We start from the raw sequence: 72089 nt of genomic DNA, 5'->3' as shown, positions 1-72089 counted from the left end.
ACATTGCTCAAGAAAAACTCTGAAGTGCTCACGCCTAAAAATCACAAATACTGCTCGAGCTACTTGGTCCAATCTGTCGGCCGCTCCTTGTGCAATTTGTCGGATTACGGGTTCCGCAAACCCTTGAAAGGTTTGAACTCTGGGGTGCGTGCGGAGATCTCAACCTACCCAGCCTGCCTACTCGTGATCCTCCTAAGCCTAGCGCGTCGGGATCGAAGACACAAAGAGACACAACAGTTTATCCTGGTTCGGGCCACCTTACGGTGTAATACTAATGCGGAGCATCCCACGATCATCCCCATGGACGTATCTACATCTCCCACAACACCACTTGGACCTATGACAAGAGCTCGAGCAAAGGCTATCGAAGATAAGGTGAACTCGCTCCTCTCCGAACTCCCTCTCCCTACACACGAGACATGGCTACTACCTCATGCGGAGACCCTATGTGTGATTAGGTGCTTGGAAGGGAGCCACGGAATAGCTTCATTCAATGGACAAGACGGCAAGGACACCAAGCGTGAAGATCAAGGAGAAGAGCTGCTTTGGAAGCTACAGGCCCCGGACGATCGGCCCAGCCCGAACGTCCGACACCTGGTGGTCGCTACAGGCAAGAGAAGAGAGGCAAGCCAGAGCTACATGCTCCGGACGACCGGACCAGCCCGGACGTCCAACCACTCCCAGGCCCCGGACGACCAAGCCCTTCCAGACGTCCGGCCCTTCCCCAACAGAACCAAAATCACGAAAATCCCAGGAAGTCCGGACGACCGTGCCAGCGACCACAGAACCGAATCTACGGACATCCGAAGAACTCCGGACGTCCGGGACCCCGCGAGCCTCCGTACGACCGGCGCCCCACGGATGTCCGGACCCTGGCTACGTCCAGCTGCGGGCTGATGCCCATGTACCCCTTCATTTCGCCCGTCATTTGCACTATGACTATAAATAGACTTCTCCCACCTCCTAGCTAGGGTTAGCATTGATTTAGCTCATTTGTGAGATAGAGCCTCGCTCATCCATACGGATCTATTCCTTGTGAGGGACCGACAACTCTTCGGAGAAGATCCACCTGGATTCAAGACCTCCATCCGGAGAAGACGATCATCAAGACCTCCTCATGGGGAAGAACCGGTTACCCTTTGTACCGTCCTTTGTTGGACTTGGATCTTGTATCTCTACTTGTTTTTCGATGATCTAGCACATGTGTGACTTCTATTTTGGTTGGTTGAGTGTTTTTCCTTCGCTTCCCTCCTCGCGTTCTTCATGTTCCTCGTAGGGATCCTCTCCAAATGTGAAAGATCAGCCCCTAGGGTTCCGCCCTACATCATCTTGGTATCATCAGCCACGTTGATCACGTTTTGGAGCCCCTACCCCGTGTTTTCTAGCTTGATTTTGTTGTTTTCATCCTAAATCCGAAAATCCCCACCAAAAATATCCCCAATTTTTTTTGTGATTTGTTGGTGTGTTGAAATTTTGTTGGATTTGATCCATGGATTTGTGTTGCCGCGTGTGGATCTAGCTTTCCCCACCCTCCCCACCCTTTTCCATCCACAAATCCGCTCAAATTCGACATCACCATTCCCCTCCACCCCGAAATCGTGCAGTTCATCCCATGCCTGATTTTCTCCCACGCACCGGACGACCGGATGACCGTGACACTCCGGATGTCCGAGCAACTTTGACGAAACTGAATTTTCCCAGTTCAGCCACCACCACTTCCCCTCTCTCCACCACATTTTCCAAACCCTCATACCACCACAGCTGCCCACATACAACACCATCATTCACCATACCTCCTATGACGATTTGGACACGTTTTGGTCTTTGAGATTTTGAGTTGCGGTTCCCTTGTCCCAATGTGTTTCGGCTATAGAGGTACGGTTCGACATCATCATCACCACCACTCATCTTTGCAAAGGACTCATCATAGGCAAGGACGGTAACCTCGACGACATCTTTGTCATACCTTGCAATTGCATTGATAACCACATGACCTTACTTTTGTGTTGCTTACCCATCGAGACTAGCCATTGAGTATTGCCGGCACCGTGACTTGTGCGCATTAGTGTTCATACTCCATAGCATACATACCATACCATAGTGGTGCATATCTTGGCATCCTCTTTTGTGTCACAAGGTTGTCATCGCACACACAATTGCTATCTTGGTTCGTGAAGTTTTGCATGAGAAAAGAGCTCAAAAGTGAAACAACTAACAAAGCTTTTAAGCAAAGTGGAAAGATAAGCAAAGAGCTTATAAGCAAGAACCATAGCATCATACTACATTAAGATTGTCATATCCGATCATCTTGGATCATATCACCGAAATACCATACATATAGCATACTTGGGATAGAGGTCGTTGCATTTTTTTCCTAGTAGGTCGTGCACAAGTTACGTATCCGCCTATTGTGCAATCGTGCTAGCGTCTCTCGTGCATTGTGCAACAAGAGCATTTTCGTGGATTCCACATTTTGGCTCATTTTTGGTTTGCACAATCCCACTTATCTATTTGCATGTGTGTTTCCGTGTACCTATACTTGCTTGGTCTACTTGTTGCATTTGCAAATTTGTGAATCTTTTCCAACATTATTGAAGCTCACTCACAATTGCATCAAATTTTGTGGCACCGTCCTAACCAAGCTCCACCATAAGCTTTTACTTGTGTAGGTGTGAGAACCAACAAGAATTGGTACCAATTGTGCTATTTCATTGTCCGCATCTGAGTGATCTTGATCCACATTCAACATCGGTCAAGGTACATTTGGTATAAGTCTTCTCCTTCTACCACTCACATTTTTGCTTGGAATGATGGATAGGCCAAGTACTTCTACCAACCCACTCTTCATCAAGCAAGGCGACGAAATGTCATCATTCGTCACCAAGAGCCACCTCTTTGGTGCACAACGAGCGTTGCATCAAGAGCAACAAGCGATGACCGACCGCATTGACAAACTCACCACCGACTTGCGACTCTCTGAGCAACGTACAAGGGAATACTTCGACAATAAGCTCGACGCTCACAAGCAAGAGAATGATGCAAGAATGGATGAGATCCGCGCCATGTTGGTGAACCGTCCTCCTTCAACTTCTTCATACTCAAGACGGAGCCGCTCAAGTCGACACTCCGACCACACCTTCTCCGGCTCAAGTACATCAACATTGAACACTCTTTGACGAGCCGCGCGTCAAAACCATCATGCATCTCGCAATCCTCTACACGACAAGCATTCACAAGAGAAAGTCAATGAGCAAGTACTTCATCCTCAACCACACCAAGTTGCTTTTGCACAAGCTCAAGAACGACAACGTCAATGTCAACAAGAGGAATAACAAGCGCGTCTACATCAAGAGGAACAAGACGCCGAGGCTCAACGTCTTCTACAACAACAACAACAACGTGAAGCACAAGCTCTTGAGGCGCAATGTGCACTTCAAGAATCAAGTCAAGTAATCGCCAACCGCAATCGAGATCGGCGCAATCAAGAGGAAGCACTTCACGAAGACATCCAAGAACGGAACTACCAACGAAGAGTGCAACGTCAAGTTCCTCAAGCTCCTCATCAAGCTCGACAAGCTCCTCCACAAGCTCGACAAGCTGCTACTCAACCTCAAATTCAACATGAGCAAGAAGACGATGGACTTCCTCCATGCAAAGAGAAACATGAGGTTGATTATCCTCCACATCAAGGACGTCATCACCACCAGCGCCAACAACACAATTAAGAGCAATGCTATGACAAGCTAAAATTCACCATGCCCAAGTTCAATGGAAGCAATGATCCCGAAGAGTACCTATCATGGGCATTGAAGGTCGACAAAATCTTTCGTTTGCACAACTATGAGGAAGAGAATAAGATCGCCATGGCATCCCTTGAGTTCCAAGACTATGTGCTCATATGGTGGGGAACAAGTCCTTGAGTGCCGAGAGGCAAGAGGTGAACCACCAATCACCACTTGGGCTCGAATGAAAGATGTCATGCGAGAACGTGTTGTGCCCACCTACTACAACCGCAATCTCTTCAAGAAGCTCCAACTCCTCAAGCAAGGAACAAAGAGTGTTGAAGAATACTACAAGGAAATGGAGATAGCCATGATACGAGCCAATGTCACGGAAGATGATGAGCAAACAATGGCACGCTTCTTGAATGGCCTCAATCATCCCATCAAGAAGATTGCCGAATTCCAACCCTACTCCAACCTCATTGAGCTCGTGCATCAAGCTACCAAAGTTGAACGTCAAGTGCAAGATGACTTCAAGTACGCCAATTACTCATCCAAGACCTACAGCTTCTCCAACACCCAAGCTTCAATGACTCCTCCAACTTCTACCTCAACAAAGCCATCTACAAGCACCGACGACAACTCAAGTTACAAGAAAACTTTGACAAGCTCAAGTCGTCCTCCTTCTACTACAAGCAACTTCAAGCCGCGCTTCATCATCTACTCCGACCGATGAGACCGTCAAGACAAGCTCCTTCAAGTGTTTGCCACTTGCGGCGGCCCAGGCCACAAGTCCTTCCAATGCACAAACAAGCGAACCATGATCCTCAATGATGATGGAACCTATGACTCCATGACTGAAGAGGAAATGAAATCCCTTGAGCAAGTGGCCATGCACCGGCGTGTGAACGAGGATGAAGATGATCAAGTCTTTTGTGATGAGGATTTGAGCCCCGCTCTTGTTGTCTCCAAAGTCTTGACTCTTCAACATCAACAATAAGAAGACCAACGATGCCACATCTTCCATAAAAAGGCCGACATCAATGGAAGGTCAGTCAAGGTCATCATCGATGGAGGTAGTTGCCACAACTTGGCAAGTGAAGACCTATGCTCCAAGCTTCAATTGGTCAAGATGAAGCACCCGCACCCATACAAAGTCTAATGGCTAAGCGACTACGACACTATACGAGTTGAGCATACAGTCCAAGTCTCCTTCAAAATTGACGCATATGAGGACACTTTGGAGTGTGATGTCGTCCCGATGTCCATTTGCCACCTCCTTCTTGGTCGACCATGGCAATTTGACCGTGGTGTCATCCACAACGGACGTACCAATCACTATAGCTTCAAGATGAAAGGGAAGGAGTATGTGCTACGACCTATGTCTCCTAGTCAAGTGATAGCCGACAAGCAAGCCACCCATCATGGAGAGAAGAGTGAGAAAGTGATCCACCAAAAAGAGAGTGAGAGCCACAAGCCAAAACCGAGTGCCTCCATGATGAGCGACAACAAAAACTTAGTCCTGTTTGCCACCAAAAGTGAGATGACAGAAGTGTGTGAGAACCCATCGAGTGTTATGCACTTTGTCCTTGTGTGCAGGGATGGGGAACCAAAACCTTACACCTCTCATGATCTACCTTTAGTGTTATCTTCTCTTTTGTAGGAATTCCAAGATGTTTTCCCTGATGAGCTACCTCCGGGACTACCTCCTCTACGAGGCATTCAGCACCGAATCGACCTCATCCCCGATGCACCTCTTCCAAGCAAAGCTCCATACCGCGTCAAACCCGAAGAAACTAAGGAGATCCAACAGCAAGTACAACACCTAATCGGCAACGGTCATGTACATGAAAGCTTAAGCCCTTGTGCCATTCCCGTTATACTTGTGCCCAAGCAAGACGGTAGTTTTCGCATGTGCTCAGATTATAGACCCATCAATGCTATTACCGTTCGTTATAGGCATCCCATTCGTCCCTTAGATGATATGCTTGATGAACTTAGCAGTGCCACCATTTTCTCAAAAGTTGATCTTAAAAGTGGCTATTATTAAATCTGCATACAAGAAGGTGGTGAATGGAAAACCGCATTCAAAACCAAATTTGGCTTGTACAAGTGGTTGGTTATGCCTATGGGTTTGTCGGAAGCTCCTGGTACTTTCATGCGTCTTATGCATTTTGTGCTTCCACCTTGTATTGGAGTGTTTGTTGTGGTTTACTTTGATGACATTCTTGTTTTTAGCAAATCCATGAAAGAGCATCTAAAGCATGTTAGGGCTGTTTTTCAAACTCTTCACAAGGAACGTCTTTATGCCAACATGAAAAAGTGCACATTTGGTGTTGACAAGCTTGTTTTCTTGGGTTTCATCATTTCTTCCAAGGGTGTCCATGTTGATGAATCTAAAATTGAAGCAATTAAAACTTGGCCCCAACCCACTAATTTGTAACAAGTGCGTAGCTTTCTTGGCCTTGCGGGATTTTATCGTCGCTTTGTGAAAGATTTTAGCACTATTGTCGCTCATTTGCATGCCTTGAGTAAGAAGAATGCTCCTTTTGTTTAGGGATCTTTGCAATCTACCGCTTTTGATGAGCTCAAGTCTTTGCTTACTCATGCTCCGGTTCTCGCTTTGCCCAATTTTGACAAAACTTTTGAGGTTCATTGTGATGCAAGTGGTACCGGAATTGGTGGAGTTTTGATGCAAGAAAACGAGCTATTGCATATTTTAGTGAAAAACTCTCTGGTGCTCAACTTAGCTATCCCATCTATGACAAAGAATTGTATGCTTTAGTGCGTGTGCTACATGTTTGGGAACGTTATCTTAGACCTCATGAGTTTGTCATCCATACCGATCATGAAACGCTTAAGTACTTCAAAGGTCAAACTAAGTTGAACAAGCGTCATGCCAAATGGAGTGAATTTATTGAATCTTTCCCCTATGTGATCAAGTACATTAAGGGTAAGGAAAATGTAGTTGCGGATGCACTTTCACGCATATGCACGCTTGTCACTAAACTTGAGCTGAATGTTATTGGCACAGAGCACATAAAAGACTTCTATGCGAATGATCCTTCCTTTGCTAAGTGTTTGACGCATACATCTTGGGAACGATATTACATCAACGATGATTATCTTATGAGAGATAACAAACTTTGCATTCCCAAGTCTTCTCTTCGTTTTCTCCTTTTGCAAGAGGCTCATGGAGGCGGACTCATGGGACACTTTGGACACGACAAGACATTCGCCACGCTCTCGAAGAACTACTTTTGGCCCAAGATGTTCCGCGACGTTTCACGCTTCACCAACCGATGATCTACATGTCACAAAGCTAAGTCTATAGCTCAATCCCATGGTCTTTACATGCCTCTTCCTATTCCTTATCAACCTTGCGAAGACACTAGGATGGATTTTGTACTTGGTTTGCCTAGAACTCAAAATGGAAAGGATTTCGTGTTTGTTGTTCTAAACCAATTTCCGAAGATGGCACATTTCATTCCTTGCAACAAGATAGACGATGCTTCACATGTTGCCAATCTCTTTTGTAGGGAAATCTTGCGCCTCCATGGAGTACCAAAAACAATCGTCTCCGACCGCGACATCAAGTTCTTGAGTTACCTTTGGAAGACGCTATGCGCCAAGCTCAGAATCAAGCCCTTGTTCTCATCCGCATACCATCCTCAAACCGACGGCCAAACGGAGGTGACAAACCATACACTCTCCACTCTACATCACGTGTTGATAAAGAAGAACTTCAAGGAGTGGGAGGCATGCTACCCATCGCCGAGTACACCTACAACCGTGCAAGACATTCGACTACCGGCAAGTCCCCCTTCGAGGTCGTCTATGGCTTCAACCCGTTGTCACCATTGGATATTCTACCTCTTCCACTACAAGAGCGCACCAACCTTGACGCGAGTGCACGAGCAAGCTACCTCAAGAAGATGCACGAAGATACAAGGCACACCATCGAGCGCCAAGTACAATGACTAGCGTCCAAGCTCAACGTCAACAGGCAACCCAAGATCTTCAACATAGGCGATCTCGTGTGGCTACACCTTCGCAAGGACCTCTTCCCCAACGAACGCAAGTCAATACTTATACCTCGAGCCGATGGACGCCTACAAGATTGACCTCCCACGAGACATGTACAACGTGAGCGACATCTTCAACGTAAATGACCTTTCGCTATACCATGGTGATGACACTTTCGATCTGAGGTCGGATCTTTCCAAAGGGGGGGAGATGATGCGGACCATCACACTATCATCCCCATGGACGTATCTACATCTCCCACGACACGACTTGGACCCATGAAAAGAGCTCGAGCAAAGGCTATCGAAGATAAGGTGAACTCGCTCCTCTCCGAACTCCCTCTCCCTACACACGAGACATGGCCACTACCTGACACAGAGATCCTATGTGTGATCAGGTGCTTGGAAGGGAGCCACGGAACAACTTCATTCAATGGCAAAGACGGCGAGGACACCAAGCATGAAGATCAAGGAGAAGAGCTGCTTTGGAAGCTACAAGCCCCGGACGATCGGCCCAGCCCGGACGTCCGACCCCTGGTGGTGGCTACAGCCAAGAGAAGAGAGGCAAGCCAGAGCTACATGCTCTGGATGACCGGACAAGCCTGGACGTCCGACCAGTCCCAGGCCCCGGACGACCGAGCCCTTCCGGACGCCCGACCCTTCCCCAACAGAACCAAAATCACGGAAATCCGAGGAAGTCCTGATGTAGGGCGGAACCCTAGGGGCCGATCTTTCACGTTTAGAGGGGATCCCTACGAGGAACATGAAGAACGCACGGAGGGGAACGACGGAAATCACGGGGGAAAACAAGAGAAACACTCAACCAACACGAATATGATCACACATGTGCTAGATCATCGAGGCACAAAGTAACACGAGATCCAAATTCAACAAAGGACGATACAAGGGTAACCGTTCTTCTCCGTGAGGAGGTCTTAATTGTCTTCTCCGGATGGAGGTCTTTAATCCAGGTGGATCTTCTCCGAAGAGGTGCGGTCCCTCACGAGGAGTAGATCCGTGCGGATGAGGAATTCTCTATCTCAAAATGAGCTAAACCAATGCTACCCTATCTAGGAGGTGGGAGAGGTCTATTTATAGTCATAGTGTAAATGTGGGGCAAAGTGAAGGGGTACAAGGGCATCAGCCCGCAGCTGGACATAGCCAGGGTCCGGACGTCCAGGGGGCGCAAGTCGTCCGGAGGCTCGCGGGGTACCGGACGTCTGGGGTTCCTTAGATGTCCGCAGATCTTGTTCTGTGGTCGCTGGCACGGACGTCCGGACTTCCTTGAATTTCCGTGATTTTGGTTCTGTTGCCAGGTGCACAGTCATCTAGAAGGGCTCGCTCGTCCGGAGCCTGGGAGTGGCCAGTCGTCCGGGCTGGGCCGATCGTCCGGGGCCTGTAGCTTTGGCTGACTCCTCTTTGCTTGGTTGTAGCATACTCCAGGGGTCGGACGTCCAGGCCAGGCCGGTCGTCCGGGACCAGTAGCTTCCAAAGTAGCTCTTCTTCTTGATCTTCACACTTGGTGTCCACGCCATCTTGGTCATTGAATGTAGCTGTCCCATGACTCCCATCCAAGCACCTGATCACACATAGAGTCTCCGACTGAGGTAGTAGCCATGTCTCGTGAGTAGGGAGAGGGAGTTCGGATAGGAGCGAGTTCACCTTATCTTCGATATCCTTTGCATGAGCTCTTGTCTTGGGTCCAAATGGCGTCGAGGGAGATATAGGTACGTCCATGGGGATGAGCGAGGGACGCTCCGCAACATCTCCCCCCCTGGGAAAGATCCGACCTCAAATCGAAAATGTCATCACCATGGTATGGCGAGAGGTCCTTGACGTTGAAGATGTCGCTCACATTGTACTTGTCTCGTGGGAGGTCGATCTTGTAGGCATTGTTGTTGTATCGTGCTAGCACCTTGAAGGGTCCATCGGCTCGAGGTAGAAGTTTGGAGTTGCGTTCGTTGGGGAAGCGGTCCTTGCGAAGGTGTAGCCACATGAGATCGCCAATGTTGAAGATCATGGGTTGCTTGTTGAAATTGAGCTCGGTCGCTAGTCGTTGTACTTGGCGCTCAATGGTGTGCCTTGTATCTTCGTGCATCTTCTTGAGATAGCTTGCTCGTGCACTCGCGTCGAGGTTGGTGCGCTCTTGTGGAGGGAGAGGTAGAATGTCCAATGGGGACAACGGGTTGAAGCCATAGACAACCTTGAAGGGGACTTGCCGGTAGTCGAATGTCTTGCACGGTTGTAGGCGTACTCGGCAATGGGTAGACACGCCTCCCACTCCTTGATGTTCTTCTTGATCAACACGCGAAGTAGAGTGGAGAGCGTACGGTTGGTCACCTCCGTTTGGCCGTCGGTTTGAGGATGGTATGCGGATGAGAACAAGAGCTTGATTCTGAGCTTGGCGCATAGCGTCTTCCAAAAGTAACTCAAGAACTTGACGTCGCGGTCAGAGACGATTGTCTTTGGTACTCCATGGAGTTGCAAGATTTCCCTACAAAAGAGATTGGCAACATGTGAAGCATCGTCTATCTTGTTGCAAGGAATGAAATGTGCCATCTTAGAAAATCGGTCCACAACAACAAACATAGAATCCTTGCCATTTTGAGTTCTAGGCAAACCAAGTACAAAATCCATGCTAATGTCTTCCCAAGGTTGATAAGGAATAGGAAGAGGCATGTAAAGACCTTGAGATTGAGCTTTAGACTTAGCTTTGCGATATGTAGAGCATCGGTTGGTGAAGCGTGAGACATCATAGAAAATCATGGGCCAAAAGTAGTTCTTGGAGAGCGTGGTGAATGTCTTGTCGCGCCAAAGTGTCCCATGAGTCCACCTCCATGGGCCTCTTGCAAAAGGAGCAAACGAAGAGAAGACTCGGGATTAGCAAAAGAAGGATCATTTGCATACAAGTCTTCTATATGCTCAAAGCCAATAACATTCAACTCAAGTTTAGTGACAAGCGTGCATATGCATGGAAGTGCATCCGCAACTACATTTTCCTTACCCTTAATGTACTTGATCACATAGGGGAAAGATTCAATGAATTCACTCCATTTGGCATGGCACTTGTTCAACTTAGTTTGACCTTTTAAGTACTTAAGCGTTTCATGATCGGTATGGATGACAAACTCATGAGGTCTAATATAATGTTCCCAAACATGTAGCACACGCACTAAAGCATACAATTCTTTGTCATAGATGGGATAGTTAAGTTGAGCACTGGCGAGTTTTTCACTAAAATATGCAATGGCTCATTTTTCTTGCATCAAAACTCCGCCAATTCTGGTACCACTTGCATCACAATCAATCCCAAAAGCTTTGCCAAAGTTGGGCAAAGCAAGAATCATAGCATGAGTAAGCAAAGACTTGAGCTCATCAAAAGTGGTATTGCAAAGGTCCCCAAACAAAAGGAGCATTCTTCTTACTCAAGGCATGCAAAGGAGCAGCAATAGTTCTAAAATCTTTCACAAAGCAACGATAAAAACCCGCAAGGCCAAGAAATCTACGCACTTGTTGCAAATTGGTGGGTTGGGGCCATGTTTTCATTGCTTCAATTTTAGATTCATCAACATGAACACCCTTGGAAGAGACAATGAAACCCAAGAAAACAAGCTTGTCAACACCAAACGTGCGCTTTTTCATGTTAGCATAAAGACGTTCCTTGCGAAGAGTTTGCAAAACAGCCATAACATGCTTTAGATGCTCTTTCATGGATTTGCTAAAAACAAGAATGTCATCAAAGTAAACCACAACAAACACTCCAATGTACGGTCGAAGCACAAAATGCATAAGACGCATGAAAGTTCCGGGAGCTTACGATAAACCCATAGGCATAACCAACCACTCATACAAGCCAAATTTGGTTTTGAAAGCGGTTTTCCACTCATCACCTTCTTGTATGCGGATTTGATAATAGCCACTTTTAAGATCAATTTTTGAGAAAATTGTGGCACCGCTAAGTTCATCAATCATATCATCTAGGAGAGGAATGGGATGCCCATAGCGAACGGTAATAGCATTGATAGGTCTACAATCCGAGCACATGCGAAAACTATTGTCTTGCTTGGGCACAAGTATAACAAGAACGGCACAAGGGCTTAAGCTTTCACGTACATGACCGTTGTCGATTAGTTGTTGTACTTGTCGTTGGATCTCCTTAGTTTCTTTGGGGTTGACACAGTATGGAGCTTTGTTTGGTAGGGTCGCTCCGAGGATGAGGTCGATTCGATGCTCAATGCCTCATAGAGGAGGTAGACCCGGAGGCAGCTCATCGGGGAAAACATCTTGGAATTCCTGCAAAAGAGATTGAAACACTAAATGTAGGTCATGAGAGGTGTTAGTTTTTGGTTCCCCATCCTTGCACACAAGGACAAAGTGCATAACACTCGATGGGTTCTCACACACTTCTCTCATCTCACTTTTGCTAGAAAATAGGACTAAGTTTTTCTTGTCGCTCATTGTGGAGGTGCTCGGTTTTGGGTTGTGGCTCTCACTCTCTTTTGGGTGGATCACTCTCTCACTCTTCTCTCCGCGATGGGTGGCTTGCTTATCGGCTATCACTTGACTAGGAGACATAGGTCATAGCACATATTCCTTCCCTTTCATCTTGAAGCTATAGTGATTGGTACGCCCATTGTGAATGACGCCGCGGTCGAATTGCCATGGTCGACTAAGAAGGAGGTGGCAAACGGACATCGGGACGACATCACACTCCAAAGTGTCCTCATATGCACCAATCTTGAAGGAGACTTGGACCGTATTCTCAACTCATATAGTGCTGGAATCGCTTAGCCATTGGACTTTGTATGGGTGCGGGTGCTTCATCTTGACCAATTGAAGCTTGGAGCATAGTTCTTCACTTGCCAAGTTGTGACAACTACCTACATCGATGATGACCTTGACGGACCTTCCATTGATGCCGGCCTTAGTGTGGAAGATGTGGCATATTTGGTCTTCTTCTTGTTGATGTTGAAGAGTCAAGACTTTGGACACAACGAGAGCGGGGCTCGAATCCTCATCACAAAAGACTTGATCATCTTCATCCTCGTTCACGCATTGGTGCATGGCCACTTTCTAAAGGGCTTCCATCTCCTCTTCACTCATGGAGTCATAGGTTCAATCGTTATTGAGGATCATGGTGCACTTGTTTGTGCATTGGTAAGGCTTGTGGCCTCGGCCGCCGCAAGTGAAACACTTGAAGGATCTTGTCTTGATGGTCTCATCGGTCGGAGTAGATGATGAAGCGCGCGGCTTGAAGTTGCTTGTAGTAGGAGGAGGATGACTTGAGCTTGTCGAAGTTTTCTTGTAACTTGACTTGTCGTCGTTGCTTGGAGATGGCTTGGTTGAGGTAGAAGTTGGAGGAGTCTTTGAAGCTTGGTTGTTGGAGAAGCCGTAGGTCTCGGATGAGTACTTGGCGTACTTGAAGTCATCTTGCACTTGACGTTCCACTTTGGTAGCTTGATGCACGAGCTCAATGAGGTTCGAGTAGGGTTGGAAGTCGGCAATCTTGTTGATGGGATGATTGAGGCCATTCAAGAAGCGTGCCAAAGTTTGCTCATCATCTTTCATGACATTGGCTTGAATCATGGCTATCTCCATTTGCTTGTAGTATTCTTCAACACTCTTTGTTCCTTGCTTGAGGAGTTGGAGCTTCTTGAAGAGGTCGCAGTTGTAGTAGGTGGGCACAAAACATGCTCGCATGACATCCTTCATTTCAGAGCAAGTGGTGATTGGTGGTTCACCTCTTGCTTCTCGGTGCTGAAGGACTTGTTCCCACCATATGAGCACATAGTCTTGAAACTCAACTGATGCCATAGCGATCTTCTTCTCTTCCTCATAGTTGTGCAAATGAAAGATTTTGTCGACCTTCAATGCCCATGATAAGTACTCTTTGGGATTATTGCTTCCATTGAACTTGGGCATGGTGAATTTTAGCTTGCCGTAGCATTGCTCTTCATTGTGTTGTGGTCGATGGTGATGATGACGCCCTTGACGTGGAGGATAATCAACCTCATGTTGCTCTTGGCGTGGAGGAAGTCCATGATCAACTTGCTCTTGGTGAACTTGAGGTTGAGGAGGAACTTGTCAGGCTTGTGGAGGAGCTTGAGGAACTTGACGTTGCACTCGCGGTTGGTAGTTCAGCTCTTGGATTTCTTCTCGAAGTGCTTCCTCTTGATTGCGCTGATCTTGATTGCGGATGGCGATGGCATGACTTGATTCTTGAAGGGCACGTTGCGCCTCAAGAGCTTGTGCTTGATGTTGTTGTTGTTGAAGACGTTGAGCCTCGGCGTCTTGTTCCTCTTGATGTAGACACGCTCGTTCTTCCTCTTGGCACCGTTGACATTCTCGTTCTTGAGCTTGTGCAAAAGCAACTTGGTGTGGTTGAGGACGAAGTACTTGCTCCTCGACTTGATCTTGTGAATGCTTGTCATGTAGAGGATGAGATGCATGATGGTCTTGACGCGCGGCTCGTCGAAGAGTGTTTGATGTCGGTGTACTTGAGCCGGAGAAGGTGTCGTCGGAGTGTCGACTTGAGCGGCTCCGTCTTGAGTACGAAGAAGTTGAAGGAGGACGGTTCACCAACAAGGCGTGGATCTCATCCATTCTTGCATCGTTCTGTTGCTTGTGAGCGTAGAGCTTGTTGTCGAAGTAGTCCCTTGTATGTTGCTCGGAGAGTCGCAAGTCGGTAGCGAGATTGTAGATGCGGTCGGTCATCGCTTGTTGCTCTTGACGCAACACTCGTTGTGCACCAAAGAGGTGGCTCTTGGTGACGAATGATGACATGTCGTCGTCTTGCTCGATGAAGAGTGGGTTGGTAGAAGTACTTAGCCTATCCATCATTCCAAGCAAAAATGTGAGTGGGAGAAGGAGAAGAACTTATACCAAATATACCTTGACCAATGTTGATGATGAATCAAGATCACTCAAATGAGGACAATGAAATAGCACAATTGGTACCAATTCTTGTCAGTTCTCACACCTACACAAGTAAAAGCTTATGGTGGAGCTTGGTTAGGATGGTGCCACAAAATTTGATGCAATTGTAAGTGAGCTTCAATAATGTTGGAAAAGATTCACAAATTTGCAAATGCAACAAGTCGACCAAGCAAGAAGATGTACACAGAAACACACAAGCAAATAGATAAGTGGGATTGTGCAAACCAAAAATGAGCCAAAATGTGGAATCCACGAAAATGCTCTTGTTGCACAATACACGAGAGACGCTAGCACGATTGCACAATAGGCGGATACGTAACTTGTGAACAACCTACTATGAAAAAATGCAACGACCTCTATCCCAAGTATGCTATATGTATGGTATTTCGGTGGTATGATCCAAGATGATCGGATATGACAATCTTAATGTAGTATGATGCTATGGTTCTTGCTTATAAGCTCTTTGCTTATCTTTCCTCTTTGCTTAAAAGCTTTCTTGGCTATTTCACTTTTGAGCTATTTTCTCATGCAAAACTTCATGAACCAAGATAGAAATTGTGTATGTGATGACAACCTTGTGACACAAAAGAGGATGCCAAGATATGCACCACTATGGTATGGTATGTATGCTATGGAGTATGAACACTAATGTGCACAAGTCACGTTGTCGGCAATACTCAATGGCTAGTATTGATGGGTAAGCTACGCAAAATGAGGCAATGTGGGTTATCAATGCAAATGCAAGGTATGACAAAGATGTCGTCGAAGTTACCGTCCTTGCGATGATGAGACCCTTGCGAAGATGAGCCGTGGTGGTGATGACGTCGAACCGTACCTAGATAGCCGAAACACAATAGGACACGGGAGCCACAACTCAAAATCTCAAGGACCAAAATGTGTCAAAATCGTCATAGGAGGTATCGGGGAAGATTTTGGTGTATGTGGGTTTGGGAGATGTGGTGGGAGGTGGGGTTGTGGTGGTGGCCGAACTGAAAAATTCAGTTTCGTCAGAGTTGAACGGACATCCGGTTTTTGTGGTCGTCCGGTCGTCGGACGTCCGATAATTGCCGGTCGTCCGGTGCCTGGGCGATTTTCGGGCACGGGAAGAACTACTCGATTTCGGGGTGGAAGGGGATGGTGAGGTCAAAATCGAGTGGTTTGGTGGGTGGAAAAGGGTGGGGAGGGAGGGTTAAGCTAGATCCACAAGTAGCACTTCAAATCCATGGACCAAATCCAACAAAATCTCAACTCACGAACAAATCACAAAAAAAATTTGGGGCTATTTTTGGTGGGGAATTTTCGGAATTAGGACGAAAACAACAAAATCAAGCTAGAAAACACGGGGTAGGGGCTCCAAAAACATGGTCAACGTGGCTCATGATACCAAGATGATGTAGGGCAAAACCCTAGGTGGAAGATCTTTCACGTTTGGAGGGATCCCACGGGAGAAACATGAAGAACACGCGGAAGCACAAAGGGGGAAATCACGGGGAGGACGAGAGAGAATCACGAAACCGACAGAGAATCAATCACACGAGTGCTAGATCACCGAACACAAAGAGATACATATGATCCACAATCAACAAATGTAAGGATACAAAGGACAGTTCATCTCCTAACGGAGGTCTTGATGGTCTTTCCTTGAGAGGGGTCTTGAATCCGCTTGGGGGATCTTCTCCAAAGAGGTCCTGATCTCCGAGGAGAAGTATCCAAGTGGATGAGCAAAGGCTCTCAAATAACATGAGCTAATCCAATGCTACTGTAGCTAGGAGGAGGAGGGGTCCTATTTATAGTCTTAGTGCAAAAGGGGCAAAGTGGAGGGGTACATGGGCTTCGGCCCGAAACTGTGCGCAGACAGGTACCGGACGTCCGCTGGGGGCCGGTCATCCGGTCGCTCATGAGGGACCGGTCGTCCGGTTTCGCCGGACGTCCGCTGGGAGCATTCTGGAACGGGTGCACCAGACGTCTGGAAGTTTCCTACTTCCGCTAATTTCCGTTCGGTTGACAGATGCCAATCGTCCGGTGGTTCCGGTCGTCCGCTCGCTGGAGTGCGGCCGGTCGTCCGGTCTGGGCCGGACGTCCGCTCGCTGGGACTTGGCGGCAGGGGCTTCAGGCGCCGGACGTCCGGTCCCAACCGGTCGTCCGGTGGCTGTTGCTTCCTCCGGTTGATCTTCTTCTTGACCTTCGCGGTTGGTAGCTTCGTCTCCTTGTCCAATGGATGTAGATGCACCATGGCTTTCCTCCAGGTACCTGATCACACACAAAGTGTCCATATGAGGTAGTAGCCAAGTCTCATGAGTAGAGAGAGGAAGTTCAAAAAGGAGCGAGTTCACCTTATCTTCGATAGCCTTGGCTCTAGCTCTTGTCATGGGTCCAAGTGGTGTTGAGGAAGATGTAGACACGTCCATGGGGATGAGCGAGGGATGCTCCGCATCACAATGCAAAAGTAGGGCCATGTGTTTATCAATGCAATTGCAAGGTATGACAAAGATGTCGTCAAGGTTATTGTCCTTGGCGACGATGAGACCTTTGCGAAGATGAGTGGTGGTGATGATGATGTCGAACCGTACATATATAGCCGAAACACAATAAGACACTGGAACCACAACCCAAAATCTCAAAGACCAAAACGAGTAAAAATCGTCATCGGAGGTATTGGTGGATGATGGTGGTGTATGTGGGCAGCTGTGGTGGTATGGGTTTTGGAAGATGTGGTGGAAGGTGGTTAAGTGGTGGTGGCCGAACTGAACAAAATTCAGTTTTGTCAAAGTTTCTCGGACGTTCGGGTGGTCACGATCGTCTGATCATCGGACGTCCGGCTGGGATCGTGACACGGGATGAACTGCACGATTTCGGGGTGGAGGAAAGTGGTGATGTCGAACTCGAGCGGATTTTTGGATGGAAAAGGGTGGGGAGGGTGGTGAAAGCTAGAGCCACACGTGGCAACACAAATCTATGGACCAAATCCAACAAAATTTAACTCACCAACAAATCACAAAAAAATTTGAGGCTATTTTTGGTGGGGATTTTTGGTTTAGGACAAAAACAACAAAATCAAGCTAGAAAACACGGGGTAGGGGCTCCAAAAACGTGATCAACGTGGCTCATGATACCAAGATTATGTAGGGCGGAACCCTAGGGGGCGATCTTTCATGTTTGGAGGGGATCCCTACGAGGAACACGAAGAACGCGCGGAGGGGAACGAGGGAAATCACGGGGAAAAACAAGAGAAACACTCGACCAACACGAATGTGATAACACATCTGCTAGATCATTGAGGCACAAAGTAACATGAGATCCAAATTCAACAAAGGACGATACAACGGTAATCGTTCTTCTCCGTGAGGAGGTCTTGATTGTCTTCTCCGGATGGAGGTCTTGAATCCGGGTGGATCTTATCCGAAGAGGTGCGGTCCCTCACGAGGAGTAGATCCGTGCGAATGAGTAATCCTCTATCTCAAAATGAGCTAAACGAATACTACCCTAGCTAGGAGGTGGGAGAGGACTTATAGTCATAGTGCAAATGAGGGGCGAAGTGAAGGGGTACAAGGGCATCAGCCCGCAGCTGGACGCAGCCAGGGTCCGGACATCCGTGGGGCGCCGGTGCTCCGGAGGCTCGCGGGGTCCCGGACGTCCGGGGTTCCTCGGATATCCATAGACTTTGTTCTGTGGTCGCTGGCACGGACTTCCGGACTTCCTTGGATTTCCGTGATTTTGGTTCTGTTGGTAGGTGCACGGTCGTCCGAAAGGGCTCGGAAGTCCGGGCTGGGTCGGTCGTCCGGGACCTGTAGATTCCAAAGTAGCTCTTCTTCTTGATATTCACACTTGGTGTCCTCGCCATCTTGTTCATTGAATGTAGCTGTCCCGTGACTCCCGTCCAAGCACCTAATCACACATAGAGTCTCCGAATGAGGTAGTAGCCATGTCTCGTGAGTAGGGAGAGGGAGTTCGGATAGGAGCGAGTTCACCTTATCTTCGATAGCCTTTGCTCGAGCTCTTGGCATGGGTCCAAGTGGTGTCGAGGGATATGTAGGTACGTCCATGGGGATGAGCAAGGGATGCTCCGCATCAAGTCTGGACGACCATGCTAGCGACCACAGAACCGAATCTATGGACATCCAAAGAACTACGGACGTCCGGAACCCCGCGAGCCTCTGGACGACCTGCTCCCCACGGACGTCCAGACCCTGGCTGCGTCCAGTTGCGGGCTGATGCCCATGTACCCCTTCACTTCGCCCCTCATTTGCACTATGACTATAAATAGACCTCTCCCACCTCCTAGCTAGGGTTAGCGTTGATTTAGCTCATTTGTGAGATAGAGCCTCGCTCATCCATCCGGATCTACTCGTCGTGAGGGACCGACACCTCTTCGAAGAAGATCCACCTGGATTCAAGACCTCCATCCGGAGAAGACCATCATCAAGACCTCCTCACGGAGAAGAACCGGTTACCCTTTGTACCATCCTTTGTTGGAGTTGGATCTTGTATCTCTACTTGTGTTTCGATGATCTAGCGCATGTGTGACTTCTATTCTTGTTGGTTGAGTGTTTTTCCTTCGCTTCCCTCCTCGTGTTCTTCGTGTTCCTCATAGGGATCCTCTCCAAATGTGAAATATTGGCCCCTAGGGTTCTTCCCTATATCAAATACCCTACTCCAGCGCTTTTGGTGGATTGCCTCGAAGGGCTGAGGATGAACTAGTACAGTGGATGAACTGGCCCCAGGAGGTGAGGTGTTCTTAAGCTCAAGAGAGCTGGTGAGGTGGTCGGGTGAGAGTTGCCCCGATGTGGACTAGATGCCTCTCTATGGTGGTGGCTGAGGGATTCCTGGATTAGGGGGTCCTCGGACAGCCGAACTATATACTTTGGCCGGACTGTTGGACTATGAAGATACAAGATTGAAGACTTCGTCCCGTGTCCGGGTGGGACTCTCCTTTGCGAGGAAGGCAAGCTTGGCAATTCGGATATATAGATATCCTTCTCTGTAACCGACTCTGTGTAACCCTAGCCCCCTCCGGTGTCTATATAAACCGGAGGGTTTGGTCCGTAGGACAACAACAATCATAATCATAGTCTAGCTTCTAGGGTTTAGCCTCTATGATCTCGTGCTAGGTCAACTCTTGTAATACTCATATCATCAAGATCAATCAAGCAGGAAGTAGGGTATTACCTCCATCGAGAGGGCCCGAACCTGGGTAAACATCGTGTCCCCCGCCTCCTGTTACCATTAGCCTTAGACGCATAGTTCGGGACCCCCTACCCGAGATCCGCCGGTTTTGACACCAGCATTGGTGCTTTCATTGAGAGTTCCATTCTGTCGTCATGATAAGGCTTGATGGCTCCTTCAATCATCTTCAACAATGCGGTTCAGGGTGAGGTTTTCCTCCCTGGACAAATCTTCATATTCGGCGGCTTCGTACTGCGGGCCAACACGCTCAGCCATCTGGAGCAGATCGATAGCTACACCCCTGGCCATCAGGTCCGGTTTGGAAGCTTGAACTATACTACCGACATCCACGGATACAAGATCTTCGACGGATTCGAGCCCATGTCAGGTGCACCAAACAGTCATGATGAGCATGACTTAGATCTGCCATAGGACAGTGTTCGGGAGATCACGCCTGCGGCTACCCCGGCCATCAATCCGGAGCAGATCGTGCCATCTGAGGACGGGTGGATGGACCCCGCCACGGAGGCTGCACACTCAATGACACTAGATCCGAACACAGACTTCACATCCAAAGAAATTTGTGGCATCGGACCCTCGGACTCGTCTCCGGCCACAGGCACCAAACCGCGTATGTCCGTGCCTATCAAATCTGATTGGGCACCAATCATGGAGTTTACCTCCGCGGATATCTTTCAACACTCGCCCTTAGGCGACGTGCTAAATTCATTGAGGTCTCTCTCTTTGTCAGGAGACTCTTGGCCGAACTATGTCCGGTTGGAGTGGGAAGCGGACGACGAAGAAATTCGTTCCCCACGCACCTCCCACTTAATAGCCACTGTCAATGACTTAACCGACGTGCTTGACTTCAACTCCGAAGACATCAACGGTATGGATGATGATGCAGGAGAAGAACAGGAACCACTGCCCACAGGGCGCTGGACAACCACCTCATCATACGATATATATATATATATATATATATATATATATATATATATATATGGTGGACACCCCCAAGGAAAGCGATGGCGATGAGGCAATGGAGGATAATCCCCTTGAGAAGAAATCTAAGCACCGGCGTCATCAGCGCCGCTCTAAGCCCCGCCAGAGCAAAAATAGCAATACCGGCACAAGAGATGATAGCAATCCGGATGGTGCCGAAGACGAAAACAATCCCACCCAGCCAGGCTTTGAGCGGGTCGAGCGGGAGGACGGGCAAGCTAGCCCTAAGGAACATGCAATAGATGGAGAATCAGAGGATGACAATTACATGCCCCTCTTCGAAGACGAAGTGAGCCTCGACGACGAAGAATTCACCGTGCCTGAGGATCGCGTCGAGCAGGAGCACTTCAAGCACCAGCTTATAGCCACTACAAAAAGCCAGAAGAAAAAGCAGCCGCAGCTTCAAGCTGACCAAGATCTGCTAACTGATAGATGGACTGAAGTCCTGGCAGCCGAGGAATACGGACTCGAGCGCCCTACCAAAATTTACCCAAAGCACAAGTTGCTACCTCAACTCGATGAGGAGGCATTAAAGCCCACACAACCAGTGCATGATGCGGCTGACCAGCCACCTCATGGTCCAGACAAAGTGGCGTATCAGCCCGAAGTCCAGCCCGCACCCCGGCACGAAGAAAGCAAAAACACGAAGGCCCGGGGCTCCACGCACGACCTGCAAGATAAATTGAAAAACAAAACAGGACAGTCAAGATCGATCTACGGATCACGGGGGTACGCCCCAATGCGTGATGATGACCGTCATGCCGGATATACTAACAAATCCGGCTGGATCGAATACAATGTAGCCCGGCATAGAGGCGCCACACACCCCCAATGCTTCACTGATTAAGTAATGGATCATGAATTCCCAGAAGGGTTTAAACCCGTGAACATTGAATCATATGATGGTACTACAGACCCCGTGGTATGGATAGAAGATTTCTTCCTCCACATTCACATGGCCCGCACGGATGATCTACACGCCATCAAGTACCTCCCACTAAAAATCAAGCGACCGGCTCAGCATTGGCTGAATAGCTTGCCGACAAACTCCATCGGAAGTTGGGAGAACCTGGCAGACGCATTCCTGGACAACTTCTAGGGCACTTATGTGCGACCACCGGACGCTGATGATTTAAGTCACATAACCCAACAGCCAGGAGAGTCAGCCAGGAAATTCTGGACTCGGTTCCTAACTAAAAAGAACCAAAGTGTCGAATGTCCAGATGCTGAAGCCCTAGCGGACTTTAAACATAATATCCGTGATGAGTGGCTGGCCCGACACCTCGGCCAAGAAAAGCCAAAGTCCATGACAGCCCTCACGACACTCGTGACCCGCTTTTGTGCGGGCGAGGATAGCTGGTTGGCCCGTAGCAACAACACAAGAAGCAATCCTAGCACATCATAGGCCAGAGATAGCAACGGCAAGCCCCAACACAACAAAAACAAGCATCGCAAAGATGGTGATATCGCCGAAGACACGGTAGTCAATGCCAGATTCAGTGGCTCTAAGTCCGGTCAGCAGAAAAAGACATTCAAAAGTAACAATTCAGGCCCGTCTAGTCTGGCCCGCATACTCGACCGTCCATGCCAAATTCATGGCACTCCAGGAACACCAGCCAATCATACTAACAGAGAATCCTGGGTCTTCAAGCAAGCCGGTAGGTCAGGTGTCGAAAATAAGGAGAAGGGGTTTCAAAGTGACGAGGACGACGAGGAGCCCCGATCACCGAATACAGGAGGGCAAAAGAAATTTCCCCCGCAAATCAAAACGGTGAACATGATAAACACCACACACATTCCGAAGCTGGAACGGATGTGCACTCTTAGGGATGTCGACTTAACAAATCCAGTCGCCCCACAAAATAAAATATGGCCGATCACTTTCGATCATACGGATTGCCCGGCCAACACCAATCAGGGCAATTCACCCGCACTCGTCCTTGACCCAATAATTGACAGGTTCCACCTCACACGAGTCCTTATGGACGGAGGCAACAGTTTAAACCTGTTGTATCAAGATGCAGTGTGCAAGATGGGTATCGATCATTCGATGATCAAGCCCATTAAAACCACCTTTAAAGGTGTTATACCAGGTGTGGAGGCCAGTTGTACAGGCTCCATCACTCTGGAGGTAGTCTTCGGATCACCAAACAATTATCGTACCGAAGAGTTAGTCTTTGACCTCGTCCCCTTTCGCAGTGATTATCAGGCACTGCTTGGACGAACCTCGTTCGCTCCATTCAACGCGGTTCCACATTATGCCTACCGTAAGCTCAAGATGCCCGGTCCGCGCGGCGTCATCACGGTTAATGGCAGGGCTGAACTCCCCCTTGGTGTCGAAGAGTATACAACCGCTTTAACAGTAGAAGCAACGAGTGGCATCTTTTAATCAAACCTCGAGTCAACGGCCAAGCTCCCGAACACCATCAAAGGAGTCCAACCTACTTCGCGGCAGGATAGCACGGCTCGTCCGGAGCTCAACCGCCCTCTGGCACACAAACATTTCCTGCATTTTCTGTGTAGGTTCACCTCTGCGTAGGCCAGGACTGGCGACATGGAAACAGCTTGAACGCGCAAGGGAACCTTTGGATATTCCCCTCGATGACCATCCGACTACACTCCGGATCCGCACAGTGCTTCCCCCCGCCTGGTCCTAGCAGGTTCCGCAGTCATATTCCTTTTTATCACATTACTTGTACTGATACACATCAACGTACTATTCAAATACAACATGTGGGTTTATATGATGCTTACCTACTTTATTTCTTATTAAAATTCTTTTTTCAAAAAGCATCTCCACATCACGATATGCCTTAATATGCTAGGGGCTTCATTGTACCCATAATACGGCAATAAAGTCCTAACACCTTCACGGTAGTTCGGCACCCCGAACTTATAGCATTATATGCATCAGCTCTGAATCATGTCTGGGGTCAATAGTTGGGTTTGCCCGGCTCCCATGTTTTCGTACCTTACGTTCCGCTATATCTGCTAAGGTAGCACAGGGAGAACTACTGCGATTGTGTCACGATTCTTCCGGACGAGCACCTCAGTAGAGAAAGCCGAAAACTGACTGTCAAGATATGGTGAGAGCTGGTCAGCTGTTCGAGAGGTTGTAAAATCTTTAAGGATTTCTTCCGCACAATGCCATAACTAATGCAGCGTGCGATGGATCGGCTTTTCTTCCGATCAGGCGCTTATAGAGCCCCTCGGGCGGTCTTCCGAACACCAGGAGTTGTGCCTACCTTCCTTTTGTCAAACTCCTATGGCTAAGTGAGAGTGATAAAGCCCTATAGTCCGATTGCCTGGTTCGTTGTGCTGAACACCTCCTTTAAGGACCCAAAACTAGGATAAAGAGTGCTCATGTTTATCCCAAACACCCCCGTACTTCTTACATGGGGGCAGAAGCCAACGACTAGCCAACTCTCAGGATTAATATATAAAACGGCCGCGCAGGAGGACAAACTTTCAAATAACAGTGTCACGCCCAATATGCGACCCTATCCAAAAGGAACTCGAAGGTCCCACCAAGGATAGACCCGCATATTGAAACGCTTTTGCAAGGTGGATATCATTACATCAACATTACATAATAGATGGGGATACATACAAGAGGCATACAATGCCACATGAATACAACATCACAATACATAAGAGCATCATCCGACTACGGATGAAACACAAACAGAAACTCAAACGACATCCACCCTGCTAGCCCAGGCTGCCGACCTGGAACCTATCCCCTGATCGAAGAAGAAGCAGAAGAAGAACTCCAACACAAGCAAACATCGCTCTCGCGTCATGATCATCGCAAAACATGTACCTGCAACTGTTGTTGTAGTAATCTGTGAGCCACGAGGACTCAGCAATCCCATTACCATGGGTATCAAGACTAGCAAAGATTAAAGGGAAAGGAAGGGGTAAAGTGGTGAGGCTGCAGCAGCGACTAAGCATATATGGTGGCTAACATACGCAAATAAGAGCGAGAAGAGAGCAAGCGGAACGGTCGTGAAGCTAGCAATGATCAAGAAGTGATCCTGAACTCCTACTTACGCCAAACATAACACAGAAACCGTGTTCACTTCCCGGACTCCGCCGAAAAGAGACCATCACGGCTACACACGCGGTTGATGTGTTTTAATTCGGATCTGGTGTCAAGTTATCTACAACCGGACATTAACAAATTCCCATCTGCCTATAACCGCAGGCACGACTTTCGAAAGATTATACCCTGCAGGGGTGTCCCAACTTAGCCCATGACAAGCTCTCGCGATCAACGAAGGAATAGACCTTCTCCCAGGAAGACCCGATCAGACTCGGAATCCCGGTTTACAAGACATTTCGACAATGGTAAAACAAGACCAACAAGACCGCCCGATGCGCCGACAATCCCGATAGGAGCTGCACATATCTCGTTCTCAGGGCAACACCAGATGAACACTACGTACAACTAAAACCAACCCTCAAGTGTCCCGAGGTGGCGCTGCAAGTGGCTCTGGTTCGGACCAACACTTAGACAAGCACTGGCCCGGGGGGGCTATAATAAAGATGACCCTTGAGAGAGCGACTCCCAAGGGAAAAGTAGGTGGTGGTGAGGCAAATGGTAAAACCAATGTTGGGCCTTGCTGGAGGAGTTTTATTCAAAGCGAACTGTCGAGGGGGTCCCATAAATCACCCGACCGCGTAAGGAACGCAAAATCCGGGAACATAACACCGGTATGACAGAAACTAGGGCGGCAAGAGTGGAACAAAACACCAGGCAAAAGGCCGAGCCTTCCACCCTTTACCAAGTATGTAGATGCATTAATAATATAAGAGATATTGTGATATCCCAACCAAAATCCTGTCCACCATGGAGAAATCTTCAACTTCACCTACAGTTAACAGCGCTATAAGAGGGGCTGAGCAAAAGCGGTAACATAGCCAAGCAACAGTTTGCATAGGAAAGGTGTCAAAGGTTAGAGGTTCATGGCAATTTGGGATGGCTTGATAAACAGGTGATAGGTAACGCAGCATAGCGATAGAACGAAGCAACTAGCATAGCAATGATAGTAGTGAGATCCAGGGTAGCGGTCATCTTGCCTAAAATCCCGCAAGGAAGAAGAACGAGTCCATGAAGAAGACGAACGGATGAAGCCGAACCAAGCGTAGACGAACGAATCCTCACGATCGCAACGAAACAGGAACTATCGAAAAGAAGCACACAATATAGTAAACACACCACACATGAACAAGGCATGATGCACAACAAGCATAATGCATGACAAAGCTACATGAAGCTACTCGTGCATATAACATCAACGCATAAAACCTAGGCTCGGATGCCACTGTTGGGGAACGTAGTAATTTCAAAACTTTCCTACGCACACGCAAGATCATGGTGATGGCATAGCAAGGACAGAGGATAGTGTTGTCCATGTACCCTCGTAGACCATAAGCGGAAGCGTTATGACAACGCGGTTGATGTAGTCGTATGTCTTCACGAATCGACCGATCCAAGCACCGAATGTACGGCACCTCCGTGTTCAGCACACGTTCAGCTCGATGACGTTCCCCGGGCTCCAATCCAGCTAAGAGTCAGGGATGAGTTCCGTCAGCACGATGGCGTGGTGACGATGATGATGCTCTACCGGCGCAGGGCTTCGCCTAAACTCCGCGACGATATGACCGAGGTGGAATATGGTGGAGGGGGGCACCGCACACGGCTAAGGAACGATCCGTAGATTAACTTGTGTGTCATGGGGTGTCCCCCTGCCCCCGTATATAAAGGAGCAAGGGGGGAGGTGGCCGGCCCTAGGAGGGGGTGCGCCAAGTGTGGAGTCCTACTAGGACTCCCTAGTCCTAGTAGAATTCCACCTCCCTTGTTGGAGTAGGAGAAGGGGAAAGAGGGGGAGAGGAGGAAGGAAAAGGGGGCCGCACCCCTTGTCCAATTCGGACCAGAGGGGGGCTGCATGCCTCCTTCCTTTCGGCCTCTCTCCTCTATTCCCGTATGGCCCAATAAGGCCCATATACTCCCCGGCGAATTCCCGTAACTCTCCGGTACTCCAAAAAATACCCGAATCACTCAGAACCTTTCCGAACTCCGAATATAGTCGTCCAATATATCGATCTTTACGTCCCGACCATTTCGAGACTCCTCGTCATGTCCCCGATCTCATCCGGGACACCGAACTCCTTCGATAAATCAAAACTAATAAACTCATAATATAACTGTCATCGAAACCTTAAGCGTGCGGACCCTACGGGTTCGAGAATAATGTAGACATGACCTAGAACTATTCTCGGTCAATAACCAATAGCGGAACCTGGATGCTCATATTGGCTCCCACATATTCTACGAAGATCTTTATCGGTCAAACCGCATAACAACATACGTTGTTCCCTTTGTCATCGGTATGTTACTTGCCCGAGATTGGATCGTCGGTATCCAATACCTAGTTCAATATCGGTACCGGCAAGTCTCTTTACTCGTTACGTAATGCATCATGCCGCAACTAACTCATTAGTCACATTGCTTGCAAGGCCTATAGTGATGTGCATTACCGAGTGGGCCCAGAGATACCTCTCCGACAATCGGAGTGACAAAACCTAATCTCGAAATACGCCAATCCAACATATACCTTTGGAGACACCTGTAGTACTCCTTTATAATCACCCAGTTACGTTGTGACGTTTGGTAGCACCCAAAGTGTTCCTTCGGTAAACGGGAGTTGCATAATCTCATAGTTACAGGAACATGTATAAGTCATGAAGAAAGCAATAGCAACATACTAAACGATCAAGTGCTAGGCTAACGGAATGGGTCATGTCAATCACATCATTCTCCTAATGATGTGATCCCGCTAATCAAATGACAACAGATGTCTATGGTTAGGAAACATAACCATCTTTGATCAACAAGCTAGTCAAGTAGAGGCATACTAGTGACACTATGTTTGTCTATGTATTCACACATGTATTATGTTTCCGGTTAATACAATTCTAGCATGAATAATAAACATTTATCATGATATAAGAAAATAAATAATAACTTTATTATTGCCTCTAGGGCATATTTCCTTCAGTCTCCCACTTGGACTAGAGTCAATAATCTAGTTCACATCACCATGTGATTTAACACCAATATTCACATCTGTATGTGATTAATACCCATAGTTCACATATTCATGTGACCAACACCCAAAGGGTTTACTAGAGTTAATAATCTAGTTCACATTGCTATGTGATTAACACCCAAAGAGTACAAAGGTATGATCATGTTTTGCTCGTGAGAGAAGCTTAGTCAACGGTTCTGTCACATTCAGAGCCGCATGTATTTTGCAAATATTCTATGTCTACAATGCTCTGCACGGAGCTACTCTAGCTAATTGCTTCCACTTGCAGTATGTATCCAGATTGAGACTTAGAGTCATCTGGATCAGTGTGAAAGCTTGCACCGATGTAACTCTTTACGACAGGCTCTTTTATCACCTCCATAATCGAGAAATATTTCCTTAGTCCTCACTAAGGATATTCTTGACCAATGTCCAGTGATCTACTCCTAGATCGCTATTGTACTCCCTTGCCAAATAAAGAGCAAGGTATACAATAGGTATGGTACATAGCATAGCATACTTTATAGAACCTATGACTGAGGCATAGGGAATGACTTTTCATTCTCTTTCTATTTTCTGCCATGGTCGGGTCTTGAGTCTTACTCAACTTCACACCTTTGCATCACACTCAAGAACTCCTTCTTTGACTGTTCTATTTTGAACTATTTCAAAATTTTATCAAGGTATGTACTCATTGAAAAATCTTATCAAGCGTCTTGATCTATCTCAATAGATCTTGATGCTCAATATGTAAGTAGCTTTACTGAGGTCTTTCTTTTAAAGAACCCCTTTCAAACACTCCTTTATGCTTTGCAGAATAATTCTACATTATTTCCGATCAACAATATGTCATTCACATATACTTATCAGAAATGCTGTAGTGCTCCCACTCACTTTCTTGTAAATACAGGCTTCACCATAAGTCTGTACAAAACTATATGCTTTGATCAACTCATCAAAGCGTATATTCCAACTCTGAGATGCTTGCACCAGTCCATCGATGGATCGCTGGAGCATGCACATTTTGTTAGCACCTTTAGGATTGACAAAACCTTCTGGTTGCATCATATACAACTCTTCTTTAAGAAAACCATTAAGGAATGCAGTTTTGACATCCATTTGCCAGGTTTCATAAAATGTGGCAATTGCTAACATGATTTGGACAGACTTAAGCATCGCTACAGTTGAGAAAATCTCATTGTAGTCAACACCTTGAACTTGTCAAAAAAATTTTTGTGACAAGTCGTGCTTTGTAGATAGTAACACTACTATCAGTGTCCGTCTTCCTCTTGAAGATCCATTTATTTAAGATGGCTTGCTGATCATCGAGCAAGTCAATCAAAGTCCATACTTTGTTCTCATACATGGATCCTATCTCAGATTTCATGGCCTCAAGCCATTTCCCAGAATCTGGGCTCATCATCGCTTCCTCATAGTTCGTAGGTTCATCATGGTCTAGTGACATGACTTCTAGAACGGGATTACCGTACCACTTTGGTGCGGATCTTATTCTGGAAGACCTACGAGGTTCGGTAGTAACTTGATCTGAAGCTTCATGATCATCATCATTAACTTCCTCACTAATTGGTGTAGGCATCACTGGAACTGATTTCTGTGATGAACTACTTTCCAATTTGGGAGAAGGTACAATTACCTTATCAAGTTCTACTTTCCTCCCACTCACTTCTTTCGAGAGAAACTCCTTCTCTAGAAAGGATCCGTCTTAGCAACGAATCTTGCTTTCGGATCTGTGATAGAAGGTGTACCCAATAGTTACCTTTGGGTATTCTATGAAGACGCACTTCTCCGATTTGGGTTCGAGCTTATCAGGTGAAAACTTTTTCACATAAGCATCGCAGCCCCAAACTTTAAGAAACGACAACTTTGGTTTCTCGCCAAACCACAGTTCACAAGGCGTTGTCTCAACGGATTTTGATGGTGCCCTTTGTTTTAAAGTGAATGCAACTGTCTCTAATGCATAACCCCAAAATGATAGTGGTAAATTGGTAAGATACATCATAGATCGCACTATATCCAATAAAGTACTGTTATGACGTTCGGACACACCATTAAGCTGTGGTGTTCCAGGTGGCATGAGTTTGTGAAACTATTCCACACTGTTTTAATTGAAGACCAAACTCGTAACTCAAATATTTGTCTCCGCGATCAAATTGCAGAAACTTTATTTTCTTGTTACGATCATTCTCCACTTCACTCTGAAATTCTTTGAACTTTCCAAATGTTTCATACTTGTGCTTCATTGAGTAGATATACTCATATCTGCTCAATTCATCTTGTGAAGGTCAGAAAATAACGATACCCGCCACGAGCATCAACACTCATTGGACCGTATACATCGGTATGTATAATTTCCATCAAGTCAGTAGCTCGTTCCATTGTTCCGGAGAACGGAGTTTTAGTCATCTTGCCCAAAAGGCACAGTTCGCAAGCATCAAATGATTCATAACCAAGAGATTCCAAAAATCCATCTTTATGGAGTTTCTTCATGCGCTTTACACCGATATGACCCAAATGGCAGTGCCACAAATAAGTTGCACTATCATTATTAACTTTGCATCTTTTGGCATCAATATTATGAATATGTGTATCACTACGATCGAGATCCAACAAACTATTTTCATTGGGTGTATGACCATTGAAGGTTTTATTCATGTAAACAGAACAACAATTATACTCTGATTTTAAATGAATAACTGTATTTGCAATAAACATGATCAAATCATATTCATGCTCAACGCAAACGCCAAATAACATTTATTTAGGTTCTACACAAATCTCGAAAGTGTAGGGAGAGTGTGATGATGATCATATCAATCTTGGAACTATTTCCAACACACATCGTCACTTCACCCTCAACTAGTCTCTGTTTATTCCATAACTCCTGTTTCGAGTTACTAATATTTAGCAACCGAACAAGTATCAAATACCCAGGGGCTACTATAAACACTAGTAAGGTAAACATCAATAACCTGTATATCAAATATACCCTTGTTCACTTTGCCATCCTTCTTATCCACCAAATATTCAGGGCATTTCCACTTCCACTGACCATTTCCTTTGCAGTATAATCATTCAGTTTCAGGCTTTGGTCCAGCTTTGGGCTTCTTCGCGGGAGTGACAACTTGCTTGTCATTCTAGTTGAAGTTCCATTTCTCTACCTTTTCCCTTTTCTTGAAACTAGTGATCTTGTCAACCATCAACACTTGATGCTCTTTCTTGATTTCTACCTTCGTTGATTTCAACATCACGAAGAGCTCGGGAATCATTTTCTTCATCCCTTGCATACTGTAGTTCATCACAAAGTTCTACTAACTTGGTGATGGTGACTAGAGAACTCTATCAATCACTATCTTATCTGGAAGATTAACTCCCACTTGATTCAAGCGAATGTAGTACCCAGACAATCTGAGCACATGCTCACTAGTTGAGCGATTCTCTTCCATCTTTTAGCTATAGAACTTGTTGGAGACTTCATATCTCTCGGGTATTTGCTAGAAATATTAACTTCAATTCCTGGAACATCTCATATGGTCCATGACGTTCAAAACGTCTTTGAAGTCCCGATTCTAAGCCGTTAAGCATGGTGCACTAAACTATCAAGTAGTCATCATATTGAGCTAGCCAAACGTTCATTACGTCTGCATCTGCTCTTGCAATAGGTCTGTCACCTAGCGGTGCATTAAGGACATAATTCTTCTGTGCAGCAATGAGGATAAACCTCAGATCACGGATCCAATCCGCATCATTGCTACTAACATCTTTCAACACAATTTTCTCTAGGAACATATCAAAATAAACATATGAAAGCAACAACGCAAGCTATTGATCTACAACATAATTTGCAAAATACTACCAGGACTAAGTTCATGATAAATTTAAGTTCAATTAATCATATTACTTAAGAACTCCCACTTAGAAAGACATCCCTCTAATCCTCTAAGTGATCACATGATCCAAATCAACTAAACCATAACTGATCATCACGTGAAATGGAGTAGCTTTCAATGGTGAACATCATTATGTTGATCATATCTACTATATGATTCACGCTCGACCTTTCAGTCTCCGTGTTTCGAGGCCATATCTGCATATGCTAGGCTCGTCAAGTTTAACCTGAGTATTCCGCGTGTGCAACTGTTTTGCACCCGTTGTATTTGAACGTAGAGCCTATCACACCCGATCATCACGTGGTGTCTCAGCACGAAGAACTTTCGCAACGGTGCATACTCAGGGAGAACACTTCTTGATAATTAGTGAGAGATCATCTTAAAATGCTATCATCAAACAAAACAAAATAAGATGTATAACAGATAAACATCATATGCAATCAAAATATGTGACATTATATGGCCATGATCATCTTGCGCCTTTGATCTCCATCTCCAAAGTACTGTCATGATCTCTATTGTTACCGGCACGACACCATGATCTTCATCATCTTGATCTATATCAATGTGTCGTCACATGGTCGCCTCGCCAACTATTGCTCTTGCAACTATTGCTATCGCATAGCGATAAAGTAAAGCAATTATTTGGCACTTGCATCTTATGCAACAAAGAGACAACCATAGGGCTTCTGCCAGTTGCCGATAACTTCAACAAAACATGATCATCTCATACAACAACTTATATCTCATCACGTCTTGACCATATCACATCACAACATGCCCTGCAAAAACAAGTTAGACGTCCTCTACTTTGTTGTTGCAAATTTTACGTGGCTGCTACGGGCTGAGCAAGAACCGTTCTTACCTACGCATCAAAACCACAACGATAGTTCGTCAAGTTAGTGCTGTTTTAACCTTCGCAAGGATCGGGCGTAGGCACACTCGGTTCAACTAAAGTTGGAGAAACAGACACCCCCTAGTCACCTGTGTGCAAAGCACGGCGGTAAAACCAGTCTCGCGTAAGCGTACGCGTAATGTCGGTCCGGGCCGCTTCATCCAACAATACCGCTGAACCAAAGTATGACATGCTGGTAAGCAGTATGACTTGTATCGTCCACAACTCACTTGTGTTCTACTCGTGCATATAACATCAACGCATAAAACCTAGGCTCGGATGCCACTGTTGGGGAACGTAGTAATTTCAAAAATTTCCTACGCACCCGCAAGATCATGGTGATGGCATAGCAACGAGAGAGGAGAGTGTTGTCCACGTACCCTCGTAGACCGTAAGCGGAAGCGTTATGACAACGCGGTTGATGTAGTCGTACGTCTTCACGAATCAACCAATCCAAGCACCGAACGTACGGCACCTCCGTGTTCAGCACACGTTCAGCTCGATGACGTTCCCCGGGCTCCAATCCAGCTAAGCGTCGGGGATGAGTTTCGTCAGCACGACGGCGTGGTGATGATGATGATGCTCTACCGGCGCAGGGCTTCGCCTAAACTCCGCGACGATATGACCGAGGTGGAATATGGTGGAGGGGGGCACCGCACACGGCTAAGGAACGATCCGTAGATCAACTTGTGTGTCATGGGGTGCCCGCATGCCCCCGTATATAAAGGAGCAAGGGGGGAGGTGGCCGGCCCTAGGAGGGGGCGCGCCAAGTGTGGAGTCCTACTAGGACTCCCTAGTCCTAGTAGGATTCCACCTCCCTTGTTGGAGTAGGAGAACGGTAAAGAGGGGGAGAGGAGGAAGGAAAAGGGGGCCGCACCCTTGTCCAATTCGGACCAGAGGGGGGCTGCGCGCCTCCTTCCTTTCGGCCTCTCTCCTCTATTCCCGTATGGCCCAATAAGGCCCATATACTCCCCGGCAAATTCCCGTAACTCTCCGGTACTCCGAAAAATACCCGAATCACTCGATACCTTTACGAACTCCGAATATAGTCGTCCAATATATCGATCTTTACGTCTCGACCATTTCGAGACTCCTCGTCATGTCCCCGATCTCATCCGAGACTCCGAACTCCTTCGGTAAATCAAAACTCATAAACTCATAATATAACTGTCATCGAAACCTTAAGCGTGCGGACCCTACGGGTTCGAGAACAATGTAGACATGACCTAGAACTATTCTCGGTCAATAACCAATAGCGGAACCTGGATGCTCATATTGGCTCCCACATATTCTACGAAGATCCTTATCGGTCAAACCGCATAACAACATACGTTGTTCCCTTTGTCATCGGTATGATACTTGCCCGAGATTCGATCGTCGGTATCCAATACCTAGTTCAATCTCGTTACCGGCAAGTCTCTTTACTCGTTACGTAATGCATCATCCCGCAACTAACTCATTAGTCACATTGCTTGCAAGGCTTATAGTGATGTGCATTACCGAGAGGGCCCAGAGATACCTCTCCGACAATCGGAGTGACAAAACCTAATCTCGAAATACGCCAACCCAACATGTACCTTTGGTGACACCTGTATTACTCCTTTATAATCACCCAGTTACGTTGTGACGTTTGGTAGCACCCAAAGTGTTCCTCCGGTAAACGGGAGTTGCATAATCTCATAGTTACAGGAACATGTATAAGTCATAAAGAAAGCAATAGCAACATACTAAACGATCAAGTGCTAGGCTAACGGAATGGGTCATGTCAATCACATCATTCTCCTAATGATGTGATCCCGTTAATCAAATGACAACACATGTCTATGGTTAGGAAACATAACCATCTTTGATCAACAAGCTAGTCAAGTAGAGGCATACTAGTGACACTATGTTTGTCTATGTATTCACACATGTATTATGTTTCCGGTTAATACAATTCTAGCATGAATAATAAACATTTATCATGATATAAGAAAATAAATAATAACTTTATTATTGCCTCTAGGGCATATTTCCTTCACATGTTACAGGAACTTATCATGGCAAACAAAGGCATGACATGAACCTACTAAATGCATAGATCAAAAGTCCCTTACTGACCATAAGCCAAAAAGGATCAGAAAATATGATGGCACCCATGTAAACATAGCAAGTTATATTACAGATTCAAACATGGCAGAAACAGAATTATGAAGGCATGTAGATGAGCTTGTGCCACTCACTACAGATCATTACATGGCATGGAAAGGCACCCAACAGTAAGAAGGCATGTTTGTGAAGCAAAGCATGGCAATAGAAAGTCCATAGGGTTCATGGATCACCAGCAAAACACATGGAAACAACTAAACTTGATGTTAACAGGCTGACAGCAACATTATGAAGCAACTTTAGAGCAAGATATGAACAAGCTATAGCAACCTATAAATGCAACCAGGGGCATGGATGGATAGAGGATGACATGTAGATCAAAACATGTTTATAGAACATCTCCATATTATGCATAGAATGATTAGTAGCAACATGTTTATATAGCATCACGAAATAACAGATTCAGCCTAGCAAAACAGCAACATCATGAACCCTACTTAACAAGCTCGATTCACTCACCACAAGTCATTGCATGACAAGATAAGCATAGCATCATCAAGAAGACATGTTTGTGTAACCAACCAAGGCAAGAACAAGTTGATAGTATGCAAGGATCAACTATAGCAAGCTTGGCCAAATTGAATAACATGTAAACAATCTGCCAGGTAACAGTTTGAAGCAAAAGTAGAGCACTCAAATGTCATGCTAGACTACTCCATAATTAGTAACAAGGGCATGAATGGATATATAATAACTACATGTTCAAAACACCCTTACTGAAGTATCTCTAAATATGCATGGATCTCTCTGTAGCATCAAGTTTACATGGCATCAAAATAATAGCAGAACAGGGACCAAAATCAGCAACATCATGATGCCTAGTTTGGATGCTTGTGCTAGTCACCACATTGATCACAAAAATATATGGTAAGCACCTATGTAAAGAAGACATAGCATAGATCAAAACACATGTATACATCAACCTCATAGGATGCACACATCAATCATGGCAAAAATGACAAATGAGCTCGTTCTGTTAACAGACGGCAGAAAACATTATGAAGCACTCTTACAATGATGATTCAGACATCAAGATGACCTCAAATGAATATGATGCAATGGAATGAAATGATGTACTTGTTGAGACGAACAATTTGACATATTACACGGACAAAACGGAGTTACGGATGCAGAGATACGGCATGACGAACATGGCAAGAAAATTACAAAAATCTGGGACTTAGGCGAAAATATACCCTCCGTAAGTCAACTCGGGATGGAGATATCCGGGACGCGGGGATCCCGTTTGCTTCGTATCCTGGTGGATCTGATCCATCTTCAGTTTCGGGCCGGATCTCGCCAGATCCGGCCGGAGTCTTCGCCGGAGACGGTGGCCGAAGGCGAGGGAGAGGCCGGGGAGGCGCGGGGGACCTGCGGGGCGGCGCCAGCTGAGGAGGACGATGGCGGGGCGGCTAGCCGGAGCTCGGGGCGAGGAAGGCGGCGGCCGGCGCGGGGTGGGCGGAGCCCGGCGGCGGCGGGGGCTGGCGGCGCGAGGGCGCCGCGGCTGCGGGCGGAGGCGGCCAGGCGCGCCGGCGGGCCGGGCGGCGCTGGGGCGCGAGGCGCGGCGAGGCGCCCGGGGCGCGGGAGGCGGCGAGGAGGCGGAGGCCGGCGGGGATAAAATCCATGGTGCATGTAAACAAGTTATTCATATAAAATATGACTATGCGATCAGAGAGTAGAAATAGAATGCACCGATTGGGTGTCTGAAGCGTCTCCTCGAAAGGATAATGATATTAAGCATGCCTCAGTCGGGCGTCTAAGCGACACCACATAAAGGGCTTATAAATTAAGTGAATAACAAACATGCCACAGTCGGGCGTCTGTGCGACACCACATAAAGGGCTTATAAAGTAAGTGAATAACAAACATGCCACAGTCGGGCGTCTGTGCGACACCACATAAAGGGCTTATAAGTAATTTAAATGACAAGCAGGCCACAGTTGGGCGTCTGAGCGACACCACATAAAGGGCTTATAAGTAATTTAAATGACAAGCAAGCCATAGTCGGGCGTCTGAGCGACACCACATAAAGGGCTCATAAGTAATTTAAATGACAAGCAGGCCACAGTTGGGTGTCTGAGCGACACCACATAAAGGGCTTATAAGAGAATAATCACGGCAAATATCCAGGGGGAGAACCGTCCCAGGGATACTTAATAATTCGAATAATATAAAGGTTTAGTCCACAATAATAATAACCATAATCATCATGAGTCACAAGCCATGATCCATGTTCTGGTTGAGTAGTTTTTCCTCCGAAGACCGAGACTAAGACCGACACTTGACCCAACCCAGACTGTAGTCCTTAACCATGGACACGGCTATTCGAATTGATATAATCTCTGTAGAGGGTGTACTCTTTACCCATGGGTAATTGATTCCTTTAGTCCATCGGGACTAATTCCGTTTATGGTCTTTTAATTGAAAACACACCTAACCGCACACACCAGCCTGACTGATCGGTGTCTGGAATCACCCACGACACTCATTAAGCAAAACTCTAAGTGGGGAGGCTACAACCTCGAGTAGCATGGGATCAAAAAATTTATAACGCGTGCAAACTAGGGGAGCTACCCCCTCGGCTACAACCGGAAACACCCATGCCCCCGGACCAGGTGGCATGCCTACCGGATGCGGCCGGTATCTTCCACCATGGCCTCTCTGTACGGTGTGTGCTAGGAAGGGGTTGACAACTTACTGAACCATACCCTACCAATGGCAGGGACAAGTGGTAGTATGAAACAAGTATGGGAGTTACTGGAACAAGACTCGATCTACGACCGACTCAGGAGGTTTAAGTGTTCCCTGCATGATTAGCTCAACAAATATGTTTCAAACAGCAGACAGAATCACCACTCATCATACCTCACTATGCCATACCGGACACAATCGTCTCGACGAAGATTGGAGACAAGCTCGTGTCTACCCAAGACAGAGGCTTTCCCGGATTCCTTCCGGTAGGCTTGAAAGGCATACGAGGGTGATTATTATCCCAACGTATCAGATTCCAAAATATTTGTCTGAATTTTTTTCAAATAAATATGAAAATAAACTAGACAAAATTTGAGAAAGGTAGGAAAAAGAGTCAACTCATTTGGAGTTATATTTAAAAAGTTATAGCCAGTCAAAGTTTGGTCAAAATTCTGTTTTTAAATAAAACAGAAAAAGAAAAATGTTTCGAAATAAATACACGTCGAAGACGTACTCTGGGTTTACGCCTTCACTTAATCCAGCGTGGACCAGTTCATGGTCACTGATAGTGGGTCCCTCGGGCCCACTGGCCAGGTTTGACCAGTCATCTCTCCCTCCTTTCTACTCTGCCCGAGCGGCGGCGGGGCTCCGGCGATCAACGCCGGCGAACGGCGGCTCCCCGCGGGGTTCTGAGGGCGGGGATGGATCCGCCAGTCCAGGGTGGTCCTCTCGGTGGTCGCCAGGCAGGTGGGGATGAAGGGAGTCAACGGCGGCGAGCTCCGCGGCGGAGGTGGCCTCGGGAGGTTTTGTGGGTCTGGGCTACTATGGTTCCCGGTCTCGTTTGAGAGGTGGGGTGGCTCTGCAAGGTTCAGGGGAGTTGAACGGTGGCACCAGATGGACGGGGGAGGCTCTGATTGCAACGAGCGGGACCGGGACATGGCGGCGGCCAAACCTGCCGGAGATGGGGAAGAAGGCTTCCCGCCGTCGCTCGATGGCCGTGGGGGCTATGGTTGAGTGGCTTGTGGTCGCCAGGGTGCCCGGTCGAGCTCGGGGTCCCTTTTATAGCGCGACTACGTCGGTTCCATGGTCGTGGATAAGAACGCCGGTGAACCGCTGTTCTGTTGCTGCAGGGGGTGCATGGCGGCGACGGGCGCTAGCGGACGCGTTCTAGGATAAGCTCGGGCTGCTCCAGAGGGCAGCTGGCGCACGCATATGGCTTAGGCGGCGCCGTCCATGGCAGGAAGCCACTGTGGCCGGCCGCTAGCCGCCGTGGCCAACCTGACGGCGGCGCTATGGGGCTCCAGGGGCAGCCTGGAGGGTGCTGGTGAGTGAATGAGGACGGGCGTGGCTCTACAGGTGAGCACAGGCCAGGGCCAGAATCGGCGACCTGTGCGCACGCACGTGCAAAACGCGCGCTCTGGGCGCGCCCAGCGCACGCACGCCAGGTGCTCGACGAAATGCCAGCGCGTGTTAGAGAGGTCGGATGATGCTGGTAGTTAACAGGCATGGGTTAGGGTTAGCTAGGAGCTTAGTGGACAAGTTAGTTAGGTCAGAGGATCAAGCTCACAATGCCAACTAAAAATCATGTAAATTCTTGCTATGCACACAAGGTGTTTGACAAAATGCTAAGGCCATCTAGGCAACTCTTGGGGTGGCCAAACTCTCCAGATCATAGTCGCTTTAGATGATAAAGAGGGTGGCAAGGATAGTTGGGCAAAACCAGAAACTTGATAGTGCAAATATTTGTGAAAACCAATTTTGGGCAGAAACTAAAGGTTATTATTTCATAACCAAAAATACTCCAATGGTTCCATTCTCCTGGACTTAAGGGTTTGGTAGGGAGGACTATCAGCAAGAAAAAGAATCATGGGTAACAGAGCAATACAAAATGGAGTTGAAGTAGAAAAGACCAATCTGGTCCAGAGAGCAAAAGAGGATGTTTTGCTCAATTTTTCCAAAGAACACCAGTGAGTTTTTGCACAAAATAGAATAATATACTCCTACTAACATCCCCTAATTTTGGTCGAAGTTTTCAAGAAATATTTAAATAGGTTGTAGTGCAATTTTACCAACTGGACCAGTTTTGAAAACTAGGGGTAGAGCTTAACATCTCCAATGAATAAAACATATTTTTGCACCAGTGTGATTTGAAAATATCACATGACATCCACAAATTTTGGTGAAAATTTTAAATGCATTTATCAAATGGTTGCAGTGCAAAAGAGGCTCCAAAACTTATGAAAGATCATTTTAAAAGAATAAAGCTTAGGAAAAACAATTATGCAAATAGATCCACTAATAAAGAATTGTTTTATTGAGAGAGTATACAAGTCCAATAATATTTTTCTAAAGTTTCCACTTGAGGTAAAAACTCCAAAATATCAAAGAAAAGAGAGGTTGTGAAATCAAAAGAAAATCCAGAAAGTAAAATTTTTAATCTCCTGGCAAAATTTTAATAAACAATTCATGGTTAAATTTTTGGGGTGTTACAACACTACCCCCCTTAAGAAAAATCTCGTCCTCGAGATTTGCTAAGGGTCATTTTGAAAAACTTTACTCCTACCATCACAAAAATAACCCTCCTACTCATGTAATTAAAATGTAGCTACAGTGAGTGGGCAATAAGTGGTGCAAAACAACAGTGTGGCATGCTGGCGTTGCGTGGAAAAAAATTTATGGTAGATTTCTACTATTGGTTACAGTAAATTTAGAATAAACTTCTAAATTACTAAAAATACGCTGGTCGTACCCGAGAGCACAGTGCTCTCTGTGGCTGACAGGTGGACCCGGGGTCCACTGTCGGTCTCTTCCTCTACCTCTGGCTCTCTCTTCTTCCTCTCTCCCACGCGCTTTCCCGCGCTTTCTCCATCGGCGACGTCTAGCTCGTAGGGCATCTAGGCCGTACTTCGGTAGTGTGCAGTGTGCTAGCTGCCAGCGCAGCGTGCACTCACCTCGCGGGCCAATACGCTGTCGGCACTGCTCGCGGATTCACGTCCGAACACCGGCGATCGAGCGACGAGCGGCGCTGGTGGACTTCGCCCACCGTACACCGATCTCGAGCTATAAAACGACTGAGGTGCTCCTCCTTCTTCCTCACACCTGGCCTCGCTTCACCTCCTCCTCCCTTCTCCTCCATTTCTATTTGTAGGAGCTCGAGACGAGGCTCTAATGGTGGGGGTGATGCCGGACTGGTACGTGATCCTGATGTGCGGAGGGTTGGCGGCATTGCTGGGGTTCTCCGTGCTCCTATGCGTGATGATCCTCGATGATCATCGTGATGCTGCCGCTCGAGTGTTAGCTCTCCGCGGTGATCACGAGGATTAGGTGCGGTGTCAGGTGCTAACTGCTGTCAGGGTGCCAGAGTTGACTTGTACCCGAGTAAACACCCACTAATCTCTTCGTCAGAGGCTGTATGTGCTAGGGAGGTGATTAGTTTGGTGCAAAAATGTGCACATGGATTGCACTAAGTCGAGTGGTTGGGGTCGTGAGTCTGCTGTTATGGTGCTGCGTGAATAAAAAAAATTATGTCGTGAAGAAATATATGCTGCAACAACTCAGGGGAAAAATCTTACTTCAGAATTTACCGAGAGTGAAAACAGTTAATAAAATTTTACCGCAGTAAAAACCACTCATTAATTGTAATAAAACTTATTTAATACATCGCACAAATTTAGCATACCACGCATAAGTGGCAACACATAAATAAATGCTGGGCAATAAACATAGAAGTGGCATTTACAACGACAACGGTAAATGGACAGGGTCCTGAGAAAATGTCTCTGGGATTGGGGCACACTCTTCTTCTATTGGGGGAAGCGGATTGACTAGTCGATGAATGTGCCTCTCCTAGTCGGGTCTCAGTGGTCTACCGATGGGGATCTGAGGATTCAAATCAGCGAGGCTCTGGAGATAACCCATCACTCGTATGGTCAAACGCTCTTGAGCGATGACATACTGGGCAAGGTTGGCCAGTACTGGGTCTCTCTCAATTCGTCCACCGGGAAAAGATGCTACTTCTCCGGGTGTTTCGCGACTCGGGAAGTAATAATACCCTCGTTCGCTGGCATAGGGTACCGCGAATTGAAGGCGAGTACGCGCTTCGTACGCAGCGGCTTCTTTGGCCATATGCGGAGTCGGCATAGATTTCCCCACGAAGGAGGCTTCCGTGGCGTCTTGGTTTGGGTTTGCGGGAGGGACGTGCACCACTCCCCAATATTTTGAGGTGGATGGGGTGATCCTCGATTTGAGCAACTCGTACTGGGGTGGATGGATAGCACTCATGGTACTGCAGGTAAAGTCCCACAATATTTTAACAAAACTACCCGGGGTTGCGTCTGGAGTTCTCAGATAAATACTAGGGCTCGGCATGGCAATGGGAATGGTTGTGCGAGTGGTGTTCAAGGTGAGGGCTACTTGGTAAGGTCACGAGGTGGCCTTTTATATAGCATTGGGGCTGGGTTATTTATCATGGTGAAGGGTAACTAGTTTATCGAGTCTGCTCCATGGGGTCGGGGTCAATGCTACAGATACACATATCTCATAAAAGTGACGTATTACTGTGGGTGTCGTCGGGGTGGTTTTAGTAGCTGTGCCCGGAAGAAAAAGTGCAACCGCACGGTAACATATTTATGCAAGGCTACTATTTAAAACAGAGGCACACAAGCAGGCTGCGATTATCTATGGCGATACAAGATCACCCAATTACAGGGCGTGGACATACTGAGACTCGGTACTACTCGAGTGACTTAGTCTACCTTGTTTATATCTAAGTGGGTGTGCCTTGTGGACGTCGAGGCTTCTCCACGGGTTTCATCATCGGGGTTAGCTGGAGGGGGTTGAGGGGTTGCTGGGTCGGGGTAGCGATGATGACCATCCCGGGGATTGTTGGCCACAATCCCGTTGGAGCGTGTTCCAAAAAGGCGACGAAGCACTTCTGGGGACACCAAAGTATTTTGGTCGATGGCTGGGGCTGTCCTCAAGGACTCGATCGGTTGTCCGAACAGCACAACTAGGTTGTCAGCGTTGGGCTCATCTTCTCCTCTTGTCGGGGCTCAGGGAACCAGTTCTCCACGAGCTGCGATCAGATCAAGGGTGATTTGATCGAACAGTTCCTCTAGTGCACCTACATAGCGAACTAGATGCAACAAAGCAGGATCCGTCTCGTGATCTCCATTGACAACCTGGGGTGGCCTACCATACCCGTCACGGCTGGGGTAGTAGTAGAACGAGTGACAGTTAACTCTGGGCGACAAGTGCCGGAATTGAACTACAGCCTCTCGGGCAGCTAATTGGATGGCTTGTGGCTCAAAGGAAGTTGTCCTTCCGGTGAACCTGTAGGGGCGTTCTGGCGATAGACACCTACCATAGACGTGCACAGTGGCCCAGAATTGATGGCTCTCACCGCTCATGGGTCCTTGGTACACAACATATTCTGGGGGATCTTCTAATGCAAAGGCACGGCAGGTGAGGTTTGCTAGCACGGTCACAAAACCTCCAAGGTTGGTTGCTATGGTCTCATTGTGTACAATTGGGTCAGGCATTATAGCTCGGTTTGGGGGAAAAGGGTGTGTTGTGCTGTGTTGAGGCTAGCGTGCCCTTTTCATAGAAAAAAGGGGATGGAGTCTTCCTTCGCACACTTGCGAATGAGACAATTTAGGTGTCGGTCACTAGCGCGTGATCGACAGGCTAGGCTGATAGGTTGGGCACCGACTGCCAAAAGGTGTCGGGGTCACTGTGTGGCTATCTTACACGAGAAGCTTGGCCGGGGTTAGGTCAAGGTCTGGTGGGTTGGTTAACCTAGGTTTATCGACCTGGCTAAGATAGGATTAGCCAATGGTCAGCCTGGCTCTGATACCAAGTTTGTCAGGACCAGGTTTTCGGGATATTAATTTTCAGAAAATGGTCCTTGTGCTCACCAGCCCCAGGATTACTGTTAGCTGTTGAGGCACTAACTTGATACAGAAGCTCCAAGCAAAATACATAATATGTAGTACAAGACCATTCTGGCCTATGAGTACAACACAAGGCTTCTAGTGGTTGATGGCGGAAGCGGTTTGTGGTTCATCACTGGCCATGGGACTCCATGTCCCACAGGAACAGCTGACCAGGTTAACTCCTATCTTCGCGAGGCTGTTGTCACCATTGTGTGGGTTCCGGGGCTGACATCACAACGCTCCTCTCCAAGCAAGAAATCTGGCCAAGACAATAGCCAGGGACAAGCCAGTGAGTACTCTGAATGTACTCGCAAACATTATGAACACGGGTATAATATAACAAATGATATTCATACTCTGAAATATTGTATGACCACAACGTCAGTCATAAAATAAAATCCATGGTGCATGTAAACAAGTTATTCATATAAAACATGACTATGCAATTAGAGAGTAGAAATAGAATGCACCGATCGGGTGTCTGAAGCGACGCCTCGAAAGGATAATGATATAAAGCATGCCTCAGTCAGGCATCTAAGCGACACGACATAAAGGGCTTATAAAGTAAGTGAATAACAAACATGCCACAGTCGGGCGTCTATGCGACACCACATAAAGGGATTATAAAGTAACTGAATAACAAACATGCCACAGTCGGGCGTCTGTGCGACACCACATAAAGGGCTTATAAGTAATTTAAATGACAAGCAGGGCACAGTCGGGCGTCTGAGCAACACCACATAAAGGGCTTATAAGTAATTTAAATGACAAGCAGGCCACAGTCGGGTGTCTGAGCGACACCACATAAAGGGCTCACAAGTAATTTAAATGACAAGCAGGCCACGTCGGGCGTCGAAGCGACACCACATAAAGGGCTTATAAGAGAATAATCATGGTGAATATCCAGGGGGAGAACCGTCCCAGGGATACTCAATAATTCAAATAATATAAAGGGTTAGTCTACAATAATAATAACCATAATCATCATGAGTCACAAGCCATGATCCATGTTCTGGTTGATTAGTTTTTCCTCCGAGGACCGACACTAAGACCGACACTTGACCCAACCCAGACTGTAGTCCTTAACCATGGACACGGCTATTCGAATAGATATATTCTCTGTAGAGGGTGTACTCCTTACCCACGGGTAACGGATTCCTTTAGTCCATCGGGACTAATTCCGTCTACAGTCTTTTAATTGAAAGCACACCTAACGCACACACCAGCCTGACTTATCGTTGTCTGGAATCACCCACGACACTCGTTAAGCAAAACTCTAAGTGGGGAGGCTACAACCTCGAGTAGCATGGGATAAAAAAATTTATAACGCGCGCAAACTAGGGGAGCTACCCCCTCGGCTACAACCGGCAACACCCATGCCCCCGGACCAGGTGGCATGCCTACCGGATGCAGCCGGTATCTTCCACCATGGCCTCTCTGTATGGTGTGTGCTAGGAAGGGGTTGACAACTTACTGAACCGTACCCTACCTATGGCAGGGATAAGTGGTAGTACGAAACAAGTATGGGGGTTACTGGAACAAGACTCGATCTATGACCGACTCAGGAGGTTTAAGTGTTCCCTGCATGATTAGCTCAACAAATATGTTTCAAACAGCATACAGAATCACCACTCATCATACCTCACTATGCCATACCAGACACAATCGTCTCGACGAAGACAAGAGACAAGCTCGTGTCTACCCAAGACAGAGGCTTTCTCGGATTCCTTCCGGTAGGCATGGAAGGCATATGAGGGTGATTATTATCCCAACGTATCAGATTCCAATAGCACGGAATCATCAATATGCACTTATGAGTATGTTCATATCATCGAATAAAATAATGAAAACCCCGAGACAAGGAGTGTTGTAACCGTATCAAACAACACACGACAATATTATGCCAGGGTTCAGAATGCTTGCCTTCAAGTTGTGGAGAGGCAGGGTGCATCCCAAGACTTTTGAAAGTTTTCTTCTTCTTCAAAATCCTATTTTTGAAAATATTCCAATTAACCCATAGTTTCAAAACAGTACAAAAAAGTTGTCTGAATTTTTTTTCAAATAAATATGAAAATAAACTAGACAAAATTTGAGAAAGGTAGGAAAAAGAGTCAACTCATTTGGAGTTATATTTAAAAAGTTATAGTCAGTCAAAGTTTGGTCAAAATTCTGTTTTTAAATAAAACAGAAAAAGAAAAACGTTTCGAAATAAATACACGTCAAAGACGTACTCTGGGTTTACGCCTTCACTTAATCCACTGTGGACCGGTTCGTGGTCACTAACAGTGGGTCCCTCGGGCCCACTGGTCAGGTTTGACCAGTCGTCTCTCCCTCCTTTCTCCTCTGCCCGAGCGGCGGCGGGGCTCTGGCGATCAACATCGGCGAACGGCGGCTCCCCGCGGGGTTCTGAGGGCGGGGATGGATCCGCCAGTCCAGGGTGGTCCTCCCGATGGTCGCTAGGCAGGTGGGGATGAAGGGAGTCACCGGCGGCGAGCTCCGCGGCGGAGGTGGCCTCGGGAGGTTTTGTGGGTCTGGGCTACTGTGGTTCCCGGCCGCGTTTGAGAGGCGGGGTTGCTCCGCAAGGTTCAGGGGAGTTGAACGGTCGCACCAGATGGATGGGGGAGGCTCTAATTGCGACGAGCGGGACCGGGACGTGGCGGCGGCCGAACTTGCCGGAGATGGGGAAGAAGGCTTCCCACCGTCGCTCGCTAGCCATGGGGGCTTTAGTGGAGTGGCTTGAGGTCGCCTGGGTGCCTGGTCAAGCTCGGGGTCCCTTTTATAGCGCGACTATGTCGGTTCCACGGCCGTGGATAAGAACGTTGGCGAACCGCTGTTCTGTTGCAGCAGGGGGTGCGTGGCGGTGACGGGCGCTAGAGGACGCGTTCTAGGATAAGCTCGGGCTGCTCCAGAGGGCAGCTGGCGCACGCGTATGGTTTGGGTGGCGCCGTCCATGGCAGGAACCCACTATGGCCGGCCGCTAGCCGCCATGGCCGACTTGACAGCGGCGCTATGGGGCTCCAGGGGCGGCCTGGAGGGTGCTGGTGAGTGAATGAGGACGGGCGTGGCTCTACAGGTGAGCACAGGCCAGGGGCCCGACGCGGCGACCCGTGCGCACGCACGTGCAAAACGCGCGCTCTGGGCGCGCCCAGCGCACGCACGCTAGGTGCTCGACGAAATGCCAGTGTGTGTTAGAGCGCTCGGATGATGCTGGTAGTTAACAGGCCTGGGTTAGGGTTAGCTAGGAGCTTAGTGGACAAGTTAGTTAGGTCAGAGGATCAAGCTCACAATGCCAACTAAAAATCATGCCAATTCTGGCTATGCACACAAGGTGTTTGAAAAAATGCTAAGGCCATCTAGGCAACTCTTAGGGTGGCCAAACTCTCCAGATCATCGCTTTAGATGATAAAGAGGCTGGCAAGGATAGTTGGGCAAAACTAGAAACTTGATAGTGCAAATATTTGAGAAAACCAATTTTGGGCAGAAACTAAAGGTTATTATTTCATGAACCAAAAATACTCCAATGGTTCCATTCTCCTGGACTTAAGGGTTTGTTAGGGAGGACTATAAGCAAGAAAAAGAATCATGGGCAACAGAGCAATACAAAATGGAGTTGAAGTAGAAAAGGCCAATCTGGTCCAGAGAGCAAAAGAGGATGTTTTGCTCAATTTTTCCAAAGAACACCAGTGAGTTTTTGCACAAAATAGAATAATATACTCCTACTAACATCCACTAATTTTGGTGGAATTTTTCAAGAATTATTTAAATAGGTTGTAGTGCAATTTTACCAAGTGGACCAGTTTTGAAAACTAGGGGTAGAGCTTAAAATATCCAATGAATAATAGATATTTTTGCACCAGTGTGATTTAAAAACATCACATGACATCCCCAAATTTTGGTGAAAATTTTAAATGCATTTAGCAAATGGTTGCAATGCAAAAGAGGGTCCAAAACTTATGAAAGATCATTTTAAAAGAATAAAGCTTAGGAAAAACAATTATGCAAATAGATCCACTAATAAAGAATTGTTTTATTGAGAGAGTATACAAGTCCAATAATATTTTTCTAAACTTTCCACTTGAGGTAAAAAATCCACAATATCAATAAAAAGAGAGGTTGTGAAATCAAAATAAAATCCAGAAAGTAAATTTTTTAATCTCCTGGCAAAATTTTAATAAACAATTCATGGTTAAATTTTTGGGGTGTTACAACACTACCCCCCTTAAGAAAAATCTCGTCCTCGAGATTTGCTAAGGGTCGTTTTGAAAAACTTTACTCCTACCATCACAAAAATAACCCTCCTACTCATGTAATTAAAACGTAGCTACAGTGAGTGGGCAATAAGTGGTGCAAAACTACAGTGTGGCATGCTGGCGTTGCGTGGAAAAAATTTATGGTAGAGTTCTACTATTGGTTACAGTAAATTTAGAATAAGCTTCTAAATTACTAAAAATACGCTGGTCGTACCCGAGAGCACAATGCTCTCTGTGGCTGACAGGTGGACCCAGGGTCCACTGTCGGTCTCTTCCTCTACCTCTGGCTCTCTCTTCTTCCTCTCTCCCGCGCGCTTTCGCGCGCTTTCTCCACCGGCGATGTCTAGCTCGTAGGGCATCTAGGCTGTACTACGGTAGTGCGCAGCGTGCTAGCTGCCAGCGCAGCGTGAACTCACCTCGCGGGCCAATACGCTGTCGGCACTGCTCGCGGATTCGCCTCCGAACACCGGCGATCGAGCGACGAGCGGCGCTGGTGGACTTCGCCCACCGTACACCGATCTCGAGCTATAAAACGACTGAGGTGCTCCTTCTTCTTCCTCACACCTGGCCTCACTTCTCCTCCTCCTCCCTTCTCCTCCATTTCTATTTGTAGGAGCTCGAGACGAGGCTCTAATGGCGGGGGTGATGTCGGACTGGTACGTGATCCTGATGTGCGGAGGGTTGGCGGCATTGCTGGGGTTCTCCATGCTCCTGTGCGTGATGATCCTCGATGATCGTCGTGATGCTGCCGCTCGAGTGTTAGCTCTCCGCGGTGGCGGTGATCACGAGGATTAGGTGCAGTGTCAGGTGCTAACTGCTGTCAGGGTGCCAGAGTTGACTTGTACCCGAGTAAACGCCCACTAATCTCTTCGTCAGAGGCTGTGTGTGCTAGGGAGGTGATTAGTTTGGTGAAAACATGTGCACATGGATTTCACTAAGTCCAGTGGTTGGGGTCGTGACTTTGCTGTTATGGTGCTGCGTGAATAAAAACAATATGTTGTGAAGAAATATATGCTGCAACAACTCAGGGAAAAAATCTTACTTCAGAATTTACCGAGAGTGAAAACAGTTAATAAAATTTTACCGCAGTAAAAACCACACATTAATTGTAATAAAACTTATTTAATACATCGCACAGATTTAGCATACCACGCATAAGTTGCAACACATAAATAAATGCTGGGGCAATAAACATAGCAGTGACATCTACAACGACAACGGTAAATGGACAGGGTCCTGAGAAAATGTCTCTGGGATTGGGGCACACTCTTCTTCTATTGGGGGAAGCAGATTGACTAGTCGATGAATGTGCCTCTCCTAGTCGGGTCTCAGTGGTCTGCCGATGGCGATCTGAGGATTCAAATCAGCGAGGCTCTAGAGATAACCCATCACTCGTATGGTCAAACGCTCTTGAGCGATGACATACTGGGCAAGGTTGGCCAGTACTGGGTCTCTCTCAATTTGTCCACCGGGAAAAGATGCTACTTCTCCGGGTGTTGCGCGACTCGGGAAGTAATAATACCCTCGTTCGCTGGCATAGGGTACCGCGAATCGAAGGCGAGTAAGCGCTTCGTACGCAGCGGCTTCTATGGCCATATGCGGAGTCGGCATAGATTTCCCCATGAAGGAGGCTTCCGTGGGGTCTTGGTTCAGGTTTGCGGGAGGGACGTGCACCACTGCCCAATATTTCGAGGTGGATGGGGTGATCCTCGAATTGAGCAACTCGTACTGGGGTGGATGGATAGCACTCATGGTATTGCAGGTAAAGTCCCACAATATTTTAACAAAACTACCCGGGGTTGCGTCTGGAGTTCTCAGGTAAATACTAGGGCTCGGCATGGCAATGGGAATGGTTGTGCGAGTGGTGTTCAAGGTGAGGGCTACTTGGTAAGGTCACGAGGTGGCCTTTTATATAGCATTGGGGCTGGGTTATTTATCATGGTGAAGGGTAACTAGTTTATCGAGTCTGCTCCATGGGGTCGGGGTCAATGCTACAGATACACATATCTCATAAAAGTGACGTATTACTGTGGGTGTCGTCGGGGTGGTTTTAGTAGTTGTGCCCGGAAGAAAAAGTGCAACCGCACGCTAACATATTTATGCAAGGCTACTATTTAAAACAGAGGCACACAAGCAGGCTGCGATTATCTATGGCGATACAAGATCACCCAATTACAGGGCGTGGACATACTGAGACTCGGTACTACTCGAGTGACTTAGTCTACCTCGTTTATATCTAAGTGGGCGTGCCTTATGGATGTCGAGGCTTCTCCACGGGTTTCATCATCGGGGTTAGCTGGAGGGGGTTGAGGGGTTGCTGGGTCGGGGTAGCGATGATGACCATCCCGGGGATTGTTGGCCACAATCCCGTTGGAGCGTGTTCCAAAAAGGCGATGAAGCACTTCTCGGGACACCAAAGTATTTTGGTTGATGGTTGGGGCTGCCCTCAACGACTCGATCGGTTGTCCGAACAACACAACTAGGTTGTCGGCGTCGGGCTCATCTTCTTCTCTCATCGGGGCTCGGGGAACCAGTTCTCCACGAGCTGCGATCAGATCAAGGGTGATTTGATCGAACAGTTCCTCTAGTGCACCTACATAGTGCACTAGATGCAACAAAGCAGGATCCGTCTCGTGATCTCCGTTGACAACCTGGGGTGGCCTACCATACCCGTCACGGCTGGGGTAGTAGTAGAACGAGCGACAGTTAACTCTGGGCGACAAGTGCCAGAGTTGAACTACAGCCGCTCGGGCAGCTAATTGGATGGCTTGTGGCTCAAAGGAATTTGTCCTTCCGGTGAACTTGTAGGGGCGTTCTGGCGATAGACCCCTACCATAGACATGCACAGTGGCCCAGAATTGATGGCTCTCACCGCTCATGGGTCCTTGGTACACAACATATTCTGGGGGCTCTTCTAATGCAAAGGCACGGCAGGTGAGGTTTGCTAGCACGGTCACAAAACCTCCAAGGTTGGTTGCTATGGTCTCATTGTGCATAATAGGGCCAGACATTATAGCTCGGTTTGGGGGAAAAGGGTGTGTTGTGCTGTGTTGAGGCTAGCGAGCCCTTTTTATAGAAAAAAAAGGGATGGAGTCTACCTTCACACACTTGCGAATGAGACAATTTAGGTGTCGGTCACCAGCGTGTGATCGACAGGCTAGGCTGATAGGTTGGGCACCGACTACCAAAAGGTGTCGGGGTCACTGTGTGGCTATCTTACACGAGAAGCTTGGCCGGGGTTAGGTCAAGGTCTGGTGGGTTGGTTAACCTAGGTTTATCGACCTGGCTAAGATAGGATTAGCCAATGGTCAGCCTGGCTCTGATACCAAGTTTGTCAGGACTAGGTTTTTGGGATATTAATTTCCAGAAAATGGTCCTTGTGCTCACCAGCCCCAGGATTACTGTTAGCTGTTGAGGCACTAACTTGATACAGAAGCTCCAAGCAAAATACATAATATGTAGTACAAGACCATTCTGGCCTATGAGTACAACACAAGGCTTCTAGTGGTTGATGGCGGAAGCGGTTTGTGGTTCATCACTGGCCATGGGACTCCATGTCCCACAGGAACAGCTGACCAGGTTAACTCCTATCTTCGCGAGGCTGTTGTCACCATTGTGTGGGTTCCGGGGCTGACATCACAACGCTCCTCTCCAAGCAAGAAATCTAGCCAAGACAATAGCCAGGGATAAGCCAAAGAGTACTCTGAATGTACTCGCAAACATTATGAACACGGGTATAATATAATAAATGATATTCATACTCTGAAATATTGCATGACCACAACGTTAGTCATAAAATAAAATCCATGGTGCATGTAAACAAGTTATTCATATAAAACAAGACTATGCAATCAGAGAGTAGAAATAGAATGCACCGATCGGGTGTCTGAAGCGACGCCTCGAAAGGATAATGATATAAAGCATGCCTCAGTTGGGCGTCTAAGCGACACCACATACTTATAAAGTAAGTGAATAACAAACATGCCACAGTCGGGCGTCTATGCGACACCACATAAAGGGCTTATAAAGTAAGTGAATAACAAACATGCCACAGTCGGGCGTCTGTGCGACAGCACATAAAGGGCTTATAAGTAATTTAAATGACAAGCAGGGCACAGTCGGGCGTCTGAGCGACACCACATAAAGGGCTTATAAGTAATTTAAATGACAAGCAGGCCATAGTCAGGCGTCTGAGCGACACCACATAAAGGGCTCACAAGTAATTTAAATGACAAGCAGGCCACAGTCGGGCGTCGAAGCGACACCACATAAAGGGCTTATAAGAGAATAATCACGGTGAATATCCAGGGGGAGAACTGTACCAGGGATAGTAAATAATTCAAATAATATAAAGGGTTAGTCCACAATAATAATAACCATAATCATCATGAGTCACAAGCCTTGATCCATGTTCTGGTTGATTAGTTTTTCCTCCGAGGACCGACACTAAGACTGACACTTGACCCAACCCAGACTGTAGTCCTTAACCATGGACACGGCTATTCGAATAGATATATTCACTACAGAGGGTGTAGTCCTTAACCACGGGTAACGGATTCCTTTAGTCCATCGGGACTAATTCCGTCTATAGTCTTTTAATTGAAAACACACCTAACGCACACACCAGCCTGACTTATCGGTGTCTGGAATCACCCACGACACTCGTTAAGCAAAACTCTAAGTGGGGAGGCTACAACCTCGAGTAGGATGGGATCAAAAAATTTATAACGCACGCAAACTAGGGGAGCTACCCCCTCGGCTACAACCGGCAAGACCCATGCCCCCGGACCAGGTGGCATGCCTACCGGATGCAGCCGGTATCTTCCACCACGTCCTCTCTGTATGGTGTGTGCTAGGAAGGGGTTGACAACTTACTGAACCATACCCTAACTATGGCAGGGATAAGTGGTAGTACGAAACAAGTATGGGGGTTACTGGAACAAGACTCGATCTACGACCGACTCAGGAGGTTTAGGTGTTCCCTGCATGATTAGCTCAACAAATTTGTTTCAAACAGCATACAAAATCACCACTCATCATACCTCACTATGCCATACCGGACACAATCGTCTCGACGAAGACTGGAGACAAGCTCGTGTCTACCCAAGACAGAGGCTTTCTCGGATTCCTTCCGGTAGGCATGAAAGGCATACGGGGGTGATTATTATCCCAACGTATCAGATTCCAATAGCACGGAATCATCAATATGCACATATGAGTATGTTCATATCATCGAATAAAATAATGAAAACTCCGAGACAAGGGGTGTTGTAACCGTATCAAACAACACACGACAATATTATGCCAGGGTTCAGAATGCTTGCCTTCAAGTTGTGGAGAGGCAGGGTGCATCCCAAAACTTTTGAAACTTTTCTTCTTCTTCAAAATCCTATTTTTGAAAATATTCCAATTAACCCATAGTTTCAAAACAGTACAAAAAATTTGTCTAAATTTTTTTCAAATAAATATGAAAATAAATTACACAAAATTTGAGAAAGGCAGGAAAAAGAACCAACTCATTTGGAGTTATATTTAAAAAGTTATAGCCAGTCAAACTTTGGTCAAAATTCTGTTTTTAAATAAAACAGAAAAAGAAAAACGTTTCCAAATAAATACACGTCAAAGACGTACTCTGGGTTTACGCCTTCACTTAATCCAGCGTGGACCGGTTCATGGTCACTGACAGTATTTCCCTCGGGCCCACTGGTCAGGTTTGACCAGTCGTCTCTCCCTCCTTTCTCCTCTGCCCGAGTGGCGGTGGGGCTCCGGCGATTAATGCCGGTGAACGGCAGCTCCCCGTGGGGTTCTGAGGGTGGGGATGGATCCGCCAGTCCAGGGCGATCCTCCCGGTGGTCGCCAAGCAGGTGAGGACGAAGGGAGTCATCGGCGGCGAGCTCCGCGGCGGAGGTGGCCTCGGGAGGTTTTGGGGGTCTGGGCTACGGTGGTTCCCGGTTGCGTTTGAGAGGCGGGGTGGCTCCGCAAGGTTCAGGGGAGTTGAACGGTGGCACCAGATGGACGGGGGAGGCTCTGGTTGCGACGAGCGGGACCGGGACGTGGCGGCGGCCGAACCTGCCGGAGATGGGGAAGAAGGCTTCCGACCGTCGCTCGCTGGCCGTGGGGGCTTTGGTGGAGTGGCTTGAGGTCGCCTGGGTGCCTGGTCGAGTTCGGGGTCCCTTTTATAGCGCGAATACGTTGGTTCCGCGACCATGGATAAGAATGCTGGCGAACTGCCGTTCTGTTGCAGCAGGGGGTGCGCGGCGGCGACGGGCGCTAGCGAACACGTTCTAGGATAAGCTCGGGCTGCTCAAAAGGGCAGCTGGCGCACGCGTATGGCTTGGGCGGCGCCGTCCATGGCAGGAACCCACGGTGGCCGGCCGCTAGCCACCGTGGCCGACCTGACGGCGACGCTGTGGGGCTCCAGGGGCAGCCTGGAGGGTGCTGGTGAGTGAATGAGGACGTGCGTGGCTCTACAGGTGAGCAAAGGCCAGGGGCCAGACGCGGTGACCCGTGCGCATGCACGTGCAAAACGCGCGCTCTGGGCGTGCCCAGCGCACACACGCCAGGTGCTCGATGAAATGCCAGCGCGTGTTAGAGAGCTCGGATGATGCTGGTAGTTAACATGCCAAGGTTAGGGTTAGCTAGGAGCTTAGTGGACAAGTTAGTTAGGTCACAGGATCAAGCTCACAATGCCAACTAAAAATCATGCCAATTTTGGCTATGCACAGAAGGTGTTTGACAAAATGCTAAGCCCATCTAGGCAACTCTTGGGGTGGCCAAACTCTCCAGATCATAGTCTCTTTAGATGATAAAGAGGGTGGCAAGGATAGTTGGGCAAAACCAGAAACTTGATAGTCAAAATATTTGAGAAAACCAATTTTGGGCAGAAACTAAAGGTTATTATTTCATGAACCAAAAATACTCCAATGGTTCCATTCTCCTGTACTTAAGGGTTTGGTAGGGAGGACTATAAGCAAGAAAAAGAATCATGGGCAACAGAGCAATACAAAATGGAGTTGCAGTAGAAGAGGCCAATCTGGTCCAGAGAGCAAAAGAGGATGTTTTGCTCAATTTTTCCGAAGAACACCAGTGGGTTTTTGCACAAAATATAATAATATACTCCTACTAACATCCCCTAATTTGGTGGAAGTTTTCAAGAAACATTTAAATAGGTTGTAGTGCAATTTTACCAACTAGACCAGTTTTGAAAACTAGGGGTAGAGCTTAAAATCTCCAATGAATAAAAGATATTTTTGCACCAGTGTGATTTAAAAACATCACATGACTTCCCCAAATTTTGGTGAAAAATTTTAAATGCATTTATCAAATGGTTGCAGTGCAAAAGAGGCTCCAGAACTTATGAAAGATCATTTTAAAAGAATAAAGTTTAGGAAAAACAATTATGCAAATAGATCCACTGATAAAGAATTGTTTTATTGAGAGAGTATACAAGTCCAATAATATTTTTGGAAAGTTTCCACTTGAGGTAAAAACTCCACAATATGAAAGAAAAGAGAGGTTGTGAAATCAAAAGAAAATCCAGAAAGTAAATTTTTTAATCTCCCGGCAACATTTTAATAAACAATTCATGGTTAAATTTTTGGGGTGTTACAGCGATGGAGGCTGCCCCTGGTCATTTTGTCCTCCTTATCGGCCTTCTTCTTCGGCGCCTTGTAAGGCGCCGGGACCAGCATCTTCGTTAGAAGTGGGCCGGCTAGTTCTTCAGGCAGTGGGGCCGGACAGTAGACCCGCCCCACCTTCTTCGTCCATCCCTAGGAGAGTTGAGGAAAACACATTAAGCATTTCCCTTTGGTTATGCGAATAAAACTTATAATGACTTATCGAACTTGCAGGGCGGGACAGTTGGTACGCACGGTCCTCGGCTAAGTCCGGCCATGATTTGCCGGACTTGAAAAGCACCTTCTAGATGTCTTTGTGCGAGGAGCCAAAGAGCTCTCGCAGGGTCTGGTGCTTGGCCGGGTCGAATTCCCATAAATTGCAAGCCCGATTTTGACAAGGAAGGATCCAGCACACTAACATCACCTGGACTACATTGACAAGTCTGATATTCTTGTCTTCCATATCCTTGACGCGCGTCTGGAGCACCGACAGTTCGTCGAACGAAGACCAGTTCAAGCCCTTCCTGGGCCAGGACGTAAGACGCAGGGGGGCTCCGGACTGGAAATTGGGAGCAGTGGCCCATTCCTTGCCGCGCGGCTCAGTGACATAAAACCACTACTGCTGCCACTCCTTGACGGAATCATTGAAAGTACCTGTTGTCCATGTGACATTGGGCATCTTGCTCACCATGGCACCTCCGCACTCGGCGTGCTCGCCACTCACTACCTTGGGCTTCACGTTAAAAACCTTCAGCCATAAACCTTCAGGTTGCGATGCACACCAGCTAGGTCTCGGCCGGAGGCAGGCGAGATGCCCAGCGCCTCCTCGGCAGCCTCCAGGGCTGAAGAAGGCCTTGGCGATGTGTTGGAACTTGCATGCGGGCGCAATGACATTCGCTTCGAGCTCTTCAGCGAGGCAATGTGTGTGATGATCTAGCTTGGCAGGGAGCTTGCTAATGTCAACACCAGGCTCAAGGCGGAAGGACGCCACCTGGCGCTTGAGTGGCAGCAGCTGAAAGTTGCCATCAACCTCGGGAAACTTTAGCGCGACCAGGCCGACGCGCTTGCGGCGGCCTCACTTGCAGTTCTCGTGAGGCTCACACCCACGCCATGGAGGAGGCCGAAGCCGCCAACCCCCGTTGCGAGGCGGCCGAGGAGCGGGAGCGGGAGCTTCTGTCATCAAATGCTGCCCTTGAGCGAGAAGTTGAGGAGCAGCGCGCCCTCCTGGCCTCTACAACAGACAAAGCGGCCTTTGGCGAGGCGAAGCTCCTAAGGAACCATGATGACCTGGCGTTGGAGGCCGTGGAGCATAGCATGGCGTTGGAGAGGTTGGAGGTGAGGGAGCGCCAGGCTGCTGCGGCTTAGGATGCCATCACCGCCCGAGAAGCCCAGGTCCAGCTGGAGGTGGAGGTGAGGGTGGCGAAGGCGCGTGCTGATCTGGCGGAGGGGCACCGTCTGGATCTGGAGCTGCTCAAGGCCGAGCTCGAAGGCAGGACCGCCGCCCTAAAGACGAAGCTGCAATCCGCAGAGCAGCATGAGGACGCCGCCCGAGAAGCTCTGGCCTCTTCCGAATCTTCCTTGAACTCTGCTCGCGCCGACATTTCCTCCCTCCAGCACCAAGTCACGGACACCGCCTCCCTCCTGAAGAGGTCTTCAAACGAAAAGAGCCGCCGCCTGACACTGGAACGCGAGCACGGCTCTAGGCTCCGAGGTCTGCGCGTTATAGCTAACCATGCCTTGGGCGCTACCTGCGACGAGAGCACTCCTTGTCCACATGAGAGTGACTACGCCAGCCAACTTAACTTCTTCACTGATGTTGTGACCCGCCTGGAGGAACAGGCCGCAAAGGCTCGCCAGCTTGTTGAGGGGAGGAGCCGGGGCCTCCTCGAGAGTGCGCTCTCGCATGTCTTCAGCAATCTCCTGAACCGCGATTCCCATTTTGACTTCAACACCGTGCTAGCCCCCGTGCCTGCGGCTACCTAGGACAAGCTCACCAGGTGGGTGGACGACCGTGTGAATGCCTTGGTGGAGGAGCTGGCTTCTGAGGATGACATGACCGTGCTCATGGCCGGAGCGGATGGCACGGCAGTGGTGATGAGGAGGATAGCTCCCACGGCTCAGGCGGCGCAAGCGGTGCGGACGGAGACGATGAAGAGGGTGCGCTCAGCCAGACCTGTACTCCTGTTTGCTTTAACCTGTATGGCCAAACTTGGAAATTCCCTTGTGAGAGCATTTTGAAAGGGGGGCCCCTTGTGATGTACATAATTATGAAATGCCTTGAAATGATGCCATGGGGCGACCCCTTACATCCGCAGCCTTAGGCAGGATGGTGGTCGTGACTTATCTTTGGTTCCACAAGTCTCGAGTGAGCCCTGATGCTGCAGAAACATTTGTCCTCCCGGGGCATGCCTGCCACGGGCTCGTGAGGGTATGGCTCTTGCGAGGAGCCTGTTGACCTGCCCTAGAGTGCTTCGCGAGGAGCCAACTGCGAGATCGCGGCGAGGAGGGCACATGTGGCGGCCGCACCCTTGAGCCCCCGGGGGGGAAGTGATCAATCCTGACGCGCACACCACACCCAGCCCCCACTCGTGAGGCGCTCGAGGGCAGGGCAGTAGTCACGAGCTCCGGGAAAATGCAAGAACAGAAGGCAAGAGAGCAACGCAAGACGAGAAAAACTCCCCCCATTTTATAAATGCACGAGAACCAAGTTTACTCCCAAAGCCGATAAACAAGTACAGAAAAGAGGCGAAAGCAAGTGGCCGCGTTCGGCGCCTAGCTAGTCTTCAAGTCTTCTCACCAGCGTGGAACTAAGTGCTTCCACTGGCTGGGCATAGTCATTGGGGACAGTGTCGACGGCCAGCACGAAGCATGGTGCTTCCACTAGGACGTGGGTGGGAGCCACCATGAGGCCCGAGGGCGGCGCTTAGGAGACTCTGGGGCGTGTACAGCCCCACCCATTATTATGTGAGAGTATCACGAGCGGAGACCTTCACAGGCCGGAGCCTTGCTTCATGTCAAACGACGAGGACCCTGCCCTGTGCCACCCCCGACCACCATTGGGGAGACCGGAAACCAGGACAAGACCAAGGGGAAAGGGGGACGCTGGCGGCATCCTTGGCGTCCGTAGGCCCCCTACCGGGGGGGAAGGGCTCGCCGGCGCCTTCCCCGGTGGGGAACCTACCTCCAAGCAGCGTCTTGCTCGGCACAGCGCGGGGAAGGCCCTGCCACGGGGCAACCCCCGCGCTTCTCCCAACGCCCTTCATGCTCCTGCAAGGGATCCACCATCTTGAGAGTCCTGATGGTAGCTGCACCCTGGTTCACCTGCGATCCATGGTCAATGTAAGCGTGCCCCTGTGGCGTTAGCTGTACCCAGAGGTTGTTGTCGTTGGAGATGTTGGCGGGGCTCGGTGGCATCTCATAACGGGTCTTGGCTTCGTGTATATCCAGCGCCCAGCCTGGCGTGGGGGATCGGCTCCTCCTCCTCCTCCAGCCGCCCCTCCCCCTCCTCCCCCCGCCCCCTCCCTCCTTCGATCCCACCGGCCTCGTCCCCCTCCTCCTCTCTCCTTCCTCCTCCCTTCCCATCCTCCTTCCATCTTTTTTTCCTGGTTTTACTGTAGTTTTTTACTATTGTAGAATATAGTTTTTTTTACTATTTTTAGTAAGTGTTTAAAATAATCAGTAAGTAAATTAATAAAACTAGTTGAACTAGTTTATTTTTAGTAAGAACTTGTTTTTTACTGTTTTTAGTAAGTGTTTAAAATAATTAGTAAGTAAATTAATAAAACTAGTTAAACTAGTTTATTTTTAGTAAGAACTAGTTTATTTTTAGTTGAACTAGTTGAACTAGTTTATTTTTAGAAAGAACTAGTTTATTTTTATTTATAGTAAGTTCATTTTTAGTAAGAACTAGGTGAATTAATAGAACTAGTTGAACATGTCACATTTGTTGTTATTTTTTAGTTTAACCAATTATTCCCCCATCGACGTCGACGATGCCTATCCCACATCCTCGTCGTCGATACCCACCGTTCACTAGGGTTTTAGTTGTATTAGTGCTGTTATATGTATGATACTATTCGAGATGTATTAGTTATAACTTATAGGGTTTTTGTTTTTGCAGAAATCAAAGAGCCCCTTCATCATCCCCGTCGTCGTCCCCGTCACCGACCCCCTTCGACCTCGAGGTGAGACCAGCCAAATCTCCTTGTCAATATGAGTCCTATAAGATATGATGTACATAAAAACATGTATATCTTGTGTCGCTCAAATAGGATATGTGGTTGCCCAAGTGGTCGGTCATGTTTGCAGGTTAAACCTCCGAGTGGCCTATGTTTTGCCGGAGTGTTGATTAATTTCCGTTTAGGCAAATTTCAGGCGCTCGATATGTCCTGTTTTAGCAAAGGTCATGCCGGAATTTTCTGTGAATTTTGGCATGACTTGTGCTAGAATATGTAGGAAATATCGAGTGGCCTGGATTTTCTAGAAAGATAATTAATCGATATTTCGGGTTGACTTTAAGTCTGTTGAGGCCGAAGAATCCCGACTGTTGTCGTGGGGGTCGTTTCTCCTTCTTCTCCAGGTGCTAGACCTTTGTTATGCACTAGGGGAAGGAGGAGTAACGACCATCACCGACGGTCGCAAATGTCAGAGAGGAATTGGTGAGGAAGAGTCTCCACCATATACGAGAGGACGAAGAATCCCGACTGTTGTCATGGGGGTAGCTTCTCCTTCATTCCCATGTTCTAGACAATTTGGTGTAATGCACTCAGGAACGATACCATCACCGACGATCGAATATATACACCATGTGAGCTAGGAGTTTTCAAGAAAAGACTCGACAGACCGATAGTCAACCCAGTGATGAATAATAATGATCTAATTTAGTTTTTGTAGTACATATATTTAATTGTACAAGTTTAATCTTTGAATTATGAACATAGGAAATGTCGTTGGACGAAGAAGGTCCCGGGGAGTGCTCCTGGTGCGGCGACAACCGGGGTTTCTGCGACATGCCTCACCTGGACAAAGGTTGGCGCTTCAGTATTAAGCTCGAGGAGGCCTTCGATTGTGAAATGGTACGCTATGACACAAAGTGTTTTTTCGTAATTAAGCTCGACTTCTACTACTTCAACGTGTAATTTTTGTCTTTTACAATTCGACTAGATTATCCCATGCCATGCAAGATGCGATGTCTTGGAGAGGATGGGTTTTGAAGATCATGAGAGGAATGAAAGAAAGAAAATTAACCGAAGGACCCATCATGGTATGGATTTTGAGGTAAATCTATACAATTCTGAGAGCGTATCCTGTTTTGGTTGCCCGTTGGGAAGCACGTTGCAAGATGTATGATTTTCAAGAGGGTATGTTTGTCACCATGGATCTTGGTGATCCTGACATCGACCAAGACAATTTGGACATTTGGGTCCTTCTTGATACGCTTCCAATTCTACCGCTATGTGAGTTCCTCAAACATAGTTATTAAGTAATTTATATTGTTTATTTCAAAATAGTTGATAGCTTATTTCCATTGATAGCTTATTTTCATTCTTCAAAGAATGTGAGGAAGATGGTAGACAGAACCAACTACATCGATGGCTTTGAGTTAACTTATGAGGAGAAAAATCATCTGGTCACATATTGTACTGAAATTTAGAATTACAATGCCTTTTATCGAACTCCTACAAATTATGGTCAATACGTGCCACTAGTGCACGTGTTGAACCACGATAACTTCCATGGAGATATCCTAGTAAGATTTTTTTACTATTACGACATCCATGCATCTTTTGCATAAAACTGAACTACATTGCTAACTACAAAGTTATTACTATGTTTTTCAACAGAAAATCTTGATGGATTGTGTGCCTCATTTGATGTATCAGAATGGTCGCCTTGATGTTTTGAACATACAGCCAGGTCGTCCTACGAATCTCACCTGTCCATACCGGATTTCTAAAACCGGTGAACACATGATAATCAAAGAATGGAAAAAATGTATGGACAGTCGTAAGGAGGTTCTTGGAAGCAACATTGTGCAAAAGGCAAGAATTGGAGACAGGATAATCTCCATTCTCCATAATGGAGAGTCAGGGGCTATCTTGTTTTATGCTATTTTACCTAAGATAATTTAGTAGGTCCTAAGAGAATGTAGTAGGTTCTATGATGTACAATATGTTTATGAGAGTTGATGATGAGGACTAGTTGTGATTATGTCTAGTGACCAACTTGTATGTGATGTCTCATTGATGAAAACAATGATCATGAGGAGGTGTTATATGACAATGATGTATTATGATGGTAATTTGTTAATGATATGATGATGATGATGATGATATTTATTACATCATTGGGTGAAAGAACCGCGGATTAGTTTCAAGTGGATGTCCATCCACTTGAAACTAGTCCACGATTCTTTCTCGCAGTGATGTAATAACTCATTATGATGTAAAAACATTCTCTAAATTGCTGCAGTATGAAAACTTGTATAAAGGTGTATGAATACAACATGAAGTAAAAATGAAATACGGAATAATAGTAGTAGTGCGTGATGGGAGAGTCGCTACTACTAATTACCAGTAGCGCTCATAGTGGAAAGCGCTGCTACTAAGTCGATATAGCAGTAGCGTGGTCCGACACACGCTACTGCTAACCTTGAGTTGTATCGCCTTACTAGTAGCGTTGTTCCCTGCGCTACTGATATGGTTAAAACACGCGCTACTGCTAGGGTTTTCCCTAGTATTGTACCTCTATCTACTGTTAAAAAGAAATATGAAATGCTTATTGTTGGGGACAATCATATCCTCGTTGACGTAACTTAGCGATTCACGAAAGTTCTTCGGTTTCATTGTAATCGAAAGTGGTTGTTAATATGACTTGATCAACCTTATTAATGGATCATTTTTTAGAGGTATAAAGTTGATGAATCTAGTGAGCACTACCTTCTGTCCCTATCTTTTTTTCAATTTTTTTTGTTAAATAAAATAAAATGCCATGTTTTGTCTGTTTTTTGAAATGACCCAAAAATAGAAGTTCTCAGAATACTCTGGAAATTTAATATGATTTTTTCTGATTATTTAAGATTTTTGGGTGCAAATAATATTGGAGGGAGGTGTACCAGGTGGGCACAACCCACCTGGGCACGCCAGGACCCCCAGGCATGTCCTGGTGGGTTGTGGTCCCCACGTGGGCCCCCTTACTTACCTCTTCATCCCACATCATCACCTACCTCCAGAAAAAATCACCATTGCTCTCTCTTTCGTGTTCTTGCTCTCAACCCCGCAGATTTTGATCTCTTTGCTCGAAGCTCTATTTCCAAAACTATTTAGGGGGATTGTTGCTTGGTATGTGACTCCTCCGTGTGTCCAATTAGTTTTTGCTTTAGTGGTTTATATTTTGAATAATTAGCTACTCTTAGTGCTGCTGTAGATGAGATTGCATGTTGAATTCTTAGAGTTCTAAGTAGTTTGAATGCTTGCTATGGCCTATATACATCCCTATGAGTAGTTGTTACCAATCTTGTGAAGTTTTGTTAACAAATTTTTGTGACCCAAAAATTTTCAGAAAATTGTTCGTGATTATTATGAACTTCTTTGGAAGGAGTTCTTCGATGAGGAGATCCTCGGAGGCATATTCTAGTAGCATCTCCGCTCGTCGGTCTTATGTTGAATTGAGGAAAAGTTCCATAAGAGATGCCGCCACAAAAACATGCTTATGGCCATGCAACGATTATATGGTGAGTGTGGGCATTAAGGATGAATTTGAGCAATATGTTCACAATGCCAATATCGGTTCCTACATTTCAGATAAGTGCAAACAACACCTCACTCTCACTGAATAATTTGTCAAAGGATTTAAATTCCATCCCCGTGAGTCTAGGGTGTCGTTTAAATTGTATGAAATTCCATTTAGCATATTTTTAGAGAGATTCGCTCACCACTGCACAATCCCATTGTGGGGTTCGCTCCATGAACTGCCAAGGTATGAGTTTGAGATATTCTTGACTAGTCTTTGCTATGGTGAGACTAGGGGAGTGACGCAAGGTAGAATAAAGAGCATTCATTTTCCCACAGTCCAGTACTTCACATTATTTAATGGAAAATGCATTGTAGGAAACCAAGATTGTAGTACACTTTGTGCTCCAGACTTGATCCTCATACGCACGGCTCTCACCGGTGACAAAAGTTATAATCTTGGAGCGATTGTTGCACGCAGGTTCCAACACAACGCTGGTAGTGGATATTTTTATGGTGGAATTTATGCCACACTGTTAGCAAGAGAGCTGGGTGTTTCACCTAGACTTTGATGATTTGGAACATCATAAAATCCTTAGAGGTGAACCCCATAATTTCACTGATAAATTTCTTTAATAAGGACCCCATGGTGGACACATATTTTCCTGCACCTGCTCTCTTTAGTGTTCACAATAGGGGAAGATATTTTGTTCCTGAGAGCGACGCCTGAGCCCATAACGCAGCAGTTGTGGCCGCACGGCAGGCTAAGGCATCCGCACCGAGAGCCTCCGTGAGCTACCACTCCGACCATTACGCAGGCTACTAACTGATTACCAAGTTTGGACAAAAGCCTAAGCTTGGGGGAGTAAGTATTTCCATAGACATTACATTCAAGTTCACACATTCATTCCAGTTGTCGATGTTCACACTTTTTCATTGTATTATCCATGTTAAATTTATTTTCTCGTTTTCTTCTTGTGTGTTTGAAAAACATTGAGAAAAATCCAAAAACATATTTCTTGCTTCTTTCTGATTTTTCTTCCTAGTTTAAATTGTTGTCAGTAAAAAGAAAACCCAAAAAGATTTCTTTGTTCTTCATTTGCTTGTTGGGAGCTTTCCCGTGTAAATAGTTTTTCTCGTTTTTGATTTCCCCTTTTTATTTGCTTCTTTACAAAAAACCAAAAACTCCAAAATATTTCAGTGTGTTTCTCTGAATTTCTTTTTTTATTGAGTCATACCGAGGGGAAGGCCACGATGAAAATGTTGAGTGGCTCTCATATGCATTTTTTTCGCGAATACGCAAGAGGCTTGTGTATCATTGCATTGATAGAAGGAGAGTATAGCAATTACAGGAGTAGTCTCACAAGCACGTACAGGGGAGGGCGTGAGTGAGGAATATGGTGGCGCAAACAAGGGAGAGGGGTGCGCACAAGCCCCAAAAATAGAAATGACTACGGCATGGGGAGCAGGTTGCTAAGCCCTTTGGCTCCGGCGGCGGCCCAGCCACGAGCGTCCTCCTTGATGTCGTTGATGAGGAGGGGGATCAAGGGCGCTGCACCATTGAAGATGCAGGCATTCGAAGCTTCCAAATGTGCCAAGCCGTGAGGATGATCAGCGAGGTGAGGCCATGGCGCAGGGCTGTCGGCGCGCTCTGCACCGCTGAGGAGAACCGTTCGCGGAAGTCCAAAGTGGAGTCCGGAAGCGGGGTGTCCGTAATGCGGTACCAGGATAGGTTCTCGTGCCAGGCCTACCAGGAGAAGGGGCAGCTAGAGAGTAGATGCTCCATGGTCTCAGGTTCTTGATCGCAGAGAAGGCAGAGCGGGGCATGGGCGAGGCCGCGACGAGCAAGTCGGTCGGCGGTCCAATGTCGTCCCTGAAAAGCTAGCCAGAGAAAGACTTTGACGCGAAAAGTTGCCCAAGATTTCCAGGTGAGCTTCCAGGAGGGCTCGATCGTGGACCCAGCAAAGAGGGCCTTGTAGCATGATCTCGTAGAGTACATGCAAGTCGGAGTCTAGCGCCAGGTGTTGGTGTCTGGGGCATCGGTGAGGGCGATCTGGCAGAGCCGAATCCAGAGGTGGATGTATTGCACGAGGGCCTCGTGCCCCAGCGGCCACAAAATTTCGTGGACCCATGCGCGGGAGTCGAGGGCCGCGGCCACCGTGCGTGTTTTGCGGCGCCGATGAGGCACCGCGGCGAAGACGAGAGGTGAGAGCTCGACAATGGAGGCACCATCGATCCAGTGATCTTCCCAGAAGATGCAGGACGTGTCGTCACCAACAGTCCAGAAGGTGGAGGCCCGGAAGATGGCCTGCAATGCTGGGCTTCTGGGGATGTGAGGTGTGCCCATGGGCGGGTGGGGTCGGTCTTGCACAGCCATAACCAACGGGCCTGCTGGGCATGAGCGCATCGCTGGAGGTCGGGGATGCCTAAGCCGCCATAGGCGAGTGGCCGACGGATTCTGCCCCAACTGACAAGGCAGTGTCCTCTGTTGGTATTCTTGTAGCCTTGCCAGAGGAAAGCACGGATGAAGCGTTTCACTTGCCGAAGGATGGATCTTGCAGCGACATGGCGATCAAGATGTGGGTCGGCATCGCGCAGTAGACGTGGCAGACGAGGGCCAGACGCTCGCTGCGGGAGAGCATGGTCACTCACTAGGGGGAAAGCTTCTTCTCCAACTTCTCCATGAAGGGTTGCAAAGCAGAGGCAGGCACCTTGCAGATGGAGAGCGGGAGACCGAGGTACTTGACAGGGATCTCGCCAAGAGGGCAGGGGAAGAGGCCAAGGAGGGAGTCGCGGAGCTCAGGGTTGCATCGGATGGGAAGCGCGGCGCACTTGCCCAAATTGGTGTGGAGGCCCGAGGCGGTGCCAAAGGTCTGAAGGATGCAACGGACCACAGAGAGGTCACGCTCATCGGGGCGGCAGAACAGCACGACGTCGTCGGCGTAGAGCGAGAGGCTTGTGGACATGTGATGATCAGTGAGCCGTTGAAGCAGACCGCAGTTGGTGGTGTGTAGGAAGAGGTGATTCAGGACGTCAATGACGATGAAGAAGAACATGGGGGACACCGGATCGCCTTGTCGCAGTCCCTTGTAATGTCGAATCGGTGGCCCTGGGGAGCCATTGATGAGCACACGGGTACTGGCCGTGGAGAGGAGAATGGAGATCCGGTTGCGCCAGTGTTGTGCGAAACCCAAGTGCTGGAGCACCTCAAGGAGGAAAGGCCAGGAGACAGAATCAAAGGCGCGGGCAATGTCGAGCTTGAGCAGCACGTGCGGAAGGCGGAGATTGTGTAGTTGTTGAGCCGTCTTCTGGACGAGCATGAAGTTGTCGTGGATGGTCCGGCCGGTGATGAACGCGCTCTGGTTGGCGGAGATGAGCTCGCCGAGGCGCGGGGCAAGCCGGAGGGAAAGGACCTTGGCAACAAGTTTGGCAAAGAGATGGATGAGGCTGATCGGCCTATACTCAGAGAGCGTGGAGGCATCCGGTCCTTTCAGGATGAGAGTGAGGAGAGCCTCGTTGAGCTTGTGGAGGCCATGACCGTTCAACTCGTAGATCTTGCAAAAGGCCTCGACGAAGTCACTGTGAATGATGTCCCAGGCAACAAGCAACAATTCGGAGGTGAATCCATCGGTGCCAGGGGCCTCGCCGCGGGGTAGCTGCCGGACGGCGGCCCAGATCTCGTCGGCCGAGAAGGGCTAATCAAGCGCCGAGAGGTCGAAGTGACGGTCGTCAATTTCCTCAAGGGCGAGGGTGTGCTTGCGGTGGTCGGCAGTGCCAAGGAGGGCAGAGAAGTGGTTGTATGCAGCCTCGGCCATGGCCGCCGAATCAGAGATCACGGTGTCATGAACGCGCAACTCATGAATCTGGTTGCGATTCTTGCAGTGAGCGGCACGCAGGCGGAGGTAGGCGATGTCTGGGTCTCCCTCCCGGAGCCAAGAGAGGCAGACGTGCTGGCGGGCAATGGATCAGTGGAGGGAGGCGAGCCCAAGGTAGGTTCTTTTGAGCGCCGCAGCCACGCCTCCGCCAGGGATAGCTGCCTGAAGTCCTGGTCCGCGTCAAGAAACGCGATCAGCTCCCGCGAGACGGAGAGGCGGAGCGTAACGTGGCCTACGGAGTGCGCGCTCCAGCTCCGAAGACGGCGTGCAGTGGATTTGAACCGAGAGAAAATGCGCCTGAACGGGTCAGGGTCGCGAGGCGTCTCGTGCCACGCGGTCGCCACGGTCTGATGAAAACCATGCTTGGGCCAGAATCGCTCGAAGTGGAAGCACCGAGGGCCAGACGGGGGCATGGCACAGTCGATAAGGAGGGGCGCGTGATCCAAGGCAGCCGAGGAGAGGCAGCGCAAGAGACAGTTGGGGTGGGCGGTCTCCCAACTAGGCAAGCAAAGGACACAATCAATATGCACGAGGGTGGGGGGGTCCCGCTCGCTGGACCAGGTATAGCGCCTGCCATGCAGATAGATGTCACGCAGCTCAGCATCAGCCAGGAAGCACCTGAAATGTCTCATAGATCTCTGATTAACCCGATCATTGTTCTTATCAGCCGCCGAAGAGATCATGTTGAAGCCACCGCCAATGATCCAGGGGCCAATTCGCGAGGCACGGAAGTCATGCAGGTCGGCAAGGAAGGAGGCCTTATCGGGCTCGTCTTGGGGGCCATAAACGCCCATGATCCACCAGTGAGCGTCGGTGCCGTGAGAGGTGGCGCAGGCAGCGATGAAGTTGGCTCCGATGTAAGGGTTAGACAGGGAAATCTTTGAGGGGCGCCAACCGAGGATGATGCATCCACGCATGCCATCAGCCGGCAGGTGGAAGAAGGCGGAGAACTCGGACCCGAGGGTGTCAGAGACGAGGAAAGGAGTGACGACAGCGAGTTTCGTCTCCTCCAAGCAAACCACGGAGGGGAGGACGCTTGCGATGACGGATCTGACGGCGCTACGCTTAGCCGGGCAGTTTAACCCGCGAGCGTTCCAGAAGATGATGTGGAGGTTGCAGTCCATAAAAAACTGGGGGGGTAACATAGTACAAAAACGGGCACTTGGCCTTGATGAGTCGGCCGGGGGTGGCGGTCTGCGACGCAAGACCTAGCGCAAAACTAGCGGGGACGTCCCACCCATAGAAATCAGCGAGAGCTTCCACAGACTGGTGTATACAGCAGCTTTCAGTTGTTCTAACATGCATGAAAATGGTACAGATGGATAGATTGGATTGTTCTGATCATTTTTCATATATAATTTGTTTCATTTGGAGTTACGGTTGATTTTATATGATTTTTAGAAGTTTTGGATATTTTCTGAAATAAATAAATCATTTTAATTTATTTTAAATCCAGAAAAGGGTTTGTTGCATCATCACTGTGTCAGGATGACATCAGCGAGTCAACAGGTCGGTCTAGGTCAAACCTGACGTGTGGGAGCCACACGTCAGTGACACAGGGGTGTTTAGCTCGCTGACAGGTGGGACCGGCCAATGGTCACGATAGCAAAGTCAATGCTGACATGTCGGGTCAGTCAACGTGTGACGTGGCCAGGTCAAACTGACCTATGGGGCCCGTCGGGGTTACTATAAACTAAACAGGAGCTAAATTAGGTTAATTAGGCAGTGGGGCCGGTATGTCAGTGAGAGAGGGGCTAACTAGCGGAGTCATTAGCGACTAATGACGGTGCCACGTCGACTTCACCGGAGTTCGGCCGGCGGCGACCAAACCAACGGTGGAGGCTCGTCGGAGTTGATCTACAGGCAGCAGCTGGACGCGCGAAGGCCACCAGGAGGTAGCCCGTGCTCGGTCGTGTCCAGAAGAGTGATTGGGAGGCCTCGGGGTCACCGGAGATGACGACGGTGAGCACAGAGGTGGCGGCCGGAGTTTGGGCGAGGTTGGGAGTGGTGCTATGGGGCACGGCGGGGCGAACGGCTGGGTGCTACGGCCTCCTTGTGATGTGCTGAGCACGGTGACGCGCTCGATTTGGAGCTTACGCGTCTATGGCAACGACGGCGACATGGCCGGTGGAGCCGAGCTCTCGGCCGTGATGGCCAACGGGGTTAGGAGGGCAGCTCGAGCGACACGGCTAGGGGGAGAAGGAAGAGGAGCTCACGGCGAGTTGGCCGGTGCAGACGGCGGGGCCGGGGAAGTGTCATCGCGAGCGGGGCAGCGAGATGGATCTCCGGTGGCCGATGGCAAAGGCGACAACGATGGCGACGAAGCGGGGCCCTCTGGCTTGTTTCCTTCGGCGTGGAGAGGTTCAGTGCGAGGAGGCGGAGCTCGGGCACTAGCTGGCTGGGCGTGGAGATGCTGGTGGCCTCGGTGGTGATGGTCGGCGGCGACGACCCCGTTCGGGTGAGTGAGAGAGACAGAGAGAGATCCAGGGGAGAGGGTGAGGATGGGGGAGAGAGAGAGGGTTCGGGGGTGCGTGGCACCGTCTGGAGTCGCCCAGGCAGCGGCGAGAAGCAGGAGGTGGCCAGGCGCGTGGGCGCGCGTGGCGGGCACATGCCCCTCATCCTTCTGGCGAGAGGAGGGAGACGACGGGCATCGGCCAGCTGGGCTTGGCCGGCTCCTGGGCCGCACAGGTAAGTGGCCGCACAGGTAAGTGGCACAGGTAATTTGTTCTGTTTTTTCTATTTTTGCTATTATGTTTTGATTTAGTTCAAAGACCAAACCATTTTCAAAATTCATGAAAATAATTGTGTGAACTAAATGGACTTATCCCAAGCTACACAACAATTTCCAGAATTATTGAACATATATTTATTATATATCAAATATATATCCTATTCAAATATTTATTGGATTAATTCAAAGGCCCAAAATAATTGTTTCTGGGATTCTAGAAATATTGGTTTGAATTTTATCCCTTGCCAATATTTTCAGAGATTAACAGGAACATTTTCTTGGACTCATTTGATGAGATTTAAATGTTGGTTATTTTTAGAGGTCATTTGAGGCTTTTGAAAGTTCCTCAATTCAAATTTCATTAGAATTTAAACATGATGCTCACATGAACGGCTAGCCTAGTGCATACCAGAACTAGTGATGTGACAGGCTCGCTGGTCGGTGAGGAGTTGGATGAGATTCATCATGTAATCGAGTTAGTTTTGTTAGGGATTGATCTCTACTATCCATTATGTTCTGAGATTGGTGTTGCTATGACTTTGCCATGCTTAATGCTTGTCACTTTGGGCCCGGGTGCGATGATTTCAGAACTGAACTGTTTATGTTATCACCATTATATCTATGTTCTAGATCCGATCTTGCAAGTTATAGTCACCTACTACGTGTTATGATCCGGCAAACCCGGAGCGACAATAGTCGGGACCACTCCCGGTGATGACCGTAGTTTGAGGAGTTCACGTATTCACCGTGTGCTAATGCTTTGTTCCGGTTCTCTATTAAAATCAGGCCTTAATATCCCTTAGTTTCCAATAGGACCCCGCTGCCACGGGAGGGCAGGACAAGAGATGACATGCAAGTTCTTTCCATAAGCACGTATGACTATTTACAGAATACATGCCTACATTATATTTATGAACTAGAGCTAGTGCCTTATCGCCCTGGGTTATGATTGTATCGTGATGAATAACATCCAACCAGTCACCATTCCATTGCCTACGATTTTCCTACATATTGTTTCTGCTAAGTTACTACTGATATTGTTACTATTGCACTTGTGATGTAGGGTGGAACCCCAGATGCCCAATCTTTCACGAAATGGAGGGGATCCTACGAAGAACACGAAGAACACGAGGGGAAACGAGAGGGAACACTCAAATCAACAAGATATGGTCACACATGTGCTATATCCATGAACACAAAGGGATACACGATCCAAATCCAACAAATAACGATACAAGTAGCAAGTTCATCTCTGTGAGGAGGTCTTGAGGGGTCTTCCCATGTAGGGGTCTTGAATCCAAGGTGGATCTTCTCCGAAGAGGCCACGGTCTCTCTCGATGGAGTAGATCCGGATGGATGAGCAAAGCTCTATCTCAAATGAGCTAATCCTTTGCTAACCCTAGCTAGGAGGAGGGAGAGGTCTATTTATAGTCGTAGCCACGAAGGGGTAAGTGGGAGAGGATACATGGTCCTTTGGACCAACACTACTAGGAAAAGGGCTATAGATAGGATTGATACTGATGGAGCACCATGTAAGTAGTGCGCCGCTACTATATACTAATGGCGCATCAGTTGGTGATGCGCCATTAGTGTGTAAGACACTAATGGCGCACCAGAAACAGGGTGCGCCGCAAGTATTAATTGTTTTTTCCATTTTTCCATACATACTAATGGCGCATCAGGTAGAAGTGCGCCATTACTAGTTCTAACTAGTAATGGCGTACCAGGCAGACAGTGCGCCATTACTATATTTTTTTTATTCTTTTTTTTGCAAAACTACTAATGGCACTCGATCTCGATCCCCCTCCCTCTCGATAGCTATCCCCCTCGCCAGATCCCCCTCGCCGCCGAGCACCCCCCGCACCCTCCTCCCGCTCCACCGCCGTCGACGACCCCCCGCACTCTCCCCCGCTCCACCGCCGCCGACGACCCACCGCACCCTCCCCCGCTCCACCGCCGCTGCCGACACCCCGCACCCTCCCCGGGCCCGCTCCACCGCCGCCGCCGACACCCGCACCCTCTCCCACTTTTTGAAGATATTTTTAAATAACAAATTTGATGATATTTTCAAATAAGAAATTTGATGATATCTTCAAATAACAAATTTGATGATATTTTCAATTAAAAATAAAAAAACAAATTTGATGATATTTTTTTAAAAAAAATTTGATGATATTTGATGATTTCTTCTGTTCTAGTCCTCATGAACATAACAAATTTGATAAAAAACAAATTATTAGATGCAACAAGAAATAATGAAAAAAAATGTTACTAATGGCGCACCAGAGTGGGGTGCGCCATTGCTGTCAAAAAAAGTTACTAAAGGCGCACCACGGGGTGGTGCGCCATTGCTATAGCTGGATACCC

Source organism: Triticum aestivum, chromosome 6B (genome assembly GCF_018294505.1).
Source record: "Triticum aestivum cultivar Chinese Spring chromosome 6B, IWGSC CS RefSeq v2.1, whole genome shotgun sequence".
NCBI classification, from domain to species: domain Eukaryota; kingdom Viridiplantae; phylum Streptophyta; class Magnoliopsida; order Poales; family Poaceae; genus Triticum; species Triticum aestivum.
Note: the sequence above shows the minus strand (reverse complement) of the source record.